The sequence below is a fragment of the Microcaecilia unicolor genome, chromosome 3, assembly GCF_901765095.1.
Source record: "Microcaecilia unicolor chromosome 3, aMicUni1.1, whole genome shotgun sequence".
NCBI classification, from domain to species: domain Eukaryota; kingdom Metazoa; phylum Chordata; class Amphibia; order Gymnophiona; family Siphonopidae; genus Microcaecilia; species Microcaecilia unicolor.
The window spans coordinates 476,446,554-476,518,642 of record NC_044033.1 but is presented as its reverse complement, the minus strand read 5'-3'; the positions used below and the strand labels follow the sequence as shown (position 1 = coordinate 476,518,642).

The 72,089-nt window shown below is 42.9% G+C and overlaps 1 protein-coding gene across 1 annotated transcript; it reads right to left on the bottom strand.

The window, feature by feature from the left end:
* Positions 1-18,241: 18,241 nt before the first annotated feature.
* On the bottom strand, positions 18,242-51,311 carry OGFRL1 (opioid growth factor receptor like 1). The gene is made up of 7 exons (XM_030199011.1): positions 50,903-51,311; positions 43,732-43,818; positions 43,437-43,515; positions 37,204-37,282; positions 37,050-37,116; positions 25,131-25,276; positions 18,242-19,494 (listed from the first exon to the last, which is right to left on the bottom strand). The coding sequence occupies exons 1-7, from the start codon at positions 51,224-51,226 to the stop codon at positions 18,729-18,731; spliced, it is 1,548 nt and encodes a 515-aa protein (XP_030054871.1). The 5' UTR covers positions 51,227-51,311; the 3' UTR covers positions 18,242-18,728.
* Positions 51,312-72,089: the final 20,778 nt, after the last annotated feature.

Genomic DNA, 72,089 nt, shown 5'->3' with positions numbered 1-72,089 from the left:
GGCGGCAAAGGGTTGAGGCCACGGACTCAGAGGTTGGTCTGTTTTCCCTCCCTCACGCACAGCCATAATCCCCGTGCACTCGGGGCAGGGCAAATGGGCCTGTGGGCTGCTGCATCCACTTTGTTCTTCTTTATTGTTGGTGGCGTTCTTGTTTGATCTCGCTTGTGTTTTTAAGCAAGCCGGCTTGTGCAGTATGCGGATGTACACAGAGAAAGTATAATAACGGGATAACTTTTCGTGGGTAGAGTTGTGATTTATTGTGAGTTGTGATCATCAGTGTGTCATTTGGAAAGGCTGCTTGTGGGGACAACCTAGCACTTGAGGTATTTGAGTGGAGATATTTTCCTCCTGGTGAAGGGCCACTAAAGCAGACATTATGAGAATCAGGTGCTTGACATTCAGAGTTTCTATCAATCTATTTATTTACTTATTTTATGGCATTTTTATGTATGTAACAACCAAGATATGCACTAAGGGATATGAATTGGGTTGATACATGGGAGCATTTGAAGTATTTTTTTTCCTGTGTCTGGGTCAAGGGAGGGGGATGGTTTGTGGGAACTTGCTCCTTTTGTTTTGTGGGGTGCGGTGGTATATTATAAAGGTGCACTTAATATTGTTTATTGCTGCGATTTAAGAGCTACCATCATACAGAAGTCAAGGATCAGTCTGGGTGTGTGCCAACATTTTCCAGTTCTGTAAAGTCTGTTTGTTTGTGAAAGGCATATATATATATTTTTTTGTTTTGGGAGGGGTTAATCTTTGTCTCCCAGATCTGTGTTTGTATATAGATGAGTCCCAGGAATAATGATGGCTAAGGGAAAGCAGCAGTAAAACAGTTGGAGCTGAATGACAAAATGATGATGCATAGCTTGATGGGATGTCCTTGTTGTAAGACTAGAGTAAATAATTTCTTAGCTTCTTGCCTCAAATTAACCAAGGAGGAACAACTCTATTATTCTGTCTCACTGTATTTCCAGTTTTAGCACAGTATAAGTCATCACAAGGACAAAATATAAGAAACCCAATGGACTGCATTAGGGGCTTATAGCCCATGTAGTTATGTTTAAACAAATGAGAGATCTGCATGAAAGAAAGTATTTTTATTATTTTGACTTATGAAAACCACTTGTCCCTGAAACATGTTCAAAACGGAATAATCCGTTTGTACAAAAGAGATGAAGTGAAGATGTGATTCCATATGCCCCAATGAAAGGAAAGTTTCATTTTAATTCAATTTAATTTCTTATAAAGCAAAGTTTGAAGGATGTGTGCCATTGCTGTAATTATTTTTACAGGATACTGTGATGTGTGTTTAGATGTTTGCCATTATAGTAGACTTATGTCTTGTCAAGTTTAAGTGTTGCTTGTCTAGTAATTAATATGCAAAATTTTATGTATGTTCTATACACTATTAATCAGAGGGTAGAAGAGACCAATTTAAATCACATGAGAAGAGACCTCTCCTAGGGGTGCCAGCTAGAGCATATACTATTTAGCCAATAGCACATTTAAAGCTGCCAATTACACAGGTATGCGTACACTTACCTGTTGCTTTTCTGTCCATTTACAGACTCAAAGTGGCATATACTGTGATGCTTTGGGTGTGCGATTGGTTGGGTGGTGTGTGTTTTGGCTGGCACTTTTGGGAGAGGTTTCTTCTCGTGAAAATTTATGTATATAACAGTTGTAACCTGCCTAGAATTGTGGGAAAGTGCAGGATTGACATTCTTTAATTTATTTAAAAAATTTCTGTGTTCCATAAAAGTATGTATGTGGGTTTATGTTGATGCAGGCCATCTGTTGGGCAGATAATTTTGTCATCAAGTGCATGCTAAGGCATTATTTAGACTATCCCATGAAACATGACTGATACCTATATACATAGTGCCCACCCATATTAGCTCTGGGCCCATCCAAAATGTCAGGTCTGGCTACGCCACTGGCCCCAACTGACCAGATGACCACTGGAGGGAATCGGGGATGACCTCCCTGGACTCCCCCAGTGGTCACTAACTCCCTCCCACAAAAAAAAAACACTTTAAAAACTTATTTTCCAGCCTCTATGCCAGCCTCAAATGCCGTACCCACCTCTATGACAGCAGAATGTGTTCTATCCTGTGACAGCCTTTCCCTAGTTCTGATGTGGCTCTCGGGTGAGTGTGACACCTTTTCTGTTATGCGCACTGCAGAGTCACATCAGCAATGCATTGTGGTGGGTGTAGGGTATTGGGCTCCGTGATTCCACTAGCTTGTGGCAAATGCTCACGATGTTGGTAGTTGGAAGGCTCTACTCCTATGGTGCTTTCCCCCCTGCTTACTGGGTTAGAGTGTGCCCTGTTTTGTTTCTGGTAGTCCATGAGGTAGTGGCCATTTTTGTAAGCCAGTTTTAGATTCCTTTCATGTGTTAGCTACATTACAGAACTTAGTTCTTACCTTGAATGTGGCTGAAAGAGGGCATTGTACAGCATTCTGCCAGCTCTGACCTACTGCTCATCTCAGTACCAGCGAGACTCGTTGCCAGTGGGGCACAACCTCTGATCTGCAGTTAGCTGTGAGTAAGCGTGCTTATTCCAATAAAGGACGTTTTCGGAGAGATTAGTCTTCAGGTGTCAACTGCTGTGCCAATGTTATATAGCAGCAACATGTCCTAGAGGCCTGCATGTATGCAGGTCCCTGGAGCACTTTTAGTGGGTACCGCAGTGCACTTCAGCCAGGTGGACCCAGGCCCATCCCCCCCCCCCCACTTGTAACACTTGTGCTGGTAAATGGGAGGTCTCCAAAACCCACTGTACCCACATGTAGGTGCCCCCTTCACCCCTAAGAGCTATGGTAGTGTTGTACATTTGTGGGTAGTGGGTTTTGGGGGAGGGGGTTGGGTGCTCAGCACCCGTGGTAAGGGAGCTATGCATGTGGGAGCTGTTTCTGAAGTCCACCACACTGACCTCTAGGGTGCCCAGTTGGTGTCCTGGCATATCAGGGGGGCCAGTGTACTATGAATCCTGGCCCCTCCCATGACCAAATGGCTTGGATTAGGATGTTTTTCAGCTGGGCGTTTGTTTTTTTTAGCAATAATGGAAACTAAAAACGCCCAGCTGAAAAACGTCCATTTTTTTGAAAATACGGTTCGTCCCGCCTCTTCACGTACCCATTTTCAGACATAGACGCCCATGGAGATAGGTGTTCGCATTCGATTATGCCCCTCTACGCGTATTCCAGAGATCTCGGTGAGTGTGGAACTAAGGGAATGTCAATTTTGCATGTTACATAGAGCTTACCTCACGCAGGAGCAACTCTTTAACATGTCAGAAGTATAGGCAGGGTCAAAATTCCTTCTTCCATGCATTTTGGGGTTGTCCAAAGATTAGGAATTTTTGGAGTGATGTATCTATTTATCTTACTAAGTTGTTGGGATGAGCGGTTCTTTTTTCCCCTGCAAGGTTTTTGTTAGATAAGTATGAAGCTTTCCGCATCCAGAATCGTTCACAGGTATTGTTCCTCTGTAAGGCAGGAGTGATGGGTAAGAGAATTATTCTAGGGGTGTGGGTTGGTGAAGAGGCTTCTTCCTTTTGGGCTTGGAGGAATCGCATGCATGCATTGATGCTCCTAGAACGTCAGTATGCTAAGTGCTCACCCAAGCGTCTGAAAGTGTTTATTGAAGTGTGGGATGTGTACATTCGCTCCCTTCCACATAGGGCCAAGGAGCTTAATCCTTAACCCAATATGACTCTATGTGTTCCAGTACGTGGTACGAGGAGACTCCTTCCAGTACAGACTTATTGTGTCTGCAGGACATGGGCCTCGTGCACCTCTCCTATTCTTTAACCCCCCTTTTTTTTTCTTTTTTGAGTTTAGTAGGTGCTGTAATGAACGTTGAGGGTGGCTTGTTATTTTGTATTCAGTGTTGTTTAGAGGGGACGGGGGAGGGGGGCTGTAGGGAGAGGTTTTACTTGTACAATACTATGGAGGTATTCCTGTTCTTGCTTTTTTTAAGGTATTCCTTGTGTCTGGGTCAAATTAAAAATTTGGCTTAACTTTTAATTCTGTAAGAGGGGGTGGGGAGAAAAGTTTTAAAACTTTTGATGATGAGCCCATTATTTGGCTCTTATTAAGATGGTGTTGTTTCTGACTCGGTGTATACTGAGCTTGTTGGTTGTATTTTCTATGGTGTCATCAATAAAAATGTTGAAACTAAAAAAATAGCCAATGTGCTAAAATGGAGAGACAAGACATTTTTTTTTAGATATGTTAGTGATAGTAGGACGTGCAAAGGTGAAGGGGAAGAATATGTAGAAACTGGTAAAGATAAAGCCGAATTGCTTAACAAATCTTTCTGTTCTGTGTTCACAGCTGAAGGGCTGGGAGCAGAACTGCAGAAAACTGTGTTCACGAGGAGCTGGCTAAACTAAAGGTGGACAAAGTGATGGGGCCAGATGGCATACATCCAAGGGTACTGAAGGAACAGGGAAGTTCTAGCAGCTCCGTTTGGTGACTTTTTAAATGCTTCTCTGGAGTCAGGAGTGGTCCTGGAAGACTGAAGAAGAGCAGATGTGGTCCCTCTCCACAAAAGCAGAAGTAGGGAAGAAGTTGGGAACTACAGGCTGGTAGTAGGTAAATTCATGGAATCACTTTAAAAACAGAGAATATTAAAGTTTTTGGAATCCAATGGATTACAGGATCTGAGGCAACATGGTTTCACTAGAAGCAGATCTTGTTGGATAAATCTAATTAATTTCTTTGACTGGGTGACCAGACAGTTAGATTGAGAGCGCTAGATGCATTTAGATTTTAGCAAAGCCTTTGACATGGCTCCGCACAGATAACTAATAAATAAACTTGAGTGCTCTCAGTATGGGCCCTAAAGAGACTCATATGGTTAGTTACTGGTTGAGTGGAAGGCGACAAGAGGGTAGTGGTAAATGGAGCTCATTCTGAGGAAAAGGTGGTGTGCAGCAAGGTTTGTTCTTGGCCCGGTTCTTTTTAACATTTTTGTAAGCGATATTGGTGAAGGGCTGTAGGGTAAAGTTTGCCTCTTTGCGAAAGATACCAAAGTCTAAAATAGGTTATCCACACCACCCCTGATGATGTGGATAACATGAGGAAGGACTTAGTGAAGTTAGAGGAATGGCCTGGAATTTGGCAGCTAAGATTTAATGCTTAAAATGCAGGGTCATACGTTTGCGCTAAAAAAAAACCTGAGGGAATGGTACAGGTTAGGGGATGAAGAACTTTTGTGCTCAAAAGAGGAGCAGGACTTGTGTATGATCATATGTGATGATGTTAAGGTGGCCAAACAGGTAGATAAGGCGACGGTGAAAGCTAGAAGGGTGTGTGGGTGCATAAGGAGAGGAGAGGCCAGTAGGAAAAGAGGTGACAATACCCCTGTATAAGACTCTGGTGAGACCTCATTTAGAATGTGTACAATTCTGGAGACTGCACCTTCAAAAAGATATAAACAGGATGGAGTCAGTCCAGAGGGCAGCTACAGAAATGGTCAGTGGTCATCATAAAGCGTATGGCGACAGACTTAAAGTTATGTATGTATACTTTGGAAGAAAGGTGGGAGAAGGGAGATATGATGAGACATTTAAATACCTACACAGCATAAATGCACAGGAGATGAGTCAATTGAAAGGAAGCTCTGGAACAAGGGGGCATAGGTTGATGGTGAAAGGGGACAGACTCAGAAGTAACCTGAGAAAATACTTCTTCATGGAAAGGGTGGTGAATTCATGGAATGACTTTGTGGTGGAAGTGGTGGAGATGAAAACAGTATCTTCTCCAAGCTGAAGAGACCTAGCAACTTTAGTCTTTCCTTATAGGGATGTCATCCCATCCCCTTTAATGTTTTTGTCACCCTTCTCTGAACCTTTCTGATCCCACTATATCTTTTCAGAGAAGCAGTGACCAGAATTGCACCCAGTATTTGTGGTGTGGTCGCACCATGGACAATACGAAGGCATTATAAACATTCTCATTTTTGTTTTCCATTACTTTCCTAATAATTCCTAGCATTCAATTAGCTTTTTTTTAGTCGCCGCTACACACTGAGCAGAGGGTTTCAAAGTATCATCAACAATGACACCTAGATCCCCTTTCCTGGTCGGTGACTCATAATGTGGAACCTTGCATCTCTATATTTTGGATTCCCCTTTCCCACATGCATCACTTTGCACTTGCTCACATTAAACACCATCATCTGCTATTTGGATGCTTAGTCTTCCAGCCTCATAAGATCCTCTTACAGTATTGTTATTTGAATATTTTTACTGCTGTAATTGTCTATTGCTCATGTTTGATTTATTCTTACTGTACACTGCTTTGAGTGGATTCCTTCAGAAAGGCGGTAAATAAATCCTAATAAATAAGCAACAAACTATCTGTATATGTCTGAAGATGATTTATGACTGTCTGTTTAATGTTTTTATGATCATGTACATTTTGCTGTATATTTACCTAGGTATAGATGGGTTATAAATGCAAATCAAATCAATAACATGCTATTTATGCATACAATTGATGAATAGGCCCCATTGCCACTAATGGGACATTACTACTACTACTACTACTACTATATAGCATTTCTATAGCGCTACAAGGCATACGCAGCACTGCACAAACATAGAAGAAAGACAGTCCCTGCTCAAAGAGCTTACAATCTAATAGACAAAAAATAAATAGTGTAAGCAAATCAAATCAATTAATGTGACCGGGAAGGAAGAGAGGAGGGTAGGTGGAGGCGAGTGGTTACGAGTCAAAAGCAATGTTAAAGAGGTGGGCTTTCAGTCTAGATTAAAGGTGGCCAAGGATGGGGCAAGACGGAGGGGCTCAGGAAGTTTATTCCAGGCGTAGGGTGCAGCGAGACAGAAGGCGCGAAGTCTGGAGTTGGCAGTAGTGGAGAAGGGAACAGATAAGAAGGATTTATCCATGGAGCGGAGTGCACAGGAAGGGTGTGTAGGGAAGGACGAGTGTGGAGAGATACTGGGGAGCAGCAGAGTGAATACATTTATAGGTTAGTAGAAGAAGTTTGAACAGGATGCGAAAACGGATAGGGAGCCAGTGAAGGGTCTTGAGGAGAGGGGTAGTATGAGTAAAGCGACCCTGGCGGAAGACGAGACGGGCAGCAGAGTTTTGAACCGACTGGAGAGGGGAGAGGTGACTAAGTGGGAGGCCAGCAAGAAGCAGATTGCAGTAGTCTAAACGAGAGGTGACAAGGGTGTGGATGAGGGTTTTGGTAGAGCGCTCGGAAAGAAAGGGGCGGATTTTACGGATGTTGTAAAGAAAGAAACGACAGGTCTTGGCGGTCTGCTGGATATGAGCAGAGAAGGAGAGAGAAGAGTCAAAGATGACCCCAAGGTTTCGAGCTGAGGAGACAGGGAGAATGAGAGAGCCATCAACAGAAATAGAAAACGGGGGGAGCGGGGAGGTGGGTTTGGGGGGGAAAATGAGAAGCTCGGTTTTGGTCATATTTAATTTCAGGTGGCGTTGAGACATCCAGGCAGCAATGTCAGACAAGCACGCTGAAACTTTGGTTTGTGAGATATCAGGGGTAGAAAGGTAGATTTGGGAGTCATCAGCATAGAGATGGTAGGAAAAGCCATGGGATGAGATTAATGAACCAAGGGAAGAAGTGTAGATAGAAAAGAGGAGGGGACCAAGAACAGAACCCTGAGGTACGCCGACAGGCAGAGGGATAGAGGTAGAAGAGGATCCACCAGAGTGAACACTAAAGGTGCGGAGGGAGAGGTAGGAAGAGAACCAGGAAAGGACAGAGTGTTAAATGTGCACAGTAACATTGTAAATGATAATAAAGACCAGCATAGCTCATCTAGTCTGCCTACAGGTATGTAGGTTATATCCTTCCCACTTCCTAAAAAGGTGTAGAAAGTCATTTATATTTTGTTTTGACTCCATCCTCTTGTCATATTCACATCCTCTATGTTTATCCCACACCTTTGGAATTCCAACACTGTTTTTGTCCCCATCACCTTTACCAGGAAAGACATTCCAGATATCTACCAGTTTATTTATTTATTTATTACATTTGTACACCGCGCTTTCCCACACATGACAGGCTCAATGCGGCTTACATAGTAACAATAAGAAGAATTACAAGTCGTAAAAAGAATATATAATTTGTAGTAAACATAATATTAGTGGGCCTTTTTGGCCATGAAACCCCAAGTGGTGGTCTTATGAGCATTGCTTAAACATCCTTAAATTTCCTTGTGTTATATGAATTTGGAGAATAAGGAGTTTGCATTTTATGAGCCGAAAGACCTGTAAATGTTTTTGGATAGTTGAAAATCCTTAGACTAGGCAGCTTAATCTTAATCTTGTCTGTGTCTTGCTGCTCTAGATCATATCTTCCAGTTGTATCATTTCTGAAAAACATTAATACCTTGTATTTAAATGTCTATATCATATCTCACCTATCCCTCTTCTCTTCTAGGGCATACATATTCAGGTCTTCAAGTCTCTTCTCATACATCTGGCACGGATCCCATGCTTCAAGTCTTTCCATCCTTAGCATGACAGGACCTCCAACAGTGAATATAATATTCCATGAGGAGCCTCACCAACGTGTACAGGGCTGTTATCACTGGTTTCCTTCAGTCTTGAATCTTTATGGTTTTTGACCACCAGTCCATCCCATTGTTTCATCTCCTTGAGATCCTCTGACATATCACGTTGAACTCTCCCCCTCCTACTGGATACAGCTCCTTTGGATTTCTGCACCTAAAATGTATTACTGCATTGCTTCTAATTAAAACTTAACTGCAGAACTACAACTGGAGACACAGACGGGGAAAATAGAGACTCTTGAAAAAGAAGTAGAGGTAATTAAATCTGTTAATAGTAAACTAAAGATAGAATAGGATTGAATATTTGGAGAACTAAGCAAGGCCTCAACCTTACAATCCTGGATTTTCTGAAAGTCCAGATACCACAAAACTATTAAAAAGATATATGATTGAAAATTCTTAAAATGGCACCAGATCTATTGCCTCATATCAAGTACTTACTATCTTCCCTCTGCGGCTTGTTCAAGTTGTCAGAGTGAAGGAACGAAAATCTTAGAAACAACATCCTAATTTGTTTACTTTGGTAGAAACTGCAGATCCCTTTGCTATTGGAAAAGCTACTCTGTTGGCCACTTTGGTGCTTGAACGGGATTTGGACATGATTTTGCATCTTTATTTTCATAACTAACTATAACACATCACCACTCCACCCTTATTCTGAATGCCTTCTTTCTTTAACTGTTTGATTAGCTTTCTTGTCATCCTTAATATCTTTGTAACACCAACTGTATCTTTTTATCCTGGAATGGTGATGCCAGAACAGTTCTTTGTAAGCCACATTGAGCCTGCAAATAGGTGGGAAAATGTGGGATACAAGTGCAATAAATAATAATCTCTCTATATAAAACGCACCTCCAACGTTCTAATGAAGCCTCAAGTCTCCCAATGTTCTAAAATGCCATGGTGTAGATTGCTTTTTCTCCATGAGTGTCTGCCCCGCCCTCGCGTCAAACGTGATGACGTCGAGGACGGAGCAGTTACACTCCACGAATCACATCGCTCACCTGTTTGTGACGTCAAACACATCGCCTGCAGAAAGGAGGACTACCATCGCACCGCCCTCGCGTCACAACGCGAAGACGTCGAGGGCGGAGCACTGACACGGGAGGAAGCGAGGGAGGAAAGCAGCATGAATGTGGGAGGGAGGGAGGGAATGAGCCAGCCTGAAAGTGGGAGGGAGGGAGCCAGGGAGGGAACCTTGCAGGCAGCCTGAATGTCGCAGAGAGGGAGGGAACGAGTCAGCCAGCAACCAGCCTGTACCTGAGAGGGAGGGAGGGAGCCAGCCTGAACGTGGCAGTGGGAGGGAGGGAGGGCCACGACCCTGCAAGGCGGAGGGAGGGGGAGCATGACAGTGAAGCTTGGAGGGGGGAGGTCAACGAATCACATTGCCCACCCGTTCATGACATCACACGCATCGCCTGCAAGAAATAAGGGAGGAGTACCATCGCCCCGCCCTCACGTAACAACGCAGTGACGTTGAGGGCGGAGCACTGACACGGGAGGAAGCGAGAGAGCCAGCCAGCCAGCCAGCCTGAATGTGGGAGGGAGGGAGTCAGACAGGCAGGCAGGCAGCCTGAACGTCGGAGGAAGGGCGGGAATGAGCCAGCCAGCCTGAACGTGGGAAGGAGCGAGGGAGGGAGTCAGCTTGAACGTGGCAGTGGGAGGGAGTCAGCTTGAACGTGGCAGTGGGAGGGCCACGACCCTGAAAACCGGAGGGGGGGGGGCCACCTAACTTTCTCAACATTGGGGGGGAGGGAAGAATACTTTAAGAAGGTGTTAGCTGGATGGAAACATCTGGAGAAAGTAGAGAAGTAGCGCACAAAACTATCTTGAGGGTAACAAACATTGTTAGGAAAGAAATAAGAGGAAAAAGGAGGACACTTTGGTTCTGAAAGGTAGTAGCAGAAAAAGAAGGGGAAAAAATGCTAGCCTTCATTAACTACAAAAGAACACTATCCAGCAAAGCTTAGAGAAGCTAGTAAAATAATTAGGAAACCAAAGATGAAAGTGGAAGATAGCTAATACAATAAAATAGAGAGGACAAGACAGGTTTTTTTTTTAAACACATGTTGGTGACAGGAGAAAGTGCAGACCTAGAATTCTGAGACTCAAGGGTGAAAGGGAGGTATATGTACACATAGATGAGGATAAACCAGAAGTGCTTAACAAATATTCCCGTTCTGTGTTCACAGATGGAGAGCTGGGAGCAGGACCACCGACAACACAAATAGGATTTCAGAAGACTGTTTATGAGGAACTAGCTAAACTAAAGATAGTGTAGGGCTAATCAGGTGATTAGGTAATAAATACTTTGCTAGAGGTTGTGGCCTGTTTCATCTGTTTGGAGCATGATTTTGCCCTAAAGTGGTCCCAAAACAAAGAAAAGAGTTCTCACAAAAGTTTTGATGGCAACATGAGAGAAGAAAAGCCACACTGTGGAACTACATTACAATTTATTAGTTATATATCTATCTATCTATCTATCTATCTATCTATCTATATATATACACATACACACAATAGGATAAATATATTACTATGTAAAGCAATAAGGAAAACAGAAAGAATCAATAGTACATAGTTGAACAGCAAGGTAACAATATCAATGAAATTAATTATTCCTGAAACACAACTACCGGTACTAACGCAAGACCATGTGCCAAAAAGTTCTGACTCATTTGGAACTTGGCTTTCTATCTCACCCCAATTGTAGGAAGGATAACTGACCTTACCCTGTAGGTTGCCTGGAAAAATCCTTTGGCTCCCACTGTGTGGCGGATCTCTCCTTTCCCTCTCGGACTCCAAGCTGAAGTTTCTGAGCCGGCTCCTGAACCAGGCAGTCTAGATAGACCGCCTGATACACTGTCTTCAGTCTGCGTTCGTTGTGGAGACCATCAGCGATGAAGATGGAATGCACAGAGTTCTTCTCTGGAACTCTTGTAGTTGAAGCTAAGATGCAACCCAGTATTGGTTCTTACTCAGTACGGCACATACTCTTAGCTCAGTTGCTTGATGAGCACCAAGGGCTTTAGCCCCTCAGTGATACTCAGGACTACATTTTGGCTAGCAAAATAACAACCATCAGAGAAAGGTGTCTGTCTCTTAGGGCACAATGCACAAAGCTTACCGTGCTTCTGTTTGCTTTAGAACGGTTGGAGCCGGTCTAAAGCAAATGTTATTTAGCATCTAATGCACAAAGGGGTTTCTGCATGGCTTTAACCTTTTGCCATGGCTGTAATACATTTGCATTGGATTATCACTAGCAATGAGTTTATTAGGATTAAAACGAACATTCCATGCGATGAGCAGAAAGGAGCACCTACCTTTAACATGCAAAATTTTCTAGCAGGTCTGAAGCTGTCGTTCTGTGAGGGTGACTTCTGGGAGGAGAACTCATCTTGCATTTTTCAAAACTTGTCCGAGAGCACAGAACAGCTTAGAGGGATGGAGTAACAAGCAGACAGCCAAATGGCTAGGGAAAGCCCCTATGATGTCAGCTAAGGGGCTTTCAGCAAGGAGATTTTTTTTTTCAATAGAAAATCAGTGAGGGAGAGCACAGAACAGCTTAGGGGCCAGGAACAAGTCTAATAGCACTGGGAGCTAAAAATCTTGCCATCAACTACAAAAGGATTGTCCTGGCAGTCTCCACCCATTTTTTTAAAATTGCTTTTCCAAGAGTTTCTGCCCACTTAATCTCATCACACTACCAGAACAATGCTAGCCAGTTTTGATTTTAGGTAAACGTAGCAGACTATTAGGATTTATTTACCACCTTTTTGAAGGAATTCACTCAAGGCAGTGTACGGTAAGAATAGATCAAACTATAAATAGTAAGATAATTGCTAGCTAGTGAACACTTAAGTAATACTGTTTTGCTTTTCTCCTTTATTGTAATGTCCAGTTTTCTTGCATGAAGCTTTTTATCAGTGGAATTGAGTGCCCCAGGTGATCACAACCTTTCTTTTCATAATCTGTTGTGCTTCTTTATATTCTAGCCTACAGACATTAGCATACCACACCTAAGGGCCAATGCTCAAAGCTTACCATGCTAGCAATGTCCAATTTAGACTGGTTTCAGACAGTTTAGCATTTCATTATTCAGTGAGTAATGCACAAAGGGGTTCCACATCGAGCTTGTGGTTCTTAGTAGCAGCCAACGATAATCCTATACAAATGTATTACAATGGGACCAATTAGTATTAAAATGAGCATTCTGAGTGATGCATAGCAGTTTCCGAGCAATGCAGAAAGGGGCACCTACCATTTTAATGTGGAGTGGCCTAACGGTTACTGCAGCAGGCTTTAATCTGGGCAACCTGGGGTCAATTCCCACTGCAGCTCCTTGTGACCTTGGGCAAGTCACTTAATCCTCCATTGACCCAGAAACAAAGTACCTGCATATAATGTGTACAGAGCTGTTTACGTCAAGTAGCACAATAAAAATAATTAGTTAGAACAAACAAGACAATCATCTGGGGGAAAGCCCTGTCAGCTTGAGGAGGAGGGGGGGGGGCAGAGAAACTAACAGACAGAGGAAAGCCCCTAGCTGGGTGGGGGGGGGGGGGGGGGAGGGTGCTTTCAGCAAAGAGATTCCCAAGCTAAATCATCTCAGCAGGAGGAAGATGGAGCTAGCATCAGAGCACTGCAGGTGAAAGGAGGGGGTGGGGTGGGGGTAACAGTAGAGCCATTATTAAAGGGGATAGAGAGTATAGCAGTAGGATTCCTGGCCATGCCAGAACAGTGACACTTTCTGAGACTGTTCTGTGCATGTGCCTATGCTAGGCGCTTTCCCTACAGTGCTGCTTGCTGAACTTATGTGAATCTCAATTGCATACAATTTTCTTTTGAGCATCACTCGCTAACTTCTACCGTTGAGCTAAAAGCACAGTTTTTCAGGGACTTTTGAGCTGCAGCATCTTAGTCTAACAGGCTAACAGCCTATGTAGCTCTTGTGTCTAACTACTTGAGTAGAGTCCGCGCCTGTCAGTCAGTCTCTCTCATTCAGTGCACATCATATCAGAAGTGTCACAGTTCTCAGATTGGATGAGCTGGGCAGACAAAGACTGCTACCATGTGGTCCACTGAGCTAACCAGATGATAATGGCATTAACTAGAACAAGAATGACTGTGTAGATGAGACCCCTGGCCTTGGTGATGGTCCTCCTTAGCACAGTTGGTGCTGCTGGCACCTCAAGAGATGGTCAGTCAAGATTACTACATACCAGGGTCAGTTTAAATCATATTACTGCAGCTTCACAACCAGAGAGAGAAAACACAGATGTTCCTTGGAATGTCAGCAGCCAGTGCTGCAGGAAATCTAGTAAAAGCCATGACAGTATTGTCCTAAAAAGAAAAGGTTCCTGGCCTAGGCAGAGTTTGGTTCATAGGCCTCAGTTCAAAAATGCAGGCCTTATGTATACAAACAGGTTGGGCAGTATATCCCACTACAGTAGACAAAAGTGAGGGTGTGGAAGGGATACATCCAATAGTACTTCTTTTCAGAACCAAAGCGGCCTCTTTTTCCAAATGTTTGTTGCCCTTAAAATAGCTTTGATTTGGTTTATCAAATACTGTAAATAAAGCAGATAGATCCCTTTCCATGTTACCCACACCAGCTGGTGTGTCTGGATTACAGCATCCACAGAGGCAAACTCCGAGAACCTTTCAACAGTATTGCTTACAAAAATTTTAAAAAGAGCTAGCCAGGAACCAATCTCTGCATCCATTATTGGTAGCACCTTTTTACTTAGTGAACTCCATTTACCACTACCCTTTGTTACCTTAAACTCAACCAGCTTCTAATCCAGTCATTTATTTTAAGGTCCATACCAAGGGCACTGAGTTAAAGTTGCCTATGCAGAACAGTATCAAACGGTTTGATAAAATCAAAGTAAACCATATCTAGCAGTCTCCATCAACCCAACTCTCTGGTCACTCATAGTAACATAGTAGATGATGGCAGAAAAAGACCTGCACGGTCCATCCAGTCTGCCCAACAAGATAACTCATATTTGCTGCTTTTTGTGTATACCCTACTTTGATTTGTACCTGTGCTCTTCAGGGCACAGACCGTATAAGTCTGCCCAGCACTATCCCCGCCTCCCAACCACCCGCCCCTCCTCCCAACCACCGGCTCCGGCACAGACCGCACAAGTCTGCCCAGCACCATCCCCACCTCCCAACCACCAGCCCCACCTCCCAACCCCGGCTCAGACCGTACAAGTCTGTCCAGCACTATCCCCGCCTCCCAACCACCACCCCCGCTGCCCACCACCGGCCCTGGCACAGACCGTACAAGTCTGTCCAGCACTATCCCCGCCTCCCAACCACCAGCCCCGCCTCCCGATCCTGACTAAGCTCCTGAGGATCCATTCCTTCGGCACAGGATTCCTTTATGCTTATCCCACGCATGTTTGAATTCCGTTACCGTTTTCATTTCCACCACCTCAGTCAAATAAACTATTCAGATTTGTCTGATAAGACCTACCTCTACTAAAACCAAGTTGCTTTGGGTTCTACTATCCATTGGATTCCAAAAGCCGCACAATCTTGTTTTACAAGTATACATACCACAGAGATCAGACTAACCAGGCTGTAGTTCCCTACCTCTCCCTTCTGCTTTTATGGAGAGGGGCTACATCTAACGTTCACCAGTCTTCTGAGATCGCTTCTGTCTCGACACAACTCCCAGATCTTCACTTCTATCTCTAAGAATGGAAATGTTTTAGCATACGGTAAGCCCGCATTGTGCTTACCACCGCTTTGTAAAAGACCCTCTAGTAAATGACACCCAAAGTAAGGTGCCATTATGATCCATGCTAAGATAGTATTCTGTAAAGGGCATGCTGAACAAAGTGCCCTTCACAGAACACTAGCTTGGTGCCTTTCTCATTCCAACATTGGGCATAGGTTCTCATGTCATATATATGTTGGATATCTAAAATGTATTTAGATATCAGACAGATATAAACACAATCACCCCATACCGCCAACAACCATAATACATAGTCACATAACCCAATACACATTTCAAAACAAACCTCAAAATATCTTCCCAGCAACCAGGCAGCAGCATAGTAACTGTTATATATATAAACTCTGGAATTCGTTGCCGGAGAACGTGGTGAAGGCGGCTAGCTTAGCAGAGTTTAAAAAGGGGTTAGACGGTTTCCTAAAGAAGTCCATAAACCACTACTAAATGGACTTGGGAAAAATCCACAATTCCAGGAATAACATGTATAGAATGTTTGTACGTTTGGGAAGCTCGCCAGGTGCCCTTGGCCTCGATTGGCCGCTGTCGTGGACAGGATGCTGGGCTCGATGGACCCTTGGTCTTTTCCCAGTGTGGCATTACTTATGCACTTATTTAGATATCTGACCCCTGATGGCACCTTATGAGCGAAACACGAGCCGTGAAGGGTGCAGTACAAGCTGATGGAACAAATTTCAGGAGCACTGGCTTTATGATCGGTGTGGATTCAATTGGACTACAACCTCGGTTTTCTTTGTGGTATCCTCCTTCCGGTGAACTGTTTACATTCTGAAGAGTGGACTTGGTTGATGTATTACATATCAATAGCAATATGTTTTGAATAAGCATGTATATATAGACAGAGTCCCTCATCTGTTGTTATATGGGGAATGGGGAAGATGTGTCACTGATATTATATGGAATATTTGAGAGTGTAAGAGTGAGTATGGATGTGGATATGGCAAATGGATTACAGTACTATCACAAATATAATTAATATGATGGGCTATCACCAATATAATTAATATGATGGGTTATTTTAATTGTAATTTTTTGTAAGTATTGAATAAAGAAATAGTACTTTGTGAGTATACATAGTTGTCATATTATACAATGAAAATTCATGAGATATATTTGCATGCAGTGGAGGCAATGCATAAAACTCTCTCATGAATATTCATTGTGGGTATCCTGAAAACCTGGCTGGCTGAGGTGCCTCCAGGGCCAAGTTTGGGAACCACTGCACAACCCTTCCCCCCACCCCCATTTACTAAGCCGCTAATGCAGACACAGCCCATTCACTTTGAATGGGCTGTTTTGGCATTGCTGCGCGGCTTCATAAACAAGGGGTGAGGTATTTATACACGCTGAAGACCCAGTAAATGCAAACATACTTCATGCATATGGATTTTAGAGACCCTGAAAAATCCACCTAGTTATCAGAAATCATTGCTTTATGTGTATGGACTATCAGTCCAAGAGCAGATCCACTGTTTATTATATATTTTGATTTATTACCTGCCTTTATGAATAGATTCACCCAAGGCAGTGTGGAGCAGATAAAGTGTGTATCACATTTAAGTATGCTGCTGGAAAAAGCAGCATTTTCCACTGGTGTCTACACATGATCACTCAAACCAGATGAATACACATTTGACAGTCTTATTTTGCTGGAATTTTCTTGCTAACATTAGATATGGAAATTTCCCATTTCTGACCACAAGATCAGCTACAATGCCATTGTATAAGTATTTCTGTCTGAACAACCATATACAATAATGAAGGAGATAGATAAAGACTCAACTGGCATTTGATCTGACCACACATTAAATTTATAGAATGAAGAGGTGATGCCTCAAGAAGCCCCCGGCTGGATAACTAGAAAACTCAAGCTCAAGTATTTCCACAGAAAAATACCTTTGACTCTTCAAGCACCATTTATAATTGCCCTACCTGCCCAATCACATGGTCCTCTACAATTCAGAACGTCATCCACTCTTAACTCATACCCCTGCCATACGTAACCCTTCAGCTCCTCTAATCATCTACTGTCATTGATCACCCTACATCCAAGCAAACTTCCCCAGTCACCGATTCATTTATCCATCACCAGTCACCGATTCATTTATCCACCACCACCTCTATCCATTCACAAATACACAGCCAACAAACATGACTTTGTGACCTAGTAAGTTAAATGCCACAGTCATCTCTGAGCCAGAAGGTGGAGGCTTTAAGGATGTCCAAATGCTTAAGTACAATTTTTTTCTACATTATTTTAGGCAGCGATTGTAAAAAGATAGCTAGAGATGGACATTAACAATGGCTAACTGCCATGTGGCCCATAGGTGTAAAACAGGATATGCAACATTTAGAGATCGCTAATATCCTTACTGCGTGCTAAGCTTTAGTAAAAAGGCTCCTTAGTTTTTTGTTGTTGTTCTAAATTTTAGGCACTCTACTGATTCGACTGCTCTGCACCATTTTCTTTTTTACTGGTCCAAAGAAAAATGTAACACCATCTACAAAGATCTGCATAATAAAAATAAGACATCCATCCAAGGGATTTCCCCTCTTCCTCTATCCTTTACCCTGATCTCAACCATTTCCATTGGTTTCACTGTTCAGTGCCATGGTGCAGAATGCGTGTCAGACAAGAGACATTCAGACTCAAAAATCATAACAGCATTTTGTAAAATTTTGAAACCCATTGAAGAACACATTTTAGGAAAGGCAGAAACACTGATTTTAAATGGAGACTTAAAATCTGAGGATGAAGATAGAAAGAGTTCACCATTGACTTAGAACTACAACATAACACATTCCAGTACTATGCCCCATACAATAATTAGAAACAGCACAAGATTTCTGTTAAAATGTTAAAGTTAGATGGCTTTTTTTTTTAAAATTTACACAGGAATATTTTTCCTTCATTTAACACGTCAATATACTGTATTTGCTAAACAAGATGGTCACTATACATTCATGAAAATGCACAGCTACAACTTAATGTAAAAATTAAAATAGTCACTACATGCGGAATATTAAGTTCATGTTTTGAGTGTTAGCATTTGAAAACTAGAGCACGTTGTCAGGTTATGTTGGACTGCATCCTGCAATACTTGCTATAAATAAACAGTCATATGGTCTGGAGTATTTTTGTCTGCTTAGAGTAAGACATTCAAAGAGCAATCATCTGTTCTGAGACTAAATTCTACTCATTTCAAGTGTTAGAAGAAGAGGGCTCGGTGCTGAACACATCATATTTAAACTGGATCAAAGTCATTATATCGAACATGTTATCATACTCATCCATTATTCAAGCAAAATCTCATGAAAGACTGCATTAGATAATATTTCATTCAATTAAAGGAAGCATCTTAAAATGCAGCTCATGATTTGGTCCCATCTTTGCTCTGAAGGTCAGGGTCTGGCAACAGCAACTCAACCGTCTGTATGTCCATTTTCAGAGTGGTTGATAAACTGTGTGAAAAGTCCTTATTACTTTCATGACAAGGATCTTGTTCCACCATTTCTGGGTTTTCAAACCCTTGAATCATAATTTCGTTGTCTCTTCCACCATTTTCCTCTTCCTCAGGGAGAGAAGTGGTGCCTTCCGTACTTGCTGGAGGATCATTCCCTTCTTCAGCCCTAGAATCCTGATTCTCATTTTCAGTTTTCTTTTCGTTGATGCTTTTCTTGTCTTCTTCACTACTAGAAGAGCGCCTAGGCTGGTCACAGAGTTCCCCCACCTTTGGTTCAGCATTTTTGCTATCTGAGCTCACAAAGGCAGATATGCAACTGGCATCTTTCGACCTTGTCTGCATTTGTACTGGACTGTGGTGGGCACATGAAGAGGAGACTGTTTTTTTGCTCACATTATTTTCTTCAGGTTTTGTTTTCTTTGGGGGGCCCCAGATAAAGTGCTCAGGTGGTTTGTAATGTCTCTGCGCAAACCGTAGAAGCTTCCTCCTTTCCCTTCGGTTTTTAATTGTGTATACAAAATATTCCAAAGAACTCTGTTTAATGTTTGGTATTGTATTTTCTACAAGAGCTTCCTGGAGGAAAAGTTTTACCAGAGAAGGTTTGAAGCCCTCGTATCCAAGTTCACCAAGACTTTTCAATATGCGAGTTATTCTTAGATAGTTATGTTGGGACCTGAAATAGAACCATAAAATTAGTGACTAAAGATACAAGGTTAATGTCTACCTTATACTACTTTCATAGTATTTCATGAAATATCCAGAAATTCTGCTCTTTATATACTCTATGGTCAGTAAATATACCGACTTGGACTCCTAGATCAAGAATTTGAACACTGCAGAATACCAAACATAGAACTTGACCTATACCTGTGAATTGCACCCACAAATAAAATGAGAAACCCCCCTTAACAGTTAGTACTCAATTTGAAACAACACTGACACTCCACTCTTAACTTGCAAATGGAGGGTGGTAAACAGAAAAAATTAACAGTGGCACAAAGAGAAATTACAACATTATTGGTCTCTAGACTTTCAGTGCCATATTAGAAATTAAGCAGGTCTGGATCAAGTCATTGCGTAGGTAAAGACCATCACTTCCTATAAGGTATCTCTCTCTCCCTTTGCCCACCTGACCTCAGCCCCCTTTCTCTTTCTCTGGCCAACTGCCCTCAGCAACTCTCTCTCTACCAACCTGCCTCAACCTATCTCTCTACCCACATACCCTCACAGCCCCTCTCTCTCTATGCCCACAGCCTCTCCCTCTGCCAACCAGCCCTCAACCCCTCCCTCTGCCCATTTGCTCTCAGCCCCTCTACACCCAGTCTCTCTTTCTCTATGCCCACCTGCCCTCAGCCCCTCTTCTCTCTATGCCCACAGCCTCTGCCAACATGCCCTCGGCCTCTCCCTCTGCCAACCTGCTCTCAACCCCTCCCTCTGCCCACATGTCCTCTGCCCACTTGCTCAGCCCCCCTCTCTCCATGCCCACAGCCTCTCTGCCCGAAGCCCCTCTATGCCCACAGCCTCTGCCAACCTGCCCTCAGCCTCTCCTACCCATATGTCCTCTGCCCACTTGATCTCAACCTCTTTCTCTATGCCGAGTCTCTGCCCACCTGCCCTCAGCCCCTCTTCTCTCTATGCCCATGTGCCCTCAGCCAACCTGCCCTCAACCCTCCCTCTGCTCACCTACCCTCAACTTCTCTCTCTCTCTCTGCTCACCTACCCTCAACCTCTCTCTCTGTGCTCACCTACCCTCAGCCTCTCTCTCTGCTCACCTACCCTCAGCGTCTCTCTCTCTGCTCACCTACCCTCAGCGTCTCTCTCTGCTCACCTACCCTCAGCGTCTCTCTCTCTGCTCACCTACCCTCAGCGTCTCTCTCTCTGCTCACCTACCCTCAGCGTCTCTCTCTGCTCACCTACCCTCAGCGTCTCTCTCTCTCTCTCTCTCTCTGCTCACCTACCCTCAGCGTCTCTCTGCTCACCTACCCTCAGCGTCTCTCTCTGCTCACCTACCCTCAGCGTCTCTCTCTCTCTCTCTCTCTGCTCACCTACCCTCAGCGTCTCTCTCTCTCTCTCTGCTCACCTACCCTCAGCGTCTCTCTCTCTCTCTACTCACCTACCTTCAGCGTCTCTCTCTCTCTCTACTCACCTACCTTCAGCGTCTCTCTCTCTCTCTGCTCACCTACCTTCAGCGTCTCTCTCTCTCTCTGCTCACCTACCCTCAGCGTCTCTCTCTCTCTCTGCTCACCTACCCTCAGCGTCTCTCTCTCTCTCTGCTCACCTACCCTCAGCGTCTCTCTCTCTCTCTGCTCACCTACCCTCAGCGTCTCTCTCTCTTTCTGCTCACCTACCCTCAGCCTCTCTCTCTGTGCTCACCTACCCTCAAGCCTCTCTCTCTGCCCCCCCTCCCCACCTGCCCTCAGCCTCTCTCTCTCTCTCTCTGCCCACCCCCGTCAGTGTTGTGGTGTTGGAAGGAGGGTCTGGTATGTTTGGTTAGGGGTGAGGTTCATCATGGGGGGAGGGGGGTCATGTCGTGACTCGTAGGTGTCAGGCTGTGTTGAAAATGGGATCTATTAATAGCATTTATACCCCACATTAAGTTTAGTTTCATTGTGAGTTACATCAAACTTTAAAGCAAAATACAAGGATTAAACAAAAGTAAAAGACCATAAGAGTTATATTATCACAGCAGCAGAATGACTCATTTGAAAATAACAAACCAGCTAAGAGAATTACAATGGTCTACAATGGAAAGGAATTCACTAAAATAAAAATGCTTTCAACAATTTACAAAATTTTTGCTAATCAAAAATACGCCCAATTGACTTTGGGAGGGAATTTCATTGCTTAGTAACTAAGAGGCCCTTTTACTAAAGTGCGTAGGCACACGCATCAAATTGGAACTACCATGTGGCTACAACGTGCCCTGGGCAGCAATTCCATTTTTTTACACACGTCCAAAACACGGGGTAGAAAACAGTTTCTATTTTCTACTGTGTGGTGCTTCCTGGTGGTAATCAGCACTTTACGAGCGCTGATGCTGACCGCCCTTTTATCGCGCAAGACCTTATCGCTATGTGAATGGGTCGGTAAGGTCTCAGGCCGAAAATGGATACGTGCTGCTTTTCATTTTGCCGCACATCCATTTTTGGTCATGGGAAAAAAAAAGGCTTTCTACCTGCACACTTCCAAAACACATGCCTACACCAGCGCAGGCCACTTTTCGGCGAATCTTAGTAAAAGGGCTCCTTAGTATGAGGAACTGGCATCATGAATTGATTTGTAACGGAGATTCTTACAATTTGGAAAATGGAGCAGATGGTTGGTGGGGCAGAGAATCGGATTGAAGAGGGGCATACCATATAATAGGAAGTACATGCACTGACGATTACTGCACGGTTAACGTGAGAGACCTTACCGCTAAGTCAACGGGTGGCATAAGGTCTCATGCTGAAAATGGATGTGTACTAAGAAAGCAAATAGAATGTTAGGTGTTATTAGGAAATGAATGGAAAACAAAAATAAGGATGTTATAATGCCTTTGTATCGCTCCATGGTGCGATCGCACCTCGACTATCGTGTTCAATTGTGGTCTCCGCATCTCAAAAAAGATATAGTGGAATTAGTAAAGGTGCCGAGAAGGGCGATGAAAATGATAAAGGGGATAGGACAACTTCTCTATGAGGAAAGGCTAAAGCAGCAAGGGCTCTTCAGCTTGGAGAAAAGGCGGCGAGAGATATTTTTATTTATTTATATTTTGCTCACACCTTTTTCAGTAGTAGCTCAAGGTCACTGGATATTTCTCTGTCCCAGGAGGGCTCACAATCTAAGTTTGTACCTGAGGCAATGGAGGGTTAAGTGACTTGCCCAAGAACACAAGGAGCAGAAGTGGGATTTGAACTGGCTACACCTCTGGATTGCAAGACCGGTGCTCTAACCACTAGGCCACTCCTCCACTCCACTAGAGGTCTATAAAATAATGAGTGGAGTTGAACGGGTAGATGTGAAGCGTCTGTTTACGCTTTCCAAAAATACTAGGACTAGGGGGCATGCGATGAAGCAACAATGTAGTAAATTTAAAACGAATCAGAGAAACGTTTTCTTCACTCAACGTGTAATTAAATTCTGGAATTCATTTACAGAGAATGTGGTAAAGGCGGTTAGCTTAGCGGACTTAAAAAAAAAAAAAAAAAAAAAAAGGTTTGGACGGCTTCCTAAAAGTCCATAGACCATTATTAAATGGACTAGGGGAAAATCCACTATTTCTGGGATATGCAGTATAAAATGTTTGTACTTTTTGGGGATCTTGCCAGGTATTTGTGACCTGGATTGGCCACTGTTGGAAACAGGATGCTAGGCTTGATGGACCTTTGGTCTTTCCCAGTATGGCAATATTTATGTACTGGTTTTAATTTTGCGCACGTCCATTTTCGGCCACAAAAAAACCAAAAAGGCCATTTTTGCAGGTGCGCTGAATAATGGACCTGTGCGCATCTAAAACGCACGTCCATTTTTCGTCGCGCCTTAGTAAAAGGACCCCACAGTGTTTTCTCTTAGCCCTTTCAATTTTGTCTGCACCACAAGCTGTAACCTTTTTTGTTTTATGTTAATCACATTGAATCAATGCTGTATTGGAATATGTGGGATATAAATGCCGAAATAAAAATAAATTACAGAAAGTCAGGAACTCAAACAGTATATAGTACAAAAGAAATTTAAAGGTAAGAATTATTTTTGAAACTCTGGAATGCTCACTTAAATACTGCATCTGAAAGTGGCTATTTTTGACAGTGATAATGCATTTAAATGTGTAATGAAATGTTTGATGTATTCCATGACACATTTGGACTGGCAGTCCTCCTGTGGCTACCGTAAACTTCCGGTTCAATTGCTATCATTCACAAAAAGCTAAACTTACTGCCCTGAACCATCACAGTGAATTGTTGACCAGAGGAGCAGAAGCTGGACTCACAAAAAACAATTTTACAAAATATAAAATTTTTCAAAAGTTTTACAGTTTAAATGAAACTACAACAAAACTTCTTCTTAAGTTTTGGTCACTTTTCTAAATCCATCTATGTTAAACCCAGTGCTGCAACAGTTTACCATATTTTGTGTAATAATATTTTGAAATAATAGTTTATATATGAAGGCCACCCCCCCCCTTCCAATAACTTGTAATGTCCTGAATGAATCTGCGTCCCTTTTCCTGGGCACCATTTTGACAGTAAGACAATTGCCACCCATATAAATGCCCCAAAGTGTAGTTATTCAGGACTGAGGAAGACCATAAACTGGAAGTATTGTGTTCAGTACTGGTCTCCGTATCTCAAAAAAGATATAGTAGAATTGGAAAAGGTACAGCGAAGGGCGACGAAAATGATAGTGGGGATGGGACGACTTTCCTATGAAGAGAGGCTGAGAAGGCTAGGGCTTTTCAGCTTGGAGAAGAGACGGCTGAGGGGAGATATGATAGAAGTGTATAAAATAATGAGTGGAATGGATCGGGTGGATGTGAAGCGACTGTTCACGCTATCCAAAAATACTAGGACTAGAGGGCATGAGTTGAAGCTACAGTGTGGTAAATTTAAAACGAATCGGAGAAAATTTTTCTTCACCCAACGTGTAATTAGACTCTGGAATTCATTGCCGGAGAACGTGGTACGGGCGGTTAGCTTGACGGAGTTTAAAAAGGGGTTAGATAGATTCCTAAAGGACAAGTCCATAGACCGCTATTAAATGGACTTGGAAAAATTCCGCATTTTTAGGTATAACTTGTCTGGAATGTTTTTACGTTTGGGGAGCGTGCCAGGTGCCCTTGACCTGGATTGGCTACTGTCGGTGACAGGATGCTGGGCTAGATGGACCTTTGGTCTTTCCCAGTATGGCACTACTTATGTACTTATGTACTTATGAGCACAGAAAAGGTAAAAAGAAAAAAGTGCAATTTGAATGGTGGATCTTGGAGACAAAACAAATCTTTTACACCTTGCCACTTCTGCTCTAGGACAGAGAAAGGTCTAAATAAATTCTTTACCTGGCATGCATTCGCCTTCAAATGCTTAGAAAACACACATTCTTATCACAGGAACCTCCTAAGCCGAAATCATGCCCTGTGCAACACACTCCCTAGAGACCCATACCCTGACCACAACAGGGGAGGAAATGGATGGAGCAATTTTTGCGACCCACCCCCTACTTGTGCTTTGTGAAGCTGCACCACTCAACACAGTCCTCAGGGATAGTCCTGTGCTATCAAAACACAGGGGGAAAAAATAAATAAAAAGGACACGAGTCCACATCCATACTTACTCATTCAAATGCTGAAACCTTTCTTGCCAGTTGGCAGCTCTTGTTACATTCCCCGTTTTACTCGTCAGCTTTATGCCAAAAAATTCTAGCATCATTTTGTAGGCCAAAAGGAACCTTTTAATTGCTTCTTTAGTTTTTTTGAATTCCTAACAAGAAAGCAAAAATTTAGGAGGCACAAAAAACAAAACAAATATATACTGGGACAGAATCTCTCAAATTTTGGTCATGCTATTGTTACATATGGATTCTAGTGAATAGTACTTGAAAATATTCAATAATTGCCTGCCACAAATTGGAGTTCATTCTAAAAAGCTTCTCTTTTTAATTCAAAATTTTATAACTTCAGATAAAGTCATCAAGTACAAATTTCACACTGCCATCAAATGAAAGCTTTGCTTTTTTGATTTCAGAACACCCCCTCCCCCTGCATCATAGCGCCAGCTCATTACTCAATGCTTGCTTTTACAAGTCAGTGGTTATGCACCAAGTTAATAAGCAGCCTACAGTTATTCAGACTGAAATAGCTTAGAGAGAAAACATATCAAACCCTCTTTAAAAGTTGTTCAACAGAAGGGAGAAGCTACTGCTTCTAAGATACAGCTATTTCCAATTGAATTGCGGTAATGAAATGGAGAAAGAACTGCTTCATTGACCGCCTCTCCCTCCCCCCCAGCCAAGGTCCGCTGGAAGACAAAAGAGGAGAAATATCCTGACCTCCAAAGGGATATTTATCCTCAGACAGACATCAACCCACTTGTACCTAGTACTGCTTCACACGGGCATTCTCACTAAATGTGAAGGAATGGCCCCCCCCTTCTGCCCAAATTATCTCTAATAGAGCTTACTGGTCAATGGAAAAATCACCTGTCTTATTCAGTAAATATCATTTTCACAGCTAACAAACAATGACATCACACCAATGCCACTTTTGCACAGTAGAAAAGCAAACAAGCACTGAGTTCTGGCGGTCAGTTATCAGTTTATCATTTCTATAGCACTGCAAGACGTACGCAGCACTGTCTACTTGAACATGAAGAGACAGTCCCTGCTCGACAGAGCTTACAATCTAATAGCAAGACTCCGGAATCCCAAAGAGTAGCAAGATTCTGGAATCCCAAAGACTACTACTACTTATCATTTCTATGGCGCTACTAGCCATACGCAGCGCTGTACACTTGAACGTGAAGAGAGAGTCCCTGCTCGACAGAGCTTAGAATCTACTTAGGACAGACAAACAGGACAGATAAGCCACATTGAGCCTGCAAAGAGGTGGGAAAATGTGGGATACAAATGCAATAAATAGGGGAATTACTAAGGTGGGGATGATAAGGGTAATGCTTAGCAGTTAAAAGCAGCATCAAAAAGGTGGGCTTTTAGCCTAGATTTGAAAATGGCCAGAGATGGAGCTTGACGTACCGGCTCAGGAAGTCTATTCCAGGCATATGGTGCAGCAAGATAAAAGGAATGGAGTTATGTAGCCTCACATTTGGATGCCATTCAACTACATGCCTTATTTTCCCTCCAAGAGGTGTGTCTAAACAACCTATAAATCTTTGATATCATTCCTCTTAATGAGCTCAGCTTTGTACACATTTGCTCAAATGCAGATTTTTAGCTTCACTTGTACACAGGGCTTAGGACCTTGTTTACTAAGCTGCGCTAGAGGCGTGCTAGCATTTTTAGCTCACGCTGTGTAGATGCCCATAATATTCCTATGGGTGTCTACATGGTTAGCATGTGCAAAAAACGCTAGTGCACCTTAATAATAAACAGGGCCCTTAAGTTGTAGATAAAAAGGAAGTGGAACCATGGAACTGGAACAGGGGGCAGCCGGGGCAGAAATGAGAATAGGGGCTGTATATTATGGAGCAGAGTGACCGTTTTCTGCTCTGCTCCGTGCTCATCCCAGGGGCGTAGCTACTGGGGGCCTCGGGGGCCCAGGCCCCCCAATCTTGGCTCAGGCCCCCTGCAGCCTGGTATAAGAGGCTTGGGGAGGCCTCCCCAGCCGTAAACACAGCAAAGAACACCACAGAGGTTCCCCCTCCCCCTCGGCATTCTGGCATCGATCTCTACTACTCCCTTGATCGCTGTCGGTAGCAGCACTGCCACTGCAGCGATTAAAACAGTCTGTCTCACAGCCTCAGCCTTCTCAGCCACACGTCCCGCCTATGCGGAACAGGATGGAAGCTGCATCAGTGGAGGCGGGACGTATAGCAGCGAAGACCAAGAGGTACAGACTCAGAGCGCCAAAACCTAAAAGCCTCTGCTAAGCATCTCTCACGTCACCGACATCCCTCCAACTCTCGACACCCTCCCTCACCTTCCTGCAAATGCGTCCCCCTCCAGGGTCCCCGGTAGTGTTTCATACAGCGCTTCTGGTCCAGAATCCTTCTCTCTGCCGAGTTCAGCTCCCCTTCCCTCTTGCTGTCAAAACTTCCTGATGCTGCAGGGGCAGAAGGAAAGCTTCGGGACCGGTGCCGGTAGCGTTGCATGGAACATTACTCCTTGAGGGGAGACATGTTTGCAGGAAGACACGAGAATTAGCTGCCAGACCGAGAAAGGGGAAGATACTCGACCTAGGGATGGAGGGAAGGGAGAGAACCATACTGCACAAGGAAGGGGGGAAGGAGAGATGAAGTCATGACCCCCTTCCCTCACTGTGGCCCAACATATGTTGGATGGGGATGGAGAGAAGAGAAAAGAGAGGGAGAGTTGTTCAGCCTGGAAGACATGGGGGAACATAAAAGAGACCAAAGGGAATTGTTGGGCATGGGGAAGGGGGGGGGGCAGTCAAAAGGTATACAAAGGGCAAATGCTGATTCAAGGGGAAGATGTTGGGCATGATGAGGGCATAGGGATACGGATGGAAGATGTTGGACACTAGTAGACCTGCTGTTGCATGGGATACCTGTAGAGGGATATGGGAAGAGTTCAGATGCTAGATAGGAGAGAGGTGGACACATGGAAGGTGAGAGATAGCATGAAGATTCTGAACAAAGGGGATAGAAGGAAGATTAATGGACATGGTGGGGGATAAATGAAGATGGAGGGGAGATGCTAGATATGATGGGAGCATAGGGACATACAGTGGCAATGCTGATTGGGGAGAGTGAGGGATAGTGATACAGAAGCAATGCTGATCACAGGGGGAGGATTAGGACCATGGGGGAGAGGTCAAGGTAAGAATGCAGAGGGGAGATGTTGAATATGGAGAAAAGGACATGGACAGCGACACAGAAGGGAAATGCAAATAAGATGGATAGAGACTAGAGAGGAAATTTCAAATGAACAGGAGATCCTGCAAAGACAAGAAAAAAAAAATACAGAAAAGCAGACAAGAGATACTGGGACCAAAGCCAATAGAAAAATAAAATGTTCAGACAACAAAGGTAAAAAAAAAAAAAAAAAAAGTATTTCATTTTTAATTTATTAATTGGAAAATGTTAGCTTTTGGAAATGTGAATCTTTGATATTTTGCATTTAACTTTCTATTTCTCTGTAAGTGATGTGTGCAGAATGTGACCTTGAGGTTTCTAGTTCATGTTTTTGCCTTCATATCTTTATTACTGATTTGTGGTCCCTTGTTTATTTCTTGAATGGCTGTGTTTTGTGTGTGTGACCAAGGTGTGGTATTCTGCTATCATGTAGGGTCTGTGTAGATATCTTGTTGCAGTCCTGTTTTATTTTTTTCAGTAGGTAGTGTTTTAGTGCCTGGTGTAATATTTACAGTACTTGCCTTTTCTGTGGATGCAAAATATAGGTTTAACAGCTTGATAGTCCAGTGTGCAGTGTTAGTTGGTATTTTTTATATTAGATTTCTTAGGCTACATATTTAAACTGCTACTTCAAAAGTATTCATTTGTTTTATTAAACACAGTTTATTAAGGTTTTTATTATAAAGCAAAGTTGAAGATATGTACCATTGTGGTTAATTATTTTGCAGGATACTGCGATGTGTGTTGAGATGTTGACCAGACTGAAGAAGTCTACTTTAATGGCAAAGTTTTTAAGTTATGGGATAATGCAAATTTTACTTTAAAATGTCAGTGTTTCCAAAAGGCTCCTTTTACAAAGCCACAGTAGTGACTAAGACCAATCACTGGCAAAAACCTCCATGACTGGTCTGAGTCAACAGGCTGCTGTGGTAACTCTGTCACAGCGACTGGATTTTGTTTCCACAGCAAAAGCTTGTGACTGCTGAGGCTTTTCCCCCCCTCCTTTTAGTATTTATATTGATGCATTGAGGACGTAAAAAATCATTTAAAAAGATATATATAAAAAAAAGTAAAGTAAGAAAACAAAATTATAGTTGAAAATAGACCAGAAGGTAACTTTAGTGATTGCTTTTGCAACTTTTTAATAGGTGACTAGTTCCACTTGGGTATTCTACTTGGAAGATAAATGAACAGAACAAGGCAGTTTAAAAGGTGGTATTCCCCAACAACTACATTTCACTGTAAATTTCTAAGCTACAGAATCTGTAATTCAATTTTCCATTGAAAAGCCATACTGGGTGGGGGATCTCATCATTCTGGAGCCCTTGGTCCAATTTTGCCCTTTTCAAACTCAATGGGCCCAATATTCAGCTGGTGGTGGGCAGCACTTTTACTGTCTGCCGCAGGAGTTAAACCCAAATAGTCAATGCCAGGCTGTTTCTGGCGACCAGCATTAAATAGCCAGGAGTTTTTACGTTAACCGGTTACACTGATATTCAGCAATAACCGGTTCATTTTTTAGCAGTTAAAGATAGGCTGCATAAACAGCAGGCCTATTTTAACCACTGACCATAGCTGGTTAAGTGCTGAATATCCACATCTAACTGGCTATATGTCACACGATATAGGCTGATTAGCGGCTAGCCACTAACTGCAGATATTTAGCGGGAGATAACCATTATCTCCCACTAAATATACACGGTTAGGCACTGATATGCTATTTAACTGGTTAGAAGCCATATCTGACCAGCTTAATAGCTTTGAATAACAGTTATTTTGCCCCCAGTCAGCCAGCCATTCTCAACCCTCTGTATAATTCTTTTATTCTTTCCAAACCAATGAAAAGTAACCACAAAGAAAGTTTTGTGAAACCCAAAGCCTTCTGCCACAGCTTTTTAGTTTTTTGCCACCCACAGGCTTTTTCCTTTATTTTTGCCACACAAAACGTTTTCTGCAATTACTCAAAAGCAATGTTCTGAGACTGCCCCAAGCACGCTTTGCACTCCCTTATGCCCATCATATGCCACAACAGCATTAGCTCTAGGCTTTCCGCGTGCTACATACTGTTAATAACCCAAGTTCAGATAGCTCAAAACAGAAAATCATTCCTGCCTCATCCTGGTGTTGCTGCCATCCCCAAGGATTCTGACTGGAGTCAACACCTTCCCAGTCTCCAAAGGCTGTAAGCTACGTTTTAATTATTCTTCTTGGCATTCTGGGGTTAGAGAGATACTGTTAACGTTGTGCCAGGTACCCTGACAAAAAATTGAAATTTGTTAGGGAAATTTTATTAGCTTTGTGCTATGGTTATGGCTTTGTCCCCCCCCCCCCCCCCCTCATCCACAAAAAAAACCCCACATCCGACTTATCTACTTCATTCTTGTAGGTGCTATCACTCATTTTACAATAAGTCATTATGAATGCAAGTTTTGTTTCCTGCCATCTCATTTCCACAGAATTCTGCAACCAGAAGGGATACAGATACAAATTCTCCCCTAGGCAAAAAAATAAAAACCCAAAACCTGCATCTTCCTTACAGGCCTGACCAAAGCAGCGTGCATATCATTAACAAAAAACAAAACAGAAACAGCATCCCTAAGAATTTGCCACCATTGACACTGCCTCCTGAATCTAAATTTTGTCCTTCAGCAAGAGACAGTAAATTGTTTATGAAAACACTCACCTGCTTAATTCTTTGTGCAATTTTTTGGCTTCTATCCAACAAAATAAATGCTGTTATTTACCCATAAAATTTGAGTCATTTCTTCACCGATTTTGTCCTCTCTGTTGTAATGAAACACTGAAATTCTGTGCAAAGTACAGTAGGACTCCGATTACCCAGACTATCCTCTGCAGGGGGTGGTCTGGATAATCATAAATCCAGATAGACATATTTTGAGAGTTACATGTTTAGCATTATTTTTTGTTTTCAATTATAAATGGGAAAAAATATCAAGCTATTTGTGATGTTATAACATTTTTTTTACTATCAGGCATAATGTGATAACTATGATACAGAGATTATGATAAAAAATGGAAAAGATAAGGAACAAAAGCAATCTGATAATTGGACATCTGGATAATCGGCGTTCTACTGTGCCATTCTTTTTTTTTTTACACACATAGGACTAGATTCTATAAATGGAGCCAAGAAATCTGTGCCAAAAAATTTGATCGCCGAGCCCTTCGTAGAATAGCAGCTAAGGTTTATTCTGTAACAATGCATGTAAATTCTGGGAACGCCCCCTTGAATTTATGCACTACAGGAGTTTTGCATGCATCCTTAAAGAATATGATGCATGTGTAAATCCCAATTAAGGACAAATTTATGCCAATAATTGGTTGTTCTCCCAAGATGAACGAACTGAAGTCTTGTTTAACAAGCAGGTGAAAAACCCTCTGCAGACGACACTATTGTTAAGTATAGTTTCATTGAATTATAAAATACCTATAAAGTCAATAGACAAATGTAGAATATTGTTCAATATCAAAATAGTATGGACCAGTGACGATATTGGGAATAGTTCTAAGCGACATTTGAACTGACTGATCACTTGGGTCCCATGCTGAGGTCTATAATAGAAAATTGCGGTTTAAGTTAAGTTGTATAATATGAGCAGTTAGCTTTTTCTATTGAGGGTGAATAATTGGTTGTTAGCAGTCAATTACTGACACCGATCAATTTGTGCATGCAAATTGGCAATGCACACTGATTTGCAAACGCAAATTTCGTTACCATATATAGAAAGCAGGCGATAATGTGCTCACGTTATTTATTTGATAGCTTCCCATATGTAGTTCTCTGTGTACATCCTTACGCTGCACAAGCTGGCATGTTTCTAAATATAACCAAGATAAAACAATGTACAATGACAAAGTGGATGCAGCAGCTGATAGTTTTGTTTTGAACATACCAAGATGGCGGCTGCTGGGGGACCGGACTTCAGCTTTTTGACGTCATGCAGTCTCCTGTCATTAGACCTCCTTGACGGAAACACTGCAATTAGGGAAATCCTTACAAATTCCCTCTCCCCCCTTCTCTAGTCTCCCGCTCACAAACACACATACAAAACAGACATACAAAAACACACATGCAGTGACTGGAAATAATTACATGAGGCATATCTTGCATATTTTACATTCTTCTCTCCCCCTCAAGTGTTGCCATTTTTTGTTGTCATTGAATCATACAGCTATGTACGGTGACATCTAGTGACTGATCTGTGCTCCTGAATGCTACATGTGCAATCAGCTATTGTGGAAAAGCACAATAGCTGCTGTGAGAAAGTGGCACCCTGTGATTAACATGTAAAATCCATCCCTTGAAATCTGAGTGACATCAATAGTTTAATAACATGAAACAAAGTGTTTCCAAACCAACAAAATATTTGGTACTGCTCCATTTAAACTACCCCTTCAACTCTCCCCTCCAGAACAGAGACAACAGCCACACATAGGAAAGAATTCTATGAGACATGCTCTGCATGCTTTCCTCTCTTGTTTGTGGAATATCCTCTCTTTCAGTTTTCTCTGCTCTGGGCCCCCATTTAAAACAGAGTTCAAAAGCTCTCACCTTTCCTGGCTTTCTTCACTTTTTAAATTTAAAAAGATTTATAATCCACTCATCAAAACATCTAAGCAGAGAAAACCATACGTATATATAAAAAAAAATCAATAAAATAAATCAAAAATGTACAAAACAATCCAATTATAACAAGTAAAATCAGAGGCAGCCTTACCATTAGGCCAACTGAGGCAGGCCTCAGGCGGCACTCTTCGTAGAGCAGCACTACCCCACACCGGCTGCAGTCTGGCACCTCCCTCTGCCCTTCTTTCCTCAACTCCCTTCCCTGAATCTACCTTTTCTTATTTCCCAAAAGTCAGCGGTGGCAGCGATTCCCACAGGCTGCCCTGCCCCCAATGCCGTGCCGGCCTCTTCTCTCTACTGCAGTCTGCCTCTCCGACGCAACTTCCTGTTTCCTCAGAGGCGGGTCATAGTAGAGAAAAAGAGGCAAGCGCTGCCACTGCCAACTTTTGAAAAAGAAAAGAAGGTAGATTTGGGGAAGGGGAGGGATGCCAGATTGTGACTGGGGGGGGGGGGGGGGGCGGCAAGGAGGGGAGAGTGTGTGAATGGAGAGATGTTGGACTTGGTGGGGGGGGGGGGGGGGGTGGAAGGTGACATCTCATCCTTCACCTCAGGCAGCAGATTGCCTTGGGCCGCCCCTGAGTTAAACATAAAAACATCCTAACATTTACATCATCTATAAAACAATTATAAACATAACATAGGCCTGTCATCAAAAAAATGTGCCTGACCAAGCCTAGGATAGAAAGGACTGTTATTGCTACTTAAGACTATACACTGCTATTGGTCTGAATAAATAAATAAATAGCCAACAGATGTTCTAAGTTAATCATATGTTTCATCAATCTGTGCTCGATAGGGAGTTTGTTTGTTTTTTTACAAACAACAGTGCCTGAAATGAATGAAATTTTTTGCAAGGACATAAGAGAAATTCTGTACCCTCCAACTGCAAGGTTCGACTAGGTTTGTAAATTTTTAATATAGAGTTTAAATTGTTTAAATACAGAACATCATTCTGTAATGCTTTGTTAAGTTAGTAATAAAACTTAAATTCTGATCCTAAAATAAAACAGTAGCCAATGTAAATTTATAAGATGCCGGGGGTAATGTGAGTGAGAAGCTCCAACAGTCGTCAAGGTGATTTTAACTACTTACAAAGCTCTAATAGTAGACTGCAGGAGATCCAAAATAATTATAGTAATTTGTCTTATTCAAAATTAAACTTAAGGAGCTGTTCTAAAAATTAAAAAAACAACAAAACCCAGCACCGATTTGAGCAGTCTCAATAAACCAAGTCTAAAAATAGGCAGAACAAACAGCACCACCAACATGAGGCTTCAAGGAAAGCAGAATTAAAAAGAAGGCCCAAACTAGAGTTATTGGGACACACTGATTTGAAAATTAGAATACTAAAGGGAATAGAAGACTAAGAATCACCAATTCAGTTTCACCAACATTCAAGGCAAGTTTATTATCGTTTATGAGGTTTAATATACTGCCATTGTTTAAGGAGCGTATCACAGCGCTTTACAAATTATAATAGAAATAGATAGAAAATGAACTCCATTAATTAAGCATGAAAGTAAAAACCACACATACACTAGCAAGTGCAAAAAAAAAATGCAGGGTTATGCATTAGGGCTGCAAAAACCCGAGGGAACGGTACGGTTTAGGGGGTGAATAAGTTTTGTGCACGAACTTAGGTATGATCAAGTGATGATCTTAAGGTGCAGTGAAGGTTGGCCTAAGTGGAAGAACGCTGAGATCCCACGATGAAATAACAGGAGTACACAAGGAGTGGGAAATAGACCAGGATAACCAGAAACAAACGAGGAGACTTCAAATGATGGTAGAGAGTAGGTTCTAAGTGAGGTGAACAGTCACGGTTCCAAATGGAAAAAAAACAGAACTGATGCTGTTACAAGACCATATTTCTCCATCTTCTTGTATCAATGTTAATTGACCATTTGATGTTTACTCGTTGAGTCTTCACCAATAAACTCTCTACCATCAATTGAAATCTCATTTGTTTCTGGTTATGCTGGTTTATTTTCCACTCCTTGTGTACTCCCATGATCTTAAGGTGGCCAAACAGGTAGAAAGAGGCGATGGTGAAAAGCTAGAAGGATACTCAGGTACATAGGAAAAAGAATGATCACTATAATGGCCACTATAATGGCTCCTGCATTAATGGCCAATTAGCATGTAGCCATTAATGCAGGAGCTTACTGTCACCTGTTTACTATAGGTAGTAAGGGCTCCCATGCTAATTGGGCAGCGCACGGCAATGTACCCACGCTACCCAATCAGTGAAGGGTACACCTACTTTGCCTATAGATACAACTCCTGTGTCAATATAAAAACTATTAGTGCGGGATTGGAAAGTGTTGATCGGCGCACTACCGTGGGATGCCTCAAGCAGTAGTGCTTTTTGGCATGCAGTAGCCACACACTAGTGCCTACCACAGTTTAATAAAAGGGCCCCCTTTATGTTTCGTCTTTGCTTACACCCTATGCCATATTGCATTTGCATTGTAATGTAGCATACTATAAACAATAAAAGGAAAAGATCTGCCAATAAAACTAAACAATAAGAAAGCAGATCAAAAAGTACAAAGATAAACAAAAGGGTAACAGTAGAAGTGGTCAGTTAGCAAAGCCGAGTGAACTGAGTCACGGTGTGAAGTGTGTTGAGTGGTTACATGACTACTATTAGGGGTTTGCTTTGTTCCTTACCCCTATTAGTTCTTTTTACCCCTGATGCAGTCTGAGGGCGAAATGTGGCCATGTCGGGTAACTGTTGTAATAAACCACTTCTCCTGTTACCCTTTTGTTTATCTTTTTACTTTTTGATCTGCTTTCTTATTGTATGTAGCATACTATGCCATACCTTGTATTGTTATTTGAATAGAGAACAGGATTGCAAGACAAATTTTGCAAGTGAAATCTAGTATATGCTGCCTTATGTGTTAATAACAGACTGAACAAATACTAAAGCCTGCTTAACCTCAAAAACCACCTAAAATTTACTTAAACTATCAAGATCTACTTACTGGCAGTACAGTAATCAACTATGAAAATAAACAATCAACTTCCAACAAGCCAAGAGGACAATAAAACATATTGTAATCTAAGGATTTATTATTAGACTAGTAAAAATGGCCCGTTTCTGGCGCCGATGAAACGGGTGCTAGCGGGCACGGGACTCCCTTCCCCTCCCCTTCCGGTACCTGTTCCGTCGGCCCAGGAAAGAAAGAGCCCCCTCTTTCCTCCCGTAGCGGTGGCTTCCTTGCCTCGCGAGGCAGCTTGAACTCTCAGCGGCCATTTTGAAATGCCGAGAGCCGGACTCCCACACCATGCAGCAAGGAAGCCACCACTACGGGAGGGAAGAGGGGGCTCTTTCTTTCCTGGGCCGACGGAACAGGTACCTCTAGACCACCAGGGAGACACGCGTAAGGGGAGGGGAGGTGACAGGGAGGGAGGGAGGTTGGTGAGGTTAAGCGTGTGCTACCGTGGGCGGGGCTATGTGGCGAAAGGAGCGGGGTTCATGTGCATGTCAGCGGCGGCTGGGATTTGTTGGAAGGGGAGGAGTAGGGAAACATACTGCTCTCCGTGCGTAAATTTGTTTTCGTGTTCCGCCCTCGACATCATCACGTGTGACGCGAGGGCAGGGCATGAAGATGTGGTGGTGACTTCACCACCATGAAACCACGAACCGGTGTGTGAGTGACTTCAGTGACGTCAGTGTCCTCAGAACGTTGAGGCTGCGTTTTATTATAGTAGAAGAGAATCAAATAATTCCTCAGAAGCAATGGAGATCTTAGAAAAAAAATAACGCTACCACTCCTCTCTGAGCTGTGACATTTATGGTTTCCCACATAAAAGGAGGACAACACTTTCATTAACACAGTGTCCGATTCTAACAACAGCTCTCGGCAGGAGTAAACATTACTATGAGAAGAGGCCATTTTTGCATATTTGGATTTTCCAGAACTGACATTCACTGTGACAGTGTACTGTTACTGGCCCACAACAGGAGAAAACCCTTACCAAAAGAGAATTTTATCAGGTGCTTATGTAAGTCATGACAACACAAATGATTTTTAAAAACCATATTACCTCAATCTCATAAGCTGTTAACTCTTTAGCGTAGAAGTTCAAGCCTTGCTCTCTAAGTGGAAAGAGCCTGTGAAAAGAGCAAAGTTTAAGAGTTAGCTCAGATAATTTCCACGCAAAAGCATTACAGTTTTAGAACAATCCTGATTTAACCTACCATTGTATGTAGGTATGGTTATGTTCCAATTTGTCATAGTCGCCCTTCCATTTACTTAGGATTTCTTCAATGTAAACACCTGCATAAAACAGCAATTTCAACAATTTAGAAACCATATTTATTTTCAAAGAGACTTTGCAGTACAAGAAAACATTTTAGAAAAACATGAGGAAAATATACTTATCAAATTATCTTCCTATTTGAACAGTTTCTGTATAATATAAGCAATAGTATCATTGTAATTAAGTACTTAAACAATAAGTTTCTTTGATTTATAGCACTGGAATGGAGTATGTGGAATATATAGGGGGAGAGAGAATGGAACTAAAGAGGGAAGGGATGGAAAGGAAAGGAAAAGAGGGAGTAATGAGGAGAGGAGAAAAGGTTATATGATTAGCATTTATGCATATAGTGTGTAAATACACGGAGCGAATAAACGGCTTAAACAGATCTATAAAATGGGTTTAAGTTATACAATGTCATGTCTGAATATAACAAATAATTCAAGAATAAACATCATGTGAGATTATTAGGTTCTCCATTTGCTAAGTAGTGTTCAATTGGTTGCCAGATTTTAATAGTTTGTTGAACTGTCTTGAGTTTAATATCGAGGGATGCTTCAAATTTATGAATCTGTAATACAGAGTGCCAGCAAAAGTGAACATTGAGGTTAGTGTTATCTTTCCAATTGGATGTTACCATTTTAACAGTTATTACAATTAGAGTATCATAAAGTCTAGATAAGTATCTGTCTGTTGGGTTTTCCAAAGATGATTTTGCTTATGGATAAATTTTCAGGCAAGGGTAATATTTCCAAAATTATTTGCCACACTTTATTCCAAAATTGGAAAGTATATTTGCATTCTATCAACATATGTATGAGGGTGCCTTTTTTCGGATTTGCAGGATCAAAATTGATTATTGTTAAGTAATCCAGCAACATGCATTTTTTGTGGAGTCCATAAAGATCTATGATGCATAAAAAAATGGATTGAAGATAGTTTGCTTATTTTGGTCCAGAAGAGTATCCATTGATGTTCTGTTAGTCGATGTTGTATGTCATTTTCCAATATTGAATGAAGGCTTGATTTTCCATTGAAGTTATGGGAAATTAGAAATTTGTATATTTGAGAAGCCACATGTCTTTTTTTTATTGACGTAAGGAATTCAAAAATTGAAGGGGTGTCAGATGTCATCCTTGATATGTATGAATGAGTAGACATCTTTAAGTTGGATCCAATGAAAGTATTGGTTGGTATTTAGATTGTATTGTTTTTGTAGAGTTGAGAATGATTTCAGTTTATTGTTCGTTAAGATATGATCAAGAGACCAGATGTCTGAGGATGGGGAGTAGGTATGACAGCGCAAATCAGTTAGCGCAGCCATATTACCACATGCTGATTAATGCAGGATTAGAACGTAAGCCCTTACAGTCTACAAAATAGGTGGCAGTAAAGGCTCACATGATAATCTTTGGTAATGGCTGTGTACAAATGCCATTAGTTCATGGCCATTAATTCGGAAAATAGAAAAATCAGCCATTTTCCGGCAGTGGTAAAAATGATCTTAGCGGGCAGGAAAAACCCACAGGCTAGAGGCCAACTGAATTTTAGTCTTGGATTTAGCATCGAAACTGACACGAAATCTTGGTTCAGGTTTTGGCGGAAACTGAAGCCATAGCCCTGCTATCCCCCCCCCCCCCCCCCCCCCATCCAGGCTGCTCATCACCAGTTCTGAGCTCTGCCTTCCCCCACCTATAGGCCTATCTTCTAAAAGCCCTGGTGCTCTAGTGATGTTTTCGAAGTAGGAGCATCCTGAGTTGCTTCTGCCCCGGCCAGATCCGATGTAAAAATAGCAGCCAAGGCTGCCGCAGCCACAATTTTATGATTGGAACCGGCATGGGCAGGAGCCATCCCTGGTCGCTTCTGCCCATGCCACCTCCAAAATTGCGGCTATGAGGCTGCCGCAGGAAGTTGTGGCTGCCATTTTTACAAAATGGCCAGCGGAAGGAGCCATGATTCCGAATTTCTGTCGTCGGTTTGGTTTCAGCCAGAACCAACACCACCAGTTTTGGTCAACCTCTAGTAAGGATGTGCTAAGCCCACTTTTTAATCACAGCTTAATAAAACGGACCCCTAAACCCCCTCATATACATGTTGAAAAGTGTAGAGAAAATGGGAGACCTCTATCGAACCTCGAAAAGTCCTTCTGTCATGAATTTGAGACAAACAAACCATTAACTTTTAAGACAAAACCCCTAAAAAAAAACCTCAAACCATTTAAAAATAAAGGCAACTAGACGCAAGAATGATTGACAAGACCAAACACTGCTGAAAAATCTAGCTGAATTAGAAAGCCATCAAAGGTCAATCTTAATTATTCAAGGAAGGCAATCAACAGTTTCTGTACCAAAAGCTTTCCAAAATCCAGAATGTGAGCTATCCAATAAGTGACATTCACTTAAATTCCTCTAGTTGACTGAGCTGATTCAAACGACTTGGCTAAGAATAAAGATTAGCAACTAGCTGGCAATCATTACATAATTACATGCTCAGCACTGTTTATTTTGAAATATAGAAACTAGGTCTGCTTAAGGGTAACAGCATATATATAAGTGTCCAGGACTGAATGAACTGTTGTGTAAGCCACCTCACCATATTCATGGGAATATCTCAAAATATCAAAGCAATATTCTACCTCTACAATATCTAGAGATCCAATGTTGGACTGCTCACAATGCACTTTCCTGAAACTTAGTCTATGACCTTATCTGATCTTTACTTAACTGGATAATCCCTATAAATACATTCAGCTTGTCTTCCCTCCTAAATTAGTCTGCTCTATAATCCTTTTTTTTTAATACTCTGAGCCAATACTGTTTAAACCCTGTCATTTTACTCATCTTAAAAAATACAAATAATTCTCACCTTTAAATTATGGACAGAACAAAGGGAGTCATCATAAGGTTTTCTGTATAAAGGTTTGTCTTGTTAATATTAAAAAAATTAGATGCTGCATTCACATATAATATTTTGGAGTAGTCTTGTGGCTAACTTAGCAGGCAGAGTACTAGGGAAGCCAGGGTTGAAATCTTACTGATGCTCCTTGTGACAACAAAGGAAGGGAAATGGACATAAAATACTGCCTGTGTTTTTTGCAACTTTTTTGTACTTGGGGCAATGGAGGATTAAGTGACTTGCGCAGAGTCACAACAAGCTGCAGTGGGAATCGAACCCAGCTCCCCAGGATCAAAGTCCACTGCACTAACCACTAGGCTACTCCTCCACTCCATAATAACCATACTGGGTCAGACCAATGGTCCATCTAGCCCAGTATCCTGCTTCCAGCAGTGGATAATCTAGGTCACAAGTACCTGGCAGAACCCCAAGCAGCAACAGTCCTTACTACCAATCTCAGGGCAAGCAGTGGCTTCCCCATGTCTGTCTCAATAGAAGACTATGGACCTTTCCTCCAGGAACTTGTCCAAACCTTTTTTTAAACCCAGATACGCTAACTGCTGTTACCATGTCCTCCAGCAAAGAGTTCCAGAGCTTAACTATTTGTTGAGTGAAAAAATATTTCCTCCCGTTTTAAAAGTATTTCCTTGTTGACTTCATGGAGTGTCCCCTAGTTTTTGCACTTTTTGAAAGAGTTAAAAAAAAAAAAAAAAAAAAAAAAAGATTCACTTCTACTCATTCTAAACCTCAACCATATCTCCTCTCAGCCACCTCTTTTCCAAGCTGATGAGCCCTAACCTCTTTAGCCTTTCCTCATATGAGAGGAGTTCCATCCTCTTTATCATTTTGGTCGCTCTTTTTTGAACCTTTTCTAAGTTCACTATATCTTTTTTGAGAAAGAGCAACCAGAACTGAACACAATACTCAAGGTGAGGTCACAGCATGGAGAGATACAGAAGCACTATAGAATTCTCAGTCTTATTTACCATCTCTTTCCTAATAATTCCTAGCATCCTGTTTGCCTTTTTTGGCCACCGCACACTCGGCACATTCCAGCATATTGTCTACAATGACACCTAGACCATTGGCTCAGGTACAAAATTAGACTGAAAGCCCTCGGAGGACAGGAATATGACTACTTTACCTTAATGTGACCTGCCTTCAACTACTACTCAAAAGGCATGAGTTAAAATTAATCTAGGTTAAAAGCCCACTTTTTGAGGCTGCTTTTAACTCCTAACCCCTATTCACTTGTTCAGCACCCATGTCTGTTTAACATTCCCACCTGTTTGACTGTCTTGCTTAAGATTGTAAGCTCTGCAGAGCAGGGACTGACTCTTCATGTTCAAGTGTACAGCGCTGCATACATCTAGTAATAGTAGTCTACTCTGTAACATAGAGGCATATTTTCAAAGCACTTAGCCTTCCAAAGTTCCATAGAAACCTATGGAACTTTGGAAGGCTAAGTGCTTTCAAAATATGCCTAATAGTAACATATAGTAACACAGTAAATGACGGTAGATAAAGACCTGTACGGTCCATCCAGTCTGCCCAAAAAGATAAACTCATTTTACATGGTATGCGATACTTTATATGTATACCCGAGTTTGATTTGTCCTTGCCATTCTCGGGGCACAAACCGTAGAAGTCTGACCAGCACTCTTCTTGTACTAAAAGTTCTGAAGCGAACATCGAAGCTCCTTAAAATTTACACTCAAGCCCATCCATATCCATTCAATCACGATCAGGGCGTAGACCGTAAAAGTCTGCCCGGCACCGGTTTTGCTTCCCAATTACCGGCATTGCCACCCAATCTCCGTTAAGATTCCGTGGATCCATTCCATCTAAACAGGATTCCTTTGTGTTTATCCCACGCATGTTTGAATTGCATTACCATTTTCATCTCCACCACATCCTGCAGGAGGGCATTCCACATATCTACCACCCTCTCCGTGAAAAAATACTTCCTGACATTACTCCTGAGTCTGCCCCCTTCAACCTCAATTCAAGTCCTCTAGTTCTACCGCCTTCCAGTCTCCAGAAAAGGTTTGTTTGCGAATTAATACCTTTCAAATATTTGAACGTCTGTATCATGTCACCTGTTTCTCCTTTCTTCCAAGGTATACATGTTCAGGTTGGCAAGTCTCTCTTCGTACGGTTTGCAACGCAAATCCCATATCATTTTTGTAACTTTTCTTTGCACTGCTTCCAGTCTTTTTACATCTTTACCAAGATGTAGCCTCCAAAACTGAACACCAACGACTTGTAAAGGAACGTCAACACCGCCTTTCTTCTGCTGGTTATACCCTTCTCTATGCAGCTTAGCATCCTTTTGGCCACGGCCGAGGGCTACAAAGTAGTTCTCAGCTTATGAAGCCATCTCTTTGCCAGATGTACGGCCATCTGGGAAAACTTCAAATAAATACTATACAGACTACCAGTAAATAAAGTCCTAGACTGAGATGTGTAATGTATCCTGAGTTACATTCTTACTATGGATATCATTGTTAATCTACTGAATGAAAGAAAAGAGCAGGAGAACAAAAGATTTAAAATAATACCTACACAAGAGGACAAGTTTCAAAGCAATTTATACAAGTCAATGGTGATTTACTAGTGTAAATCTGCTGTCAGGTTACTGCCCTCTGCCAATGGGACTAAAAGCTCCACAATGCATCTTATCTTTAGTTAGAGTCAGAGGCAGTGTTCCAGGTGGTGTATTTAGGTTGGGGAGGAAAAGCAAGCACGTAGCTTGGCTTTTCAACTCTACACATGCACTTTTGCGTGACAGGTAGAACTTTGCTAGCACTGTCCACAGGTACCATGTATGCTTGGCAAGTTTCAAAACAAGATGTGTAAAGTTTTGTTTTGAAAACTAGAGCAAAGCCACGGATTAAAACAACCCAAGAAATTTGTTCTAAATGTGAACAGTTTAAAAACTGCTCCCTGGAAAGCCTGTATCAAAAACAAAAAAGTTTTGCTATAAATCTAAATGCTAAACACTACTTGGCTGATCCACATCTTACTGGACAAATTATGAACCAACTTTGTTTCCAGTTAGGTATATGAAAAAGATTTATCCTATTTCAGTCACTGTGTGATATTTAACAAATTTGACTAATCTAGCACTTGCCATACAAACATTTTTCTACATACTGCACCAATAACATCATTAAGCCCTGACAAAAACCCTTCCTGTTCCCCAATGTCCAGAAAAATATCACATGCCACTGTCCCATTTCTGATTTTGGCCACATACAGTATCAGAATACTTACCATCAGGTTTCAAGGGAATTTTGTTCAAATAAAATCTGAGATTCCACAAGTCATTCTGACATCGAGAATCTTTAAAATTCTGCAGGAAAAAAAAACAATGACATGCATTTATAGTTTACAAATTAAATATGGTTCTACTTTGGTAATTATCAATTTCTCCACATGCACAGAATGGGGAAAACAGTACATAAAGAACCTCCATTCAGTAGGAATTAAGTCACGCTATCAGGCACACGTTAATTAAAAATATTCAAATTTATGCAGATTAGTTATCTTGAAGCTAAGACAAGCTCACCGGGTACTGATGTCGATACTTGTACAAATCTCTTGCTGCATAAAAGCTTCTTTTTGGTTTGATTATCTGTTCAGCTACAGAATTGCTCTGAAACACAAACAAAAATATTCACATCTCCAGTAGCACCAAGTTACATTTTTCACCCTACTGATCCTTCTTTTGATTTAACTCAGATCTTGTTTCATTCTAACAATGTATTCATTTATAATGTATGTACTGCCTGCCTGGCACAAGCCATTCAAAGTGGTTAACAGAAAAGTACAGAATGGCATGGGGAAGGGGGACAAGTGGGTTATCAGCGGGGATAGGGCCAAACTTTGTCCCCATCCCATTCTCTCATGGAAATGATGGTAAATTTTTTTTGCAAAAACAAGCAAAAATGTTGGCCAAAAAACTGGCACAACTTTCATGGGGGCTCCTGTGCATTCCTGCTACCAGCATATTTTCTGAGAGGACATTTTCTATTGTGGGAAGGACTGTGGGAGAGAGGAGAGCTAAACTGAATCCATAGATAGTTGATGATTTATTATCCATCCATAAGAACATAATGGCAGCCATACTGGGTCAGACCAGTGGTCCATCTAGCCCAGTATCCTGCTTCCAAAAGGTGAGGTCACAAATAACTGGCAGAAACCCAATCAGTAGCAACATTCCATGCTACCAATCCTGGGGCAAGCAGTGGCTTCCCCATGTCCATCTCAACAACAGACAATGGACTTTTCCTCCAGGAACTTGTCCAAACTTTTTTTTTAAACCCCGATACCCTAACCGCTGTTACCACACCCTCCGGCAACCAGTTCCAGAGCTTAACTATTCTTTGAGTGAAAAAATACTTCCTCCTATTTGTTTTAAAATTATTTCCATGTAACTTCATTGAATGTCCCCTGGTCTTTGTACTTTTTGAAAGAGTGACAAAAATTGATTCACACTTACCCATTCTACACCACTCAGGATTTTATAGACCTCAACCATAACCCCCCTCAGCCCTAACCTCTTTAGCTTTTCCTCATATTGGAGGAGTTCCATCACTCTTCTTTGAACATTTTTTAATTTCACTACATCTTTTTTAGATATGGCGACCAGAACTGAACGCAATACTCAAGATGAGGTTGCACAATGGAGCGATACAGAGGCACTATAACACTCTTGGTCTTATTTTGCATTCCTTTCCTAATAATTCCTTGTGTCGTTCGCTTTTTTGGCTGCCACTACACACCTGGCAGAAGATTTCAGCATATTGTCTACGACACCTAGATCGTAAGGTGGACCATAGCATCAGGTAACTGATTTAGATTATTCTTCCCAATGTGTATCACTTTGCTTATGTCCACATTAAATTTCACCTGCCATTTGGATGCCCAGTCTTCCAGTTTCCTAAGGTCTTCCTGCAATTTTTCACAACTTTGATTAGTTTTGTGTTATCTGCAAATGTAGGGGGGTCTTTCACTAACCCACAGCAGCATTTTTATCTCGTGGTAGAAGTCAGCTGGCAGTAAACGCCGAGATGCCCATTATATTCCTATGGGTGTCTCAGCATTTACTGCCAGCTGATTTTTACCACAAGCTAAAAACGCTAGCGCGGCTTTGTGAAAGACCCCCGTAATCACCTCACTCGTCGTTCCACTTTCCAGATAACTTAAAAATGTGTTAAATAGCACCGGTCCCACTACAAATCCTCCATTGAGAAAAATGGCCATTTAACCTTACCCTCTTTTTTCTGTCCAATAACCAATTCCTAATGCACAGAAGGACATTGACTCCTATATGGTGACTTTTTAAATTTTCTCATGAGTCTCTCATGAGGAACTTTGTCAAAAGCTTTCTGAAGATCTAGATACACTACATCAGTCAGCTCACCTTTAATCAGCACCCTGGGGTGTATACCATCTGGTCCAGGTGATTTACCATAATTTAAGTTGTCGATTTGGCTCAGTACATCATCTGTGAAACTATTATAAAGAATAAAATTACAGAACACATAGGTAAACGTGGTTTAATGGGACGGACAGTCAGCATGTATTCGGCCAAGAGAAGTCTTACCTCTTCAGTTTTGTTTCATTTCTTTGAGGACGTGAATAAACATGTTGATAACGGTGAGCCGGTTAATGTAATGTATTTAGATTTTCAGAAAGCTTTTGACAAGTGCCTTATGAGACTTCTGAGAAAATTAACCATGGGATAGGAGGCAATGTTCTGTTGTGGATTAGGAATTTGGGTTTCTGCCAGGTACTTGTCACCTGGGTTAGCCACTGTTGGAAACAGGATACTGGGCTAGATGGACCATTTGTCTGACCCAGTATGGCTATTCTTATGTTTTTATATACTTGAGGTAGTGGAATGTTATATGTGACTTGCTCAAGATTACAAGGAGTGGAAATAGGATTTGAATTTGAACTGAGCTTCCCTGGTTTTCAGCCTGCTAGTCTAACCATATAGATGAATTTCATCAGTGGTTAAGTGTGAAGGCGAGTTCATGGTTGTTAGAATGTCTTAGTGATAAGATGACAGTTATTGATTGGTTCCCTAACTGTTCTATGTAGAAGGATCAAATTTCCAAATTAAACAGTAACATTGAAAAGTGAATGCACTCAAAATGTATTACTTTTCATGGAAATATATTTTTTAACAACATTCAAGGATGCTGTCAGCAACACACCTAGTGGTACCTTCACACAAATAGGAATGGATGTGTAATTGTCCCTGAAAAATTGTGTTCGTCAGGAGCTAGCTAAACTAAAGGTGGACAAAATGAAGGGGGCCAGATAGGTTACATCCGAGGGTACTGAAGGAACTTAAGGAAGTTTTAGCGGCTCTGCTGTCTGACATTTTCAATGCTTCTCTAGAGTTGGGAGTGGTCCCAGAAGGTTGAAGAAGGGCGGATGTTGTCCTTCTGCACAACAGTGGAAGTAACGAGGCTGGGAACTACAGGCCAGTAAGTTGAACTTCTGTGGTAATGGAATGGAAACGCTTTTAAAGCGGAGAATAGTGTGGAGTGGAGGAGTGGCCTAGTGGTTAGGGTGGTGGACTCTGGTCCTGGGGAACTGAGTTTGATTCCCACTTCAGGCATAGGCAGCTCCTTGTGACTCTGGGCAAGTCACTTAACCCTCCATTGCCCCAGGTACAAATAAGTACCTGTATATGTAAGCCGCATTGAGCCTGCCATGAGTGGGAAAGCGCGGGGTACAAATGTAACAAAAAAAAATAGTAAAGTTTTTGGAATCCAGTGGATTACAGGACTCAAGGCAACATGTTTTCACTAAAGGTAGGAATTAGAGAAGGTTCAGAGTGACCAAAATGATGAAAGGCTAAAGAGGTTAGGGCTTTTCAGCTTAGAAAAGAGATGGCTGAGGGGGCGTATGATTAAAGTCTATAAAATCCTGAATGGTGTAGAATGGGTAAAAGTGAATTGATTTTTCATTCTTTCAAAAAAATACAAAGACCAGGGGACAGTCAATGAAATTACATGAAAATACTTTGATAACAAATAGGAGAAAATATTTTTTTTTTCACTCAAAGAATAGTTAAGCACTGATCTCTTAGCCGGAGGATGTGGTAACAGAAGTCAGCATATCTAGGTTCGAAAAAAGGGAAAGTCCATAGTCTTAGTGAGATGGACATGAGGAAAGCCACTGCTTGCCCAGAGACTGGTGGAATGGAATGTTCTTACAAATTTGATTTCTGGCAGGTGCTTGTGACCTGGATTGGCCACTGTTGGAAGCAAGATACTGGGCTAGATGGACCGTTGGTCTGGCCCAGTATGGATATTCTTATGGGGACAGGACAATATCAACTGCACTGAACGTAACCCATCTTGAGCTACTACTAAAAAAAGATGTGAGCTAGAACCAAATTCCATTCCCTTCATGTACTCAACGTTGTATTCATACATTCACAATGTACGAGTGCTATAAAAGAGGAGAATTCAGGACTCTGTATGGATTCTGTCATCAGATCTCCAACTTCAACAACATCTGAATCTCTGTATCTGCTGCCTACCAAAGAAATTGTTTCAGAAGCAGCCTTCCCATCTGTTTCAATGCTATGCTGCGTGGATCCAGCTGCTGGCACTCTTAATGAATTGTGATGCTGTCAGACACCAAAAGACTTCAAAGTGGTAAAATGGGCTATTTAATATACGCTGGGTTAGTCAGCTCTATCCTTAAAATTAACCTTAAATTTTCTATTACCAAGCACAGAACCTTTTATACTGTTTCACTGTATTACCGGAGGTGTTTCTGCATTTTAAAGCACTAGATTCTTTGAATTTTGGTTTCCTGCAATACTATAGCTATGACCATAAGCCATCAACTGATAAACCATGATAAATCTGGCCCTGGTTTTATTTTGAGTTCAAGTATTTTTTTTTTTTTATAATTGGTTTCAAAGCAAGTATAGAATAATCAAAACAACTACAGAGCACATAATTCAATACAGCCTGAATAGTATGATAACAGACATCCTAAATTAATGGACAGCTAATTCTATTAGATAAGGAGGGGTTCCCATATTTTCTCAAAGGTATGTAAAGCTATTATGTTTCTTGGCTACTGCACATTCAAATTTGTCATTCTAGATTACTAAATCCCACCAGTTATACTCTACTTGAGAAACAGTTTTCCAATTTAGCCCTGATTTTATAACAGGATGTCTTTGTGAGAAGTCCAAAAAGGTATCAATTTGAAGCCTATTTTATGAAAGCAACACACTTACAGTATGCTGCCTTTTTAAAACAGGCTCCCAGAACAAACTTCTGAGTGCGTAAATGTCAATGCATACATTTGCACCTTCTGGGAAGCAGGCAGAATGTGTGCATGTGTATTCATGTATTTCATAAGTTCACTGGTACATTATAACACTGCCTTAACTATGCCTCCAGGAACACCTACACAGAGCACACCTGTAAATATGCACTGTTTTGTCACTGTGCATTCTTACACGTGCATGACCTGCAGGATGGGTTTATAAATAAAAACAAAAGGCCTTTGGGTCGCAGAAGATAAAAGGAATCCCATCCTCTCGCTCCCTCTGATTCCCGATTGAATAAACTGGAGCCGGTGATTTTTGAACCAGCATGGGATACGCCATCATTGACGGAAGAGGAAGGAATGATTTCTTTAGTAGATAACTGGTGAATGGTATCCAGAACAGAGGAGATGTCGAAGGGGAAGACTGCTCAATTATGTACTTTTTCTTCAAATGTTACTGTTTCTATTTCAGAAAGGTAATGAAGGATCACTAATTTGGATACTTCATTAAAAGTAGCACAAGGTCAGGTGAATACTTTACAAGCTGTTCAGGTTTCAGCAGTGAAGGATAGCTTGACAGTGTATCATAAGGTAGAGTAACATGAAAATCAATTGGGGGTAATAACTTGCCTAATTCTCCTTTAAAATAAAGTGAGCAATTGTTTCGGAAATATTTTAGGAAAAGTTTCATGTTGGAGAATGCGGACTATTATTATTGTGAAATGTTCTTATGTTCCATTTGTTGTGAAGAAATCTCAGAAGGAAGCTGTTGATGTAATGTCTGGCTTAGGGCCAGGGGAATTAATGGCTCTCTTAGAAGACACTCAAGATATTATTGCCTCTAGAACTATCCTTTTGGTGACTTTTGCTTCTGAACGATAGAAACCGATGATATTGAAATCTTACTTCAGGCTGAAAAATGTGTTCTGCGGGCAGCCTATCCTAATGTTTTCAGATGTGACCAAGGCCACTCAGGAACAAAGGAAACAATTTTTGTTATTGTAGGCTGGAGTAATAGCTTTGTGGCTTTTTTTTTTTTTTTGCTCTCTTTGTAGATGCTTAGTACATCTCAAGGATAAGACATTTTTTTTTGAGTGTGATAAAGTATAGATCTAGGGAACCTGATAGATTTAACTCAATTGATAGCATGTTTATGCTTCATTTTCTTGTTTGATAGCTTTTTTTTTTTTTAAGAAAGAATTTCATTCTCGCCTCTTGATGTGGACTTTTGGATTAATGTTAATGGTTTTTAATTGTTGTTTCTTTATTGCTTCTTGTATTAATCTTTCATTTGCATTTCAAAAATGTTTTTTATACAAATGCTTAAGGGCACTGTTCACAATAAACAGAGCAAAAAAGGGTTCAGAGAGCAGGTTAAAAGTTAGGTGGTGAGGATGGTCAGATCTTAAAAGAGGTTTAGAAACAGAAAAGAACACATTACAGGTGAGAAGAAAGACTAGAAGAAAAGGGAGGTCACTCTAGGAGTGAGCATACAAGAACGTGAAGAAGAAAATGAAGAGCCAGTATTGAGATGGAGCAAGAAAAAAAGATATACAGAAGTGCAGGAAAAGAGACACCCCTTTGGAATGAGAGAAACAATAGTGGGTAGGGGGGGAGGGGCACACCCAAAAATAAAGTAAGAAAAAAAAAGTACAAGAAAGAACTGAAAAAAAAAAAAAGCAGAGAAGGTACAAAGACTAGAAAACTTTTAAAGGAATACAGATTAAAATGTGTACCTACTGAATAAACCAAAATGAATGCAAACCTACATTATAGTGAAAGTTAGAGCATACACACTAATACAGATAAAAATCATACCAACTCATCAGTCTTCCCAGAAACAACCTGTCCACTTTAAGTGCACATACGAACTCTCATATAGAATCGAGATCGTTCTCTATATATGCATTAGCTTAGGCACAAGGTTCACTGCTGTCATGGCATGCCCCAAACTAACCCATTTGGTGAAACTGCCCCGAGAGAAACCTGACACTTTAGTGTTCGTCCACATGCAACATATGCTCCTCAGCAAAGAGGCTTATATAAGAACTGGCAATTTAGAGGTGATCATCTAAGTCCTGCACATTTGACTTGAGATGACAGTGGGATACAAACCTTGCACTAAATGCATCACAACCTCATCTATGAATACCAGAAGCTGTTATACAAAGAATCTCAGCTTAGAAACAGATTTGTGACAGCACGCCTACCGGTCCATGCCAATATAGCGCCCATATATTAGAAAGCACAGATATGCACCGAGCTACCAAGCCACGCATACTGGCTGAAACCCGAAAGAAATACGGGCTACTCCTGCACCTCCGAGGCAGCGAGCTGCGGGTCACGCGAGGGCAGCACGCGCTTCCCCCGCCCCCACGTGCACCTCGGTACACGCGTGCGCGCTTCTGTTCCCCAGAGATGCGTACCTGCTCCGCTTCTACTACTTCTTCCTCGAGCGCCTTTCCGTTTCCTTCATTTTTCTCCTCTCCTGCAGCAGCTGCTGCTACTGTTCCGGCGTCGTCCTCTTGACAGCTGCAGGGCACAGAGGGCTCTCCCTGACTCTGCTCCTCCTGCTGCTCCCCCGTCTCCGATTCTTCCAGCCTCCTGCCCTCTTCTTCTTCCTCGGGTTCTGTCTGCCCCTGGTCTTCCTCCTCCTCGGGCTCCCCGCCGGAGTCCGTTTCCCAGGTGGAGTCGCACTCCTCCACAGTGGTGGGTTCCTTCGGGGTAGTGCCGCTCAGCAGGTTTCCCATGGAAGCGCGAGCTAGAACTGAGACATGGGACGAGGAAAGATAAAAGCTTCTGCCGGAGGCCGCGGCAGGCAGGAGAGAGCGGAGAGTCACTGGGGGGCGGAGATACAAAGAAGTCCCGCCCACTATCGGGAACGGAGGGAGGAGGCCCCGCCCTGTTAGAGATTTTTTTACAGGAAGTGCTCTCTCGCTCCAGATGCGACTGAGTTGTTGTTATCTTAACGTGTGAGTCTTAAAGTACTGGCGTATATTTCCTGAATGCTGCAAACATTATTCTGTTTAAAGAGTTTTATTGCGGCTTATGTGGCACATAATTCACTGGAATGCATTCAGTGTACATACCACCATCAGTAATGGAGGTGGGGGGAGTCAGCTGCTGCAGCTGTACCAGAGCAACACAGTGAAGGGGGCCTTCTCTGCTATGTCCAACTGTGCCCCCCACCACAGGTAGAGGTGGTGCGAGTCGGCCCCAAATAAGTAATTTTGTCCTGTCATACCCCATCCCAACCCCAGCCCCACCTCACTTTAGGGGACGGTGTAAAAACCGGATACAGCGGGATCCTCACTCACTTTAGCCTCCCCAAACATCTGAGTCACTGGTGGGGTTCTCTCACTTTATATACTTCTGGCTTTTTTTTTTTTTATACTTTACCCAGGCCTTTCTATCTCACTTCTTTACTCAGGACCCTCCCCCTTAGGATTTTATGGTTCTGGCCTAAACCCTGACCAGCCTTCCTTCCTAGGGCTTCTGTACCACATTGATCTCTCCCAGCATTTTTTTATTTTATTTGTTACATTTGTATCCCACATTTTCCCACCTATATGTAGGCTCAATGTGGCTAACAGTACCGGAGCTGCGTTTGCAGACTCCAGTGTAAACAAATACAAAGTGATGTTGTGGTAAGATAGAGTTCATGTGGCACAGCCACATTTGGGAATCGTACAACGGAAAAGTTGTGTCATGTGCTTTACATACTTTTAGTTTTGGTGCGTTGCAGAGATCGCCATTTATGTTGGATTGGTAGGGTATACCTTTTTAAACAGGTAAGTTTTTAGTGATTACCGGAAGTTTAGGTGGTCGTACATGATTTTCAAGGCTTTTGGTAATGCGTTCCACAGTTGTGTGTTTATGTAGGAGAAACTGGATGCGTATGTAGATTTATATTTGAGTCCTTTGCAGCTTGGGCAGTGCAGATTTAGGTACGTTCGTGTTGATTCGGATGTGTTTCTAGTTGGTAGGTCGATCAGGTCTGTCATGTATCCCGGGGCTTCACCGTAGATAATTTTGTGAACCAGAGTGCAGATTTCGAAGGCAATGCGTTCTTTGATTGGGAGCCAGTGTAGTTTTTTGCGGAGGGGTTTTGCGCTTTCAAATCGTGTTTTTCCGAAGATAAGCCTAGCTGCCGTGTTTTGAGCGGTCTGAAGTTTCTTTAATGTTTGTTCTTTGCATCCCGCATAAATTCCATTGCAGTAGTCTACCTGGCTTAGTACCATTGATTGTATCAGGTTGCGAAATGTTTCTCTCGGGAAGAATTGTTTTACGCGTTTCAGTTTCCACATTGAGTGGAACATTTTCTTTGTTGTGGATGTCACTTGGCTCTCTAGTGTTAAGTTGTGGTCCATTGTTACACCGAGGATTTTCAGGCTGTCTGAGATAGGGAGGGTGTAATCTGGGGTGTTGATGATTGAGGGGCTGTCCACGCTGTGTTGTGATACTGGAGGAGTGGCCTAGTGGTTAGGGTGGTGGACTTTGGTCCTGAGGAACTGAGTTTGATTCCCGGCACAGGCAGCTCCTTGTGACTCTGGGCAAGTCACTTAACCCTCCATGCCTGCCGCATTGAGCCTGCCATGAGTGGGAAAGCGCGGGGTACAAATGTAACAAAAATAAAATAAATAAATAAAATGAGAGGATGAGACAGTGTGTTTTTTCTTTGTTGACGTTCAAGCTGTTCTTGATTTCATTGGTGATTTCTGTCAGTTTAGATTTGTAAGGAATGTATATTGTAACATCGTCTGCATAGATGAAGGGGTTAAAGCCTTGGTTGGATAAGGACTTGGCTAATGGGGTCATCATTAGATTGAAGAGGATCGGTGTTAGTGGTGATCCTTATGGTACTCCACAGTCTGCTTTCCACGGTGATGATATGTTTGAGTTTGATTTTACTTGATATGTTCTTGTGTTTAGGAAACCCTTGATCCAGCTAAGTGTGTTTCCACCAATTCCTAACTTATCTAGTAATCTTATTAATATGTTATGGTTTACCATGTCAAATGCACTAGACATGTTGAATTGGAGGAGGAGGATGTTTTTGCCTATTGCTATTTCCTGCTTGAATTTGCTTCGGAGAGTGAGTAGTACTTTTTCTGTGCTGTGGAGGGGGCGAAAACCTAACTGTGATTCGTGTAATATTGAGAATTTGTTTATATAATCTGTAAGTTGTTTGGCTACCATGCTTTCCATCAGTTTGACTGACAATGGGATGGCGGCTACTGGACGGTAGTTAGTGATGTCATTGATTTTTTTCTTGGTGTCTTTTGGTATCGGGGTGAGTAGGATATTGCCATTTTCCTTAGAGAAGAGACCTTGCTGTAGCATGTAATTTAGGTGGGATGTGAGGTCTGCTATGAAGCAGTCTGGGGCGGATTTCATTAGGTAGTTGGGGCAGGTATCCAGTTTACAGTGGGTGCTGGAGAACCTGCTGATTGCCTGTGTAACTGTATCGACGATAAGGAGGGCAAAGTTTATCCAGGTTCGGTCAGCCAGGTATTCGCCAGTGGCTGGGTCCAATTCATTAAGGAAGTTTTCGATGTCAGTGTTCTGAGGTAGCGTGTTACGTAGATTTACAATTGTTTCATTGAAATACTTAGCAAGTTTATCTGCAGATGGGATGTCTGTATTCGATGTAGTGATCTGGTTGGTGTCTAGGAGTTTGTTCATGAGTTAGTATAATTTCTTTGTGTCTTTGTAATATAGCCAACTCTGCTTCACTCGCGTCAGTTCATAGGCTTGGGACGTCCTAGATCTGATTTTATGCCTAATTTTTATAAGATAACCTTTCATAGGGTTCCCTCCCCTCTAGATTTCTGGGGTCTCATTTCCTTTCTGGTGCACTCCTGGGCTGGGCCCCTCCTTGCAGATAGGGTCTGCCTGGCCCCATGTATCTGTCTCAGTTTCCTTGGTCTCCATCTCCCTGGGACCCTTGACACCTTTTGCTTTAGAAAACAGCAAGGCAAACGATCTGTGAAATCCAACATGGAAAATGAGCAAGGAGATCAGTATATTATCCAACACTGCTCTTGAGGACACGTCGCCAAGGCAGGTTCTGATTCTTCACCACACCAGAGGTCTGCAGATCAAGGACTGTATGGTGAGAAAGTTGGAATTATTCCTGCGATTCAGGGTATAGATAGTGTATGTTTCTTGTCTGTGAAGGACTTGTTAGTCCAAGGAGTTGTGGTCAGTAGTATCTTGCAACTATTGCTGAGAGTGTGTAATCTTCCCAATCATATTGACCGGCATGAAAGCATGGGTATTTTGCTTTCATCGTGTCAGTAAGTTCATAGCTCACATGTTATGACTTGACTGTGCTGTGAAAATGCTGTAAACACAGACCAAGAAAACTATAATGTCTATTCCCGTCTCAACTTTAGCGAAGCTTCCTCCACCAACGTTGAGGGAGTGCCGGCTTGAGTGGCATTTGAAACTGGGGCCGCACCACAGGCTACAGGCTAAGCAGGGCCGCAAGAGCGTAGGTAGCGGATAGCAGGGGTCATCCAAGGCTGAGGTGTGGTACGTTTCACAGGACGAGACACGGGAGGAGCGAGAGTGTCCAGAGTAGATGACAGAATAGTATTATAGGAAGAGACAGCCTCATTGACGGACTTGGTTGATATAGCAACAGAGAAAAGATTAGAGATACTGGAGGACAGGGTAGAAGGGTTAATAGCCTATAGATTCCTAAACGTGTTGGTTAGAATAGGACGGGACTGAGGAGGAGGGTGTTTAAGTGTTAAAGTTAAAAGATATTGGTCAGATAGGGGAAGAGTTGAGGCAAGGAAATTGGAGGGTGAGCAGTTGGAGAAGAATATAAGATCAAGACAGTGGCCATTCTGGTGAGTAGGGGCGGTGGAGCACAGTTGAAGATTGAAGGAGGATGTTAAGGCAAGAAATTGGGAAGTATAAGAGTTAGAGGGGTCATTAACATGAAAGTTAAAATCCCCAAGAATGAGGGAAGGAGATGAAGGTTCAAGAAAGAAGGAGAGCCAGGCATCAAAGTCAGTGAGAAAGGAAGAGGGGGATTTAGCAGGGGGTCGATAAATGACTGCTACCCGGAGAGGTAGAGGAGCAAATAGATGGATCGAAGGAAGAAAAGCAGTGAGACTGGGATGGAAGAATGGGTTGAAATTTACAGGAGGGTGAGAGTAGTAGCCCGACTCCGCCTCCGCGGCCAACTGAGCAAGGAGTATGGGAGAAGAGATAAACAAAACAAGAATACTATAATGCCTTTGTACCGTTCCATGTTGCAACCGCACCTGGAATACTGTGTTCAATTCTGGTAACCACAGCTCAAAAAAGATATAATGGAAGTAGAAAAGGTATAGAGAAGTGCAACAAAAATAATAAAGGGGATGGATAACCCCGTTTGCTCCTTGAGTAAGGAGTAACGGGATGCACTGTTCTCAATACGTTGAGTATTTTTCTGCGGAACATGTTGAACTCCTATACTATTAAGAAGAAGTTTGATCTCTGGATTTTGATTTTATAATAGATTACTACTTGACCCTGGCGCAGGAACTGTGCGCCGAAAAACGGCCCATGTCGGGTCTTTATTGAAACATTTGATCATTTAAGAAATTGTGTCCCATTTTTGAAGGCTCTTAGTGCTTTTTGCTATATTTTGGACCCTGTTTTATACTTTGTACCCTCTCTGCACTGTGACATAACCCCTATGAGGAAAGGATAAAGAGGCTAAGGCCCTTCACCTTGGAGAAGAGATGACTGAGGGGAGATATGGTAGAAACCTATAAATTACTAAGTGGAGTGGAATGGGTATACATGAATCACTTATTTACTGTTTCCAAAAATAGAAGGCCTAGGGGACATGCAATGAAGCTACTGAGTAGTAAATTTAAAACAAATCAGAAAAAATATTTCTTCACTCAATATGTAATTAAACTCTGGAATTTGTTGCCAGAGAATCTGGTAAAAGCAGTTAGCTTAGCAGGATTTTAAAAAGGTTTGGATAATTCTCTAAAAGAAAATTTCATAACCCATTCTTAAGATGCACTTGAGACAATCCACTGCTTATTTCTTGGATAAGCAGCATAAAATCTTATGTTCTTTTTAGGGGATCTTGCCAGGTTCGTGTGACCTGGATTGGCCAATGTTGGAAACAGGATGATGGACCTTCGCTCTGTTCAAATATGACAATGATTATGTACTTAAAACACCTAACTTAAGTGTGCATCAGCATCTGTTCCCTATGTGTCCAGCATTCCTGCTGTGTCTCCCTGGCCTCCCTCCTCCACATCCCTCTCCCTGTCTCCTGGCTTTTCCTCTGTTCTCTATCAATTTAAGTGTTTTTATGAAAATCACAGTATACAGGATCAGGAGCCGATCATTGATACTTAACCTTATGAGCCCAATTAGTAAATAGTGGAGTCTTTGGGTATCAATGAATGACTGCTGATCCTGGCTTTTATCCAGCATATATATTTCCCCATGTTCAACCCCTCCATTCCCATCCCCCAGGCCCAATCCCAGACTCCAAAAGTCTCCCAGTTCCTCACCTCAAGTGCACTGCAGAATCACAGTCTCTCAAACTTGTGCAGGATGGTTACGGTGGTGTGTTGCATCGGGGGGGGGGGGGGGGGGGGGGGCACAGCAGCAGAGTACTGCAGTTTGGTCCTGGTCAGCTGGTCCTCAGAGATTAAGGGCTGGCTTCTGGCAGGCAGGCTGTACAGTGTCAGGGCTCAGGCTTGTTTCCCTTCTTCTTCCCTCAGCCTTTTGGTGTATGTCGCTGGGGAGGGGGAGGTCCAACAGGAATGGTCCTGGACTGATCAGACTCAGCTAGTCCTCTGACTGAGTCCTCCAGGGCAAGCTACGGTGTCAGGCATGGGTTTGTGGTTGCAGCTTGCTTCCCTACCCTTCTTTTTCTTTGCCAAGCCCAGCTCAGCCCCAGTCATAGTGGTGTGTGTCACTGGGGGAACCGGGGAGGGGACGGGGGCCACCACCACAGCAGTGAGCCAGCCCAGCATCAGCAGCTTCAATCAAGCTTGTGTCTGCTGCCTGTCTGCAGCTTCCCTACTCTCTGTTTTGGGCTTACTCTTCTTGGCTGAGCCTGCTACCACAGCCTGATTGCAGCTTGGCAGTTTAGGCAGTGTTGATGAGCTGAAGCAGATGAGCACAAGTCACTCCCCGCTTCTTCTCTTTGGACCTTCAAATTCAATTGACAACAGTTCATAGTAACATACATACATAGTAGATGACGGCAGAAAAAGACCTGCATGGTCCATCCAGTCTGCCCAACAAGATAAACTCATATGTGTATACCTTACCTTGATTTGTACCTGCCTTTTTCAGGGCACAGACCGTTTAAGTCTGCCCTCCGCTATCCTCGCCTCCCAACCACCAACCCCTCTTCCCCCACCTGCTCTGCCACCCAATTTCGGCTAAGCTTCTGAGGATCCATTCCTACTGCACAGGATTCCTTTATGCATATTCCACGCATGTTTGAATTCCATTACCATTTTCATCTCCACCACCTCCCAAGGGAGGGCATTCCAAGCATCCACCACCCTCTCTGTGAAAAAATACTTCCTGACATCTTTCCTGAGTCTGCCCCCCTTCAATTTCATTTCATGTCCTCTCATTCTACCGCCTTTCCATCTCCGGAAAAGATTTTTTTGCGGATTAATACCTTTCAAGTATTTGAACGTCTGTATCATATCACCCCTGTTCCTCCTTTCCTCCAGGGTATACATGTTCAGGTCAGCAAGTCTCTGCTCATACGTCTTGGAACGCAAATCCCATACCATTCCAGAACAAATCCTGCAGTTTGCAGTGAGCTAAGCAGTAGAAGACAAATCTGGTCCCGGCCCCTCTTTCTCTCATATACGCGCACGTGATATACCACCTCTCTCCTGACCTGAACTTGCCATCCAACATGATGCATGCACCGCACGAGGATCTTCTTATGTGCAGATCCACAGCAGGAGGACTCGCGCACATGCCAATAGAACAGGTGATCTCTCTACTGGTGCATATGTGGGAAACCCCGAAATGTAATGAAAATTTTAAAACTCACCTGGACTCCCGATGGTGGCCCTCAAAAATAGGACATGTTTGGGGAAACCTGGACTTATGGTAACCCTGAGCAGGTGTAAACTGAGAACTACCAAATTATGACATGTAGCATTCTGTGCAGCCTAGCAACAGCCAGTGTGTTTTCTGTCTCCAACAGGTGGCTGATAGGTGAGATATTCTGTTCTGTCTGGTCAGTCAGGTAGGCTGAGGTAAAACAGGTTTGTTTGTTTGTGAGGAGAAGTTTGGGGGAGGCGGGGTGCACCTTGTTTTGTGGACTTCCAGAGCAGGACAAATCTTCATTGGTAAGATATTGCTGGGAAATTGCTTTTAAACTTGGGAAAGGTAGATTTAGATTTAAATAGGTTCTCTCAGTGTCTTTATTTTTAAGTTACTCTACTTATTCAGCTAAGGCAGTTTAAAGAATTAGGGTTTTCTTTGTTTAGCATTTGAAGTCTCTATTACAGTTCCATTGTCTAGCAGTTAAGGGACCATTCTAGAATTTACCTTAGCATCAGTGTAGAGCAGAACTGATAATCACAGGTATTCCCAGTTTAGAGTTTTAACTGTAGTTTGGCAGCACAGCTTAGTTTCCATAGTATAATACTCTTTTCCCTATAGCATACAACATTAACAGATAGCCTCTAGAAGGCACAGTAGAGCCTAGTTTTAGTCTTCATCCCATCCACCTCTAGCACAACTCTTCATTTAAAGTTGGTTATTCTAATTAGGATAATAAGAGAGGAGTCCTCTTGCATAGTTTTAATTACATTTCATTACTTTCAAAGAAGAAAACACTAAATAAATCACATGATATACCATATAAGCTAGAGCCTCTTTTTTATATTAAAGTAATATCCTTAGTACCTTAGCAAATTTTAATTTATAAAAAAACTCAATCATACTAAGATGGAGACAGCAGTCCAGCAGCGAGAGGGATGCTATCCAGTCTTTTGCATCAAGTGTCACTTGTATGATTATCACCCAGTTGGTGAGAGGTTATATGTGTGTGCCCGATGCAAAGAGCTCCTAGCTCTCAGAGAACCAGTCCATTCTATTGCGGCTTGAATAGCAGACTTGGAGGAGCTAAGGGAGACAGAGAGGTACATAGAGAAGACCTGCAGGGACATTGTAGAGAAGTCCCACCTCCAGTCTAGCAGCTCCTGTGCTGCCTTGGAGGAGGGAGGTGTCCTAAAAGGAGAGCATCACTTTGGTGAAATAGAAAGTACTCCTGTAGCCAGAACCTGCCTACCAGGGGATGCACTATTCTCTTTCACCAAGGATATGTCTCCAAGAACTTCTGCCCAGGCAGGAAGTGTTAGAACAGCTGTTGTAGTTGGTGATTTGATCATTTGGCATGTAGATAGTTGAGTGGCTGGTGGACGTGAGGATCACTTGGTCACTTGCCTGCCTCGTGTGAAGGTGGCAGATCTCACACATCACCTAGATAAGATCATAGATAGTGCTGGGGAGGAGCCAGCTATCTTGGTACATGTGGGTACCAATGACGTAGGAAAATGTGGGAGGGAGGTTCTGGAAGCCAAATTTAGACTCTAAGGTAGAAAGCTGAAGTCCAGATCCTCCAGGATAACATTTTTAGAAATGCTCCCTATTCCACATGCAGGACACAAGAAGCAGGCAGAGCTCCGAAGTCTCAATGCGTAGTTGAGACGATGGTGCACAGATGACAGATTCAGATTTATTAGGAACTGGTTAACATTCTTGGAAAGGGGAAGACTGTTCTGAAAGGATGGACTCCACGTTAACCGGGATGGAACCATGCTGCTGGCCCTAACTTTTAAAAAGGAGATGGAGCAGCTTTAAAACTAGAATGGGGGGGGGGGGGGGGGGAGAGGAGAAAGCTGACAGTTGCCCAGGAGCGCATGGTTCAGTGTGGAGTATCTTTGAAGGATAATATTGAAACATGACATTCAGGAAATCCCAGTAGAGAGGTTTCAACAATACTAAAAGAAAGTCAGGTGTGTTTAAAGAGAGAGCAGGATAAAGGATGTACATTATCCCCTTCAACTTCTAAGCAGCTTGTAGATGTAAGGAAAAAACATAATTTGAAGTGCCTGTATAAAATTGCTAGAAGCCTAAAAAATAAGATGGAAGAGGTAGAGTATATAGCACTAAATGATGAGGTAGATATAATAGGCATCTCAGAGATGGTGGAAACAGGACAATCAATGGGACACTATCCAGCTTAATTTCGAAAGAGAAGGCCGGCCATTTTCCGACACAAATCAGGAGATGGCCGGCCATTTCTCAAGGCCGGCGAAATCGGCATAATTGAATGCTGATTTAGGCCGGCCTCAACTGCACTCCATCGCCAGGACAGCCAAAGTTCCCGGGGGCGTGTCGGAAGGTTAGTGAAGGCGGGACAGGGGCGTGCCTAAGAGATGGGCGCCCTCGGCCGATAATAGAAAAAAGAAGGGCGTCCCTGGCAAGAATTTGGTCCACTTTATTTGGTCCCTTTTTTTTCAGGTCCAAGTCCCAAAAAAGTGCCCGAACTGACCACTGGAGGGAATCGGGGGATCATCCCCCAGTGGTCACTAACCCCCTCCCACCCTCAAAAAACAACTTTAAAAACTTTATGTGCCAGCCTGAAATGCCATACTCAGGTCCATCGCAGAGGTATACAGGTCCCTGGAGCAATTTTAGTGGGTGCAGTGGACTTCAGGCAGGCGGACCCAGGCTCATCCCCCCCTACCTGTTACACTTGTGGTGGAAAATGGGAGCCCTTCAGAACCCACCCGAAACCCACTGTACCCACATGTAGGTGCCCCCCTTCACCCCTTAGGGCTATGGTAGTGGTGTATAGTTGTGGGGAGTGGGTTTTGGGGGGCTCAGCACCCAAGGTAAGGGAGCTATGCACCTGGGACCAATTTGCGAAGTCCACTGTAGTGCCCCCTAGCGTGCCCGGTTGGTGCCCTGACATGTGAGGGGGGCCAGTGCACTACGAATCCTGGCCCCTCCCACGACCAAATGCCTTGGATTTATTCGTTTTTGATATGGGCCCCATCGGTTTCCATTATCGGCGAAAACCGAGGGCGCCCATCTCTAAATCCGTCGATCTCAGTATTTAGGTCGACCATCTTTAATGTTGACCTAAATGTTGAGATTTGGGCGCCCCCCAACTGTATTATCGAAATGAGAGATGGACGCCTATCTCGTTCGAAAATACAGTCGGCCCCGCCCCTTCGCGGCGTTGTCCTCGGAGATGGGCGCACTTAGAGATGGGTGTCCGCGGTTGAAAATGCCCCTCCACGTTAACAGGGTACAAATTGTATCATAATGATAGAGAGGATCAAATTGGAGAGGGGTTGCGCTATACGTTAAAGAAGGAATTGAGTCAAAATAAACATTCCACTTGAAACAGATAGCAGCGTGCAATCGTTATGGATAAAACTTCCATGGGTGACGGGAAGGAGTATTCTTCTAGGGCTATACTCCCTTCTGCCAGGACAGAACGAACAGACAGATGAAGAAATGTTTACAGAAATTAGGAAAGCTGGCAAATTGGGCAACAGTACAATAATGGGTGATTTCAATTACCCCAATATTGACTGGATAAATGTTACATCAGGGATTACCAGAGAGATAAAATTTCTAGATGTAATAAATGACTGCTTCTTGGAGCAACTGTTCCAGTAACCGACAAGAGGGGGGGAGCCATTTTAGATCTAGTCCTTGGTGGAGTGCAGGGCATAGTATGAGAAGTAGCAGTGTTGGGTCCCCTGGGAAACAGTTATTCTAACGTGATCAAGTTTGAGCTACTATCTGGACTGAAGCCACAAAAGCAATCTACTGTAGCTGCATTTAATTTTTTAAAAGGCGATTATAATAAAATGAAGAAAATGGTTAAAAAGAAACTAAAAGGATTGGCTGCAAAGGTTAGGACACTAATGGGCTCATTTTCAAAAGAGAAGGACGTCCATCTTTTGACATAAATCGGAAGATGGATGTCTTCTCAGGGACGTCCAAATCGGTGTAATCGAAACCCGATTTAGGATGTCTCCAACTGCACTCCGTCGCAAGGACGGCCAGAGTTCTAGGGGGCGTGTCAGCGTAGCGAAGGCAGGACTTGGGCATGCCTAACACTTGGACGTCTTTGACCCATAATCGAAAAAAACAACGACGTTCCTGACGAACACTAGGACATTTTCACCCGGACTTGTTTTTCTTACGACTAAGGCACAAAAAGGTGCCTGAAATGACCAGATGACCTCCCGTTACTCCCCAGTGGTCACTAACTACTACTACTACTTAACATTTCTAGAGCGCTACTAGGGTTACGCAGCGCTGTACAATTTAACAAAGAGAGACAGTCCCTGCTCAAAGAGCTTACAATCTAATAGACAAGTGAACGGTCGGTCCGATAAGGGCAGTCAAATTGGGGCAGTCTGGATTCACTGAACGGTAAGGGTTAGGTGCCGAACGCAGCATTGAAGAGGTGGGCTTTAAGCAAAGACTTGAAGACCGGCAGGGAGGGGGTTTGGCTTAAGGGCTCAGGAAGGTTGTTCCAAGCATAGGGTGAGGCGAGGAAGAATGAGCGGAGCCTGGAGTTGGCGGTGGTGGAGAAGGGTACTGAGAGGAGGGATTTATCCTGTGAACGGAGGTTACGGGCGGGTGTCGTGCTAGCCTCAGATGTCGTACTCAGCTCCATTACAGCGCATGCAGGTCTCTGGAGCAGTTTTAGTGGGTACTGCAGTGCACTTCAGACAGGTGGACCCAGGTCCATACCTCCCCCCCCCCCCCCCCCCCGCCTGTTACACTTGTGGAGGGAACAGCGAGCTCTCCCATACCCACCACAAACCCACTGTACCCATATATAGGTGCCCCCCTTCACCCATAAGGGCTATGGTAGTGGTGTACAGTTGTGGGTAGTGGGGTTTGGGGGGCTCAGCACACAAGGTAAGGGAGCTGTGTTCCTGGGAGCAATTTATGAAGTCCACTGCAGTGCCCCCTAGGGTGCCCGCTTGGTGTCCTGGCATGTCAGGGGGACCAGTGCACTACAAATGCTGGCTCCTCCCACGATCAAATGACTTGCATTTGGCCATTTTTGACATGGACGTCTTTGGTTTTGAAAATCGCTGAAAGTCAGAAACGTCAATGTCTAGGAGCGTCCAAAATTAAGGATTTGGACGTCTCTGATGGTATTTTCGAAATGAAAGATGGACATCATCTTGTTTCGAAAATATGGGTTTCCCCGCCCCTGGATTTCGCAGTTTTACAAGGACGTCCAAATCGCAACTTGGATGTCCCTTTCGAAAATGCCTGTCTAAATCTGGTGTGGACGTCATTCAAAAATACCATCTTGGAAGCCCAGACCAGATGCATTTCACGTATTTACAAAGGTGGAAAGAAGAGAAAAAGCCAGCATGGTTAAACGGTGAAGTGACAGAGGCCATTATAGCCTGGTTAAACGGTGAAGTGACAGAGGCCATTATAGCTGAAAGATTGTCTTTCAAAAAATTGACAAAAACAGAAACCCGCAGGTCAGGTTGCAGAGACCCCTACACATACAACCACAGTCAGAACCAAGAAGTAGGGGTGGATCAAGGAGTCTCGTCAGCCAAGGGTTGATTGAAGAAATTTTATTGTACCAGATACATGTATGTGACCCTCGTCAGTCAAAGGTTGATTGAAGAAACTTTATTGTACGTGTTGTGAGGTTTTTCAAAGGGGTGAAATCACTCAGGTCATCTGGGCATCTTGTGGTGCCTCCTTGGGATCTGGTATTGTGAACCTTGTTGCATGTGTCATATGAAACAATACAGGACTCTGCCTTGAAGGATCTTACCTTGATGATTTTTCTGGTGGATATCTGTTCAACTAGAAGAGTTCCTGTCAGGAACCATTTTTAGTCTTTTTGTAGGAAAATGTGGTTCTTAGGCCAGTTCCTTTTTTGCTTCTTAAAGTAGTTTCTCTATTTCACTTCAGATCAGGTGGTCTCCTTACCAATCTTTAGACAGTCTAGTGACAGGGATCATCATGGTCGTCATCATAGGTTGGATATAGGATGGATGTTCCATTGTTAATTGTCAAGGACCAGCAAGTTTAGGAATCCTGATGGACCTTTTTTGCTCTTTGTTGGACCCAGGAAGGGTGAGGCAGTTTTGAAGACTACTGTTGCACTGCATTAAGGAGATGATTGCTTCGTTACACAGTTTGTTTGGCAGAGCAGTTCTCTTGATTCTCAAGGTTCATTTGTCTTGAGGTCAAGCATAATCATGCGCAGAGCATTGATTGATTACACCTCAAGAGAGTTGCAAAGCAGCCACTTGGTTGTCATTGCATTCCTTTGTCAAACATTACAGGCTAAATATGTAGGCAAGGCAAGATGCTACTTTTGGAGCCTGTGTGTTGTCAGCAAGTGGTGCTAGTTCCTGTCCTTAAAGAATACTGCTTTGGTACATGTCAAGTATCTGGTCTGCTCTGGAAGGACTATGTTAAATTAGGACTTACCTGCTAATATTCTTTCCCTGAGTCCATCCAGACCACTCCAGAACTTACCCAGTGTTGGAGTTGTAATTAGATATGCAGAATGTTGGAAAATGTTCATTTCTCTCCATTTGTAGTTCTGTTAATTGATACTTCAGATGTTCACAATATGTCTGTCATGGGTTTCTTCTGGTGTTTATGGGAAGTTAGATTCTGTGCTATATTAAGAAAATACTGGCTGTTGCTAGGCTGCTCAGAATGCCATATAGAGTGATGTCATAATTTGATAGTTTTCAGCTCCACCTGCTGACAGGAGAGCATATACTCAAAAATCTGGACTGGTCTGGAGGAACTCAAGGAAAGGAAATTTGCAGGTATGACCTAATTTAATCATTTGAGCCCCTGATTCTACCCATTGAATCAGTGCAGCAGGTTTCATAATATACCAGGAAAGTGCTTTCAGTCATCCAGAACTGGCTTAAAATCCCAGCTCTCATCTTACTGGCCTGTGGTGCTGCTGCTAATTGAATCTACCTAACTCCAAAGGATGGGAGAGACCGGCCCATCCATGGCTATGCCTCTGCTCACCACATCTTGCTGCTATTTGGTGGTGTGGTAGCAGTCTCGAGGAGGAGAGTGGCACTTCAGGAGCTCACCATGAATTCAGAAGTGCAGCTGAGACCTGGTGCTGCTGGGTTGGGAAGCATGCCTGACACCTTCCACAGCTACAGAAGAAGTCCACAGGATAGACTGGTTTTGAGCAGTAATGATCTTTTAGAGTGATGAGTGCAGCAAAAGGAGAGCTGATGCCACAAAAATAAAGGCCAGTACAGAAAAAAGACAGTTGTCTATGCAGTTCATATACAGTGTGTCCAAATCACAAAGTATTGTCTATGCAGTTCATATACAGTGTGTCCAAATCACAAAGTGGCATGTTGGGGGTAGGATTTGGGCATTCTCAAACCTTGGACATTTTTCTGCCATAAAGGAACAAAGTAAAAATGTCTGGGGCTAAAAGTTAGATGTTTTGGTCTAGACCTGTTTCATTCTCAACTAAATCATAAAAAAGTGCCCTCAATGACCAAATGAACACTGGAGGGATTAATGCATAACCCCTCTTACTCTTCCAGTGGCCATTGACCCCCTTCCAACCCCCTAAGATGTGGCAGTACATACCAGGCTCTATGACAGCTTCAGAAATTATATCCGTCCCTATTACAGCAGCAAGCAGTTCCCAGGCGTAGCCTAGTAGTCAGTGCAGTGGACTGTAGAGAAGGGGACCCAGGCCCATATCCCACTCTAACCATTTCACTTGTGGTGGAATGTATGAGCTGTCCAAAAAAAACACTAAATACCTACTGCACCTACATATAGGTGACATCTGCAGGCATAAGGGCTATTGTAGTGGTGTACATTTGGGTACAGTAGGTTTTGGGGTTTTGGAAGGCTCACCGTACAATATAAAGGAGTAATGGTGAGATGTGTACCTGGGACCTTTTATGTGAAGTCCACTGCAGTGCCCCCTAGGCTGCCCCACTGCTTTGCTGGGATGACTATATGGCCAGTCTACCTAAGAATGCTGGCCCCCCCATACATCCCAATGACTTGTCTTTGTGCATTTTTCCTTGGAATTTTTTCTTTAATTGTCCTACAAGATAGATGCACTGATAGGCACTGCTCTAATAGGAACGGCCATCATATCTGAAGCTGTCATAGAGCCTGGTATGTACTGTCACTGTCACATCTTAGGGGACTGGGGGGGGGGGGGTCAATCACCACCGGGAGAGTAAGAGGGGTTATTCATTAATCCCTCCAGTGGTCATTTAGGACACCTTTTAGTCATGACTGAAACAGATCTAGCCAGAAACATCTTAATTTTGGCCCTAGGCCTTTTCGTTTTGTTCCATTATTACAGAAAAATGTCTATCTTTTGGTACCGCCTATGTCCTACTCAAAACACGCCCCCTTGAAATTTTGATGAACAGTGGAGTAAAACATCTATAATCATGGTGTCAAAAATAGCAACTTGGACATTTTTGAAAGAAAAATGTCCTTCTGTTACTTTATGATGTTTTTTGGACAATTTTTTGCATTGAAAATGAGCCCCATAGAATTGAAAAACCTTTTGATATGGACATTCCTCTTGTATTCTTGGGGTCCTGAGGTGGGCTCCTTACCCCTATGCTCTTCTCAAGGTTTTCTCGGCAATAAAATTGCAAAACTCCAATAACCTGGAATCCTGATCAGGCACCACTACTATATAGTGTGGCAGGATACTGGGCTAGATAGATGATTGGTCTGACCCAGTATGGCTACTCTTATGTTTTAGGTGTAGACAAATTCTAAACTCTTCTGAACCTCAAAAATATATCAGAGTACACCTCCTAAGTGGAACTGCTGGCTGACGCCACGTTCATATTTGCTTTGCAGATAGGGGTGGGGAGAAGGCTAGGGACTGGTGTGGGAAATTATCTTACGTGGCCTTTAAAATAGCCACCCCAAAATGGGTAGCTGCTACTGTTGTTGTTTGGAACGCAAAGAAAGATTCATGGGATTTGCTTAACTATGGTACTCAGATACAACGTTTTAGTAAATCCAGCAGGAGCTAAGTAGTGCTAAAAATAGATATTTTATTACAGCTTGGTAAAGTAGGCTCCTAAGACATAGGAAACTGACATAGGAGGTGTTGATGCCCCTCTACAAGTTGTTGGTGAGACCCCACTTGGAGTATTGTGTTCAGTTTTGGAGGCCATATCTGGCTAAAGATGTAAAAAGACTGGAAGCGGTGCAAAGAAAAGCTACAAAAATGGTATGGGATTTGCGTTGCAAACCGTACGAGGAGAGACTTGCCGACCTGAATATGTATACCTTGGAGGAAAGGAGAAACGGGTGACATGATACAGACATTCAAATATTTAAAAGGTATTAATTTGCATATGAACCTTTTCCGGAGACGGGAAGGTGGTAGAACTAGAAGACATGAATTGAGGTTGAAGGGGGGCAGACTCAGGAGTAATGTCAGGAAGTATTTTTTCACGGAGAGGGTGGTGGATACGTGGAATGTCCTCCCGCGGGAGGTGGTGGAGATGAAAACGGTAATAAACACAAAGGAATCCTGTTTAGAAGGAATGGATCTATGGAATCTTAGCGGACATTGGGTGGCGATGCCGGTATTTGGAGAATAAAAGAGGTGCAGGACAGACTTCTACGGTCTGTGCCCTGAGAAAGGCAGGGACAAATCAAATTCGGATATACATATAAAGTATTACATTCCATGTAAAATGAGTTTATCTTGTTGGGCAGACTGGCTGGACTGTTCAGGTCTTTATCTGCCGTCATTTACTATGTTACTATCCTGCTTATTTTCGAAGGAGAAGGGCGGCCATCTTCCAACACAAATCGGGAGATTGCCGGCCTTCTCCTAAAGCCGGCCAAATCGGTATAATCGAAAGCTGATTTTGGCCGGCTTCAACTGCTTTGCGTCGCAGAGCCAGCCAAAGTTCAAGGGGGCGTGTCGGCAGTGTACCGAAGGTGCGACGGGATGTGGTTAAGAGATGGCCGGCCTCGGCTGATAATGGAAAAAAAAAGGCCGACCCTGACGAGCATTTGGCCGGCTTTACATGGTCCCTTTTTATTCACGACCAAGCCTTGAAAAGGTGCCCAAACTGACCAGATGACCACCGGAGGGAATCGGGGATTACCTCCACTTACACCCCCAGTGGTCACCAACCCCCTCCCACTCAAAAAAAAAAACAAATTAAAACACATTTTTTTGCCAGCCTCTATGCCAGCCTCAAATGTCATACCCAGGTCCATCACAGCACTATGCAGGTCTCTGGAGCAGTTTTTAGTGGGTACTGCAGTGCACTTCAGGCAGGCGGACCCAGGCCCAGCCCCCCCCCCTACCTGTTACACTTGTGGTGGTAAATGGGAGCCCTCCAAAACCCACCCGAAACCGATTATACCCACATATAGGTGCCCCCCGTTACCCTTTAAGGGCTATGGTAGTGTTGTTCAGTTGTGGGGAGTGGGTTTTGGGGGGCTCAGCACCCAAGGTAAGGGAGCTATGCACCTGGGATCATTTTGTGAAGGCCACTGCAGTGCCCCCTAGGGTTCCCGGTTGGTGTCCTGGCATGTGAAGGGGACCAGTGCACTACGAATGCTGGCTCCTCCCATGACCAAATGGCTTGCATTTGGCCGGTTTTGAGATGGCCGCCATTAGTTTCCATTATCGGCGAAAACCAATGGCGTCCATCTCTAATGCCAGCGATCTCTAAGGGCGGCCCAAATGGTGAGATTTGGCCGGCCCTGACTGTATTATCGAAACGAAAGATGGCAGTCCATCTTTTTTCGATAATACAGTCGGGTACGCTGCTTAACGGGGCCGTCATTAGAGATGGCCGCCCTTATAGATGGCCGGCCCCATTCGATTATGCCCCTCTATCCAGCTTATAATCGAAAGTGATCGCCGGCCATTTCCCAACACAAATCGGGAGATGGCCGGCGATCTTGGAAAAGCGGCGAAATCGGTATAATCGAAAGCTGCGTTTTTGACAGCATCACCGCTTTCCCGTCGCCTCACCGGCGAAAGTTCAAAGGGGCGTGTCGCTGGCTAAGCGAAGGCGGGACGCGGGTGTGGCCGTGGCTACCAGATGGCCGGCTTTCGCCGATAATGGAAAAAAAAACCCGGCGATAAGCAGTATTGCTTTTGACTCGTAACCACTTGTAACCACTCGCCTCCACCTACCCTCCTCTCCTCCTTCCTGTACACATTAATTGATTTGATTTGCTTACTTTATTTCTTGTCAATTAGATTGTAAGCTCTTTGACCAGGGACTGTCTTTCTTCTATGTTTGTGCAGTGCTGCGTACGCCTTGTAGCGCTATAGAAATGCTAAATGAGTAGTAGTAGTAGTAGTTTACTTGGTCCTTTTATTTTCACGACCAAGCCTCAAAAAGGTGCCCCAACTGACCAGATGACCACCGGAGGGAATGGGGGATGACCTCCCCATACTCCCCCAGTGGTCACCAACCCCCTCCCACACTAAAAAAATAAAATTAAAAACCTGTTTTGCCATCCTGTATGCCAACCTCAAATGCTGTACCCACCTCCATGACGGCAGAATGTGTTCTATCCTCCGACAGCCTTTCCCTGGTTGTGATGTGGCTCTCGGGTGAGTGTGACACCTTTTCTGTTAGGTGCACTGCAGAGTCACATCAGCAATGCATTGTGGTGGGTGTAGGTACTGGGCTGTACTCCCATGGTGCTTTTCCCCCTGCTAACTGGGTCAGAGTGTGCCCTGTTTTACTTCCGTTAGTCCATGAGGTAGCGGCCATGTTTGTAAGCCAGTTTTAGATCCCTTTCATGTGTTAGCCACGTTAGAGAACTTAGTTCTTACCTTGAATGTGGCTGAAAGAGGGCATTGTACACCATTCTTCCAGCTCTGACCTACTGCTAATCTCAGTACCAGGAAGACTCTTTGCCAGTGGGGCACAACCTCTGATCTGCAGTTAACTGTGAGTAAACGTGCTTATTCAAATAAAGGACTTTTTCAATGAGATTAGTGTTTAGGTGTCAACTGGTGTGGCAAGCTTATACAGCAGCAACAAGTCCTGTCCCTGGAGCATTTTTAGTGGGTACCGCAGTGCACTTAAGGCAGGCGGACCCAGACCCATCCCCCCTACCTGTAACACTTGTGCTGGTAATGGGAGCCTTCCAAAACCCACTGTACCCACATGTCTAGGGTGCCCAGTTGGTGTCCTGGCATGTCAGGGGGACCAGTGCGCTACAAATGCTGACTCCTCCCACGACCAAATGGCTTGGAGTTCGCCGGGTTGGAGATCGCCGGTATTTTTTCCATTATCGCTGAAAAACAAACCCGGCCATCTCAAACCTGGCGAAATCCACTCCATTTGGCCGGGCTAAACCGTATTATCGAAACAAAAGTGGCCGGCCATCTTTTTCGATAATACGGTTCCGGCCAACTGTAGCACCACCGCCACAATAGATCGCCGGTGACCTATTTGGCCGGCGACGTTCGATTATGCCCCTCCACGTTACTATATGTAAATTGGTGTATGTTAGAGAGAGCTGAGAAAGGAAAGTGAGGTTTTTTTTGTGTGTGTGTAGTGTGATTTTAAAGGGAAAAAGTTCTTGTTTGTAATAACTGTCTGATTAATATTTACAAAGTACTGAGATCTGCTGAGACCCTTACAGAGATAAGTGAACAAATGGTTTCTGAAAGTTCTATAAGAAATTTCCTCAGAGTTTTCTTTTCTATTATAAAAAACAGCTTCCTCAAGGTCAAAGACTATTAAAAGAGCTGAAAAAACAAAACATTGGTATGACTAACTGAAAACCTGCCTGGGGAGTCACAGAATGCAGTGGGAAAATGAGATAAATAAAAATTGTCTGGTGAGTAACAGACTGCTGTATGTATTCGAGCACTTGTGATGCTTTGAGGAAGGAGATCAAGGGTATAGCAGAAAAATATATATTCTAGTGTATTTTTCTTTTTTATCTCAGCCTTTGTCTGAAAATATGAGAAATCTCAAAATCTTTTGTGTAAAACTGCGTAGGCAAGTGAGTGAATATAGAAAAAATTCTAATAAGACTAATTTCAGGAGAAGACAGAGCTCAAATTATAAAGTAGCTAGAAGAAAGTGGCGCTTAAGGAAAGCTTGTCACCATAGCAGGTTCAGCAGCCATTACAGAATGAAAGTTTGTGAAAGAAAAAGATTTTTTTAAACTGCTAAGATTATAAGTTTATGGTAAGTGATGAGTGAGGTAAAAAATCAGAAATATAGTTTCAGTGAAATAATTTTGAATGAGAAAGTTACTGGGAAGGATAGCTGTATAGATTCCTATTTTTTATTATTACCACAAGCAACAAAGCCCGTTTTGTGAAAAATGAAACGGGCCCTAGGAAGGCTCTCGTTTAAGCGATTTCTCCTCTCTCCCCTGCCCTTCCCATCCTTGTCCGGTGATTCTCCCCTTTCATCTATGTCCAGCAATTCTCCTCTGCCCTGCCCTCCCCTCCCATCCATGTCCTGCGATTCTCCTCTGTGCTCCCATCCCATCCATGTCCAGTGATTCTCCCCTCCCATCCATGTCCAG

What these genes read in the sequence shown, in the direction of transcription:
- OGFRL1 (XM_030199011.1), bottom strand. Translation starts at nt 51,226, where the DNA reads ATGGGAAACCTGCTGAGCGGCACTACCCCGAAGGAACCCACCACTGTG. An exon ending in AAGTAGTAGAAGCGGAGCAG is followed by an intron (nt 43,819 to 50,902) that starts GTACGCATCTCT and finishes TTTGTGTTTCAG; the next exon opens with AGCAATTCTGTAGCTGAACA. An exon ending in AGTATCGACATCAGTACCCG is followed by an intron (nt 43,516 to 43,731) that starts GTGAGCTTGTCT and finishes TTTTTCCTGCAG; the next exon opens with AATTTTAAAGATTCTCGATG.